Source organism: Pan troglodytes, chromosome 9, assembly GCF_028858775.2.
Source record: "Pan troglodytes isolate AG18354 chromosome 9, NHGRI_mPanTro3-v2.0_pri, whole genome shotgun sequence".
Taxonomy (NCBI): domain Eukaryota; kingdom Metazoa; phylum Chordata; class Mammalia; order Primates; family Hominidae; genus Pan; species Pan troglodytes.
In genome coordinates this window covers 26367527-26439615 of record NC_072407.2, presented here as the reverse complement: position 1 = coordinate 26439615, position 72089 = coordinate 26367527, and the positions used below count along the sequence as shown (strand labels likewise).

The following is a 72089-nucleotide window of genomic DNA, read 5'->3' as shown; positions in this document are numbered from 1 at the left end:
AGTGAGCCCTCTATCCAATGACGTAGTTTCTTATGCCAGAAACTTGGAAATAATCTTCAAATAAAATTTAGCAGTTTTACTGACATATCATTGACATATAAAAATCATATATGTTTCAGGTGTACAACTTGATATTTTGATGTAGCATATATATTGTAAAACTATGTTGCAGCTAGTGAACTTATGTGTCACCTCTACATAATTACTCTGCGTGTGTGTGTGTGTGTGTGGTGAAATTTAAGATCTATTCTCTTAGCATATTTCAAGCATAACATAGAGTATTTTTAACTATCTTCCCTATGTTGTACATTAGATCTCTAAAACATGTTCATTTTGCATAATTGAAACTTCTAACACTCAACTCTAACATCACAAATTCCTGTCAATTCTTCAATAAAAATATATCCAATTTTAATAAAGTTTATTTATAAATATTTTTTATGATGAGTGCTTCTTGCATCCTGTTTAAGGTGTATTTGCTTCATTCTTTTTTCTCTGGAAACTTTATTGTTTAAACGTTGACATTTTCTATTAGGATACCAACTTGCTGTATTTTGCTTATTGAAATGACAATTTTTTCTACACTTAATTGAAAGTGGAAAATTTGTAATAAACCAGATGACTGTAAATATACATGTATGTGACCAGGCAATCTGCTCTGGATTGACCAATTTGTCTATTTTTTTGTCATACTGCATTGTCTTAATTGCTGTAGCTTTATAATGAAATCTTGGTATCTGTTTGTATAAGTTCTTAGCTTTGTTCTCAGTGTGTCTGAGATATTCTAAATCCTTTGCATTTCTTTTTTTTTTTTTCTTTTTTTGAGATGGAGTCTCGCTCTGTCGCCCAGGCTGGAGTGCAGTGGCACGATCTCGGCTCACTGCAAGCTCTGCCTCCTGCGTTCACGCCATTCTCCTGCCTCAGCCTCCCCAGCTGCTGGGACTACAGGCACACACCGCTACGCCCGCCTAACTTTTGTATTTTTAGTAGAGACGGGGTTTCACTGTGTTAGCCAGGATGGTCTCGATCTCCTGACCTTGTGATTCGCCCACCTCGGCCTCCCAAAGTGCTGGGATTACAGGTGTGAGCCACCGCGCCCAGCCTGCATTTCTAAATAGAACAGCTTGTCAATTTCCATGAAAATATTAAATAGTAACTTGGATTATATAAAATCTATACATATGTTTGAGGAGAATTGACAAAGAATATCAAGTCTTCCAATACATGAGTAGAGAATAAACTTTCATTTCTTTAGGTCTTTCTTAGTTTATCAAAAGACAAATTTAAGGATTTAAATTAAAGCCATAATGGGGAAAAGATTTTTAATACTTATACCTGACAAAGGATTGTATCCATAATAGGTAGATAACTCCTCAAATCAATAAAATCAATTTAAGTGGGCAAAAAGATTCAAAGCTAATACAATGAATAAATCTGGCATATTGATACCAGATTATGCTGAATAATGATATATTATGCAGCACTGCAAAAGGATGAACTACTGGTACAAGAAAAAATGTGGATGACTCTCACATACATAACAGTGAGAATTAAGCTATATACAAGAGAAAATAGGCTGTATGAATTCATTTATATGAAGCTCAAAGACACAAAAAACTAATATATGGCAACAGCTATCAAATAGTCATTAGCTTGTGGGATTACTGAATGGTAGGGAGCAGGAAGATGTGTCCTGTAGTGCAGAAAATGTTCTATGTCTCTATTTGGCTTGTAGAAACATTGCTTAACTGTACTTTACATTTGGAAAATTATTGTGCTGTACACTTGTTTTGTTCTCTTTTCAAAATGCTCATTAGATTTCATAAAATAACATATGTAGCATATATGTGTGTATGTATATACACACAGTATCCACTCTTTACCATCCGCAATGCCACTTTAATACCAAAAGTCTGCTATAATAATCCATTTCTTCCCTCCCCCATTCCAGTAGCCAAAGTAATCATTTTAAAGTGTAAATTGGTTACTTTACTATTTGCTTAAAGTCTCTCAATCGTTCCCATTGAACTTAAAATAAAATCCAACATTTTAACTTGGCCTACAAAGCTTCACCTACTTTGCCACCTGGCCCATGGTAGCTGTAAAAATTCCTTATAGGAAGGCCTTTGGTGTACGATTTGTGATCTGTTTTGATTTTCTTGTATAAAACTCGTGAAAAGTATAAGGTGTGGTAGATTGAATTATAAATTGTGATTCTTTACCCTTTGCTGTATCCATGCCCTTTGTCATGAGATTTTAGAGTTCCTTCCACAAAGGTATGAATGTCCCCTCCTTATCTTTGGCTTCAGGTATGTGAATCACTTTATCTGATGAGATATTAGCAGATGTGATGGGGTTCAGAACATGCATGATCAGTGGGGTTTCCCCTCTTGCACTTCTGCCATCACCATCAGCTTGTTAGTCCCAGAAGAAAGATCAGAGTTATCTGGAGCAGATCCTTAGCGTAAAGCACAGCTGCCTCAGTTCATTAATAGATTGTAAGCCAGAAATAAGTGCTTATTGTTGTATGCCACTAAGATTTTACAGATGTTTGTCAAGAAGAATTATTGTAGCATTGACATAAGAGCTGAACTTCACCCAAACTACTTTTATTGCAATTGTCCTTGCTTACCTAGTTATTCTCATTTCAGATCGGTCTTTCCTTGGATCTATGGCCTTCCTTTGGCTCATAAAATTTGCAAAGTTCTATTTAGCCCAAAGTCCTCCAAATATGCTATGCCTCTTTTTGAATTGTTTAAGGCCAAATATTGATAGAGCAATACAATTTAAATATTGTTAAATTTTTACAATATCTACTAAAAATAGAGATAAAGCATATGAAGAAACGTTCCTCGAAACAATAATTAATTATAAGAAAGGTGAGGAATAAAAGATACAATGTAAAAATAAATACTATGAAAGCATGAGTGGAAAACAAAAATGCAATAATAGTGTATCAAAAATACCAGGAATGAGAGTAAATTTGAATGAGTTATAATCTCCCAATCAAACTCAAAATCTCAAATCTTGTCCTTAAAAAAGTCAGGAATATATCCAGGAAAGGCAATAAAACAAAATAAGACGAAGTTTGGAAATAAAGAATGGAACAACGATACAAGTAAATGCTAACAAAGAGAAAATGGAACTGGCAATATTAATGTCTCAAAAATATAATCCAACAGGGAAAAATAGATTGAATAAACCAATTATTTTCTAAAGATACAAGTGAACAAGAAAATATTACTTCCTTGAATTGCATCATTGTTGTCTTCTGACCTTTGCCTTCCAGTTGGATTTGGCCAAAGGAAGATAGAGCAGTGGATAGAGAATAGCTGGGTAATAAGCAAGGTATTATACTCCTCAGTTTCCCTCTACAGGGTCATAATGGATTGCTGTTCCCTCTACAGAAGCCATAGGTGCAGTGAGGCCCTTTTTGCTGAGTCTTCTCCTATGTCTACAGCTACAACTACAGCTATCATCTCCAGTTCACTGAAGTGCTCCTTCACCTTGCTTCTTTGTGTCTAAGGGCGGTAATAACTCCCTGGATTTCTGTGGTTACTAACTCCGAAGTACTTCACTATCTCTTGGTGGTTTCGTTTAACCAAGCCCACACCTGGTAAACAGACCCAGTATCAAACTGTTTTCCTTTACTATGTTTGAGTGTGAGGTTTCCTGATGAGAACCTGGCTCTGTACACACACATATAAACGTGCATTTCAAATATATACACATATATTTGCTTAATATAAGCAAATGTTACTTTGACTTTCCACATTGTGTGAGATAAGCTTAAATTTATAAATTGGTTATTCAACTGTCTATAAATACTTTTTATTTTTAACAAAGTCAAATAGTAAACTAGTCCGTGGTTAGCCCTCACATCTTAAGAGATTAAACCCTAGAATACCAAGTGGACATCATTGTGTCAACCAGAAACATTCTCCTGAACATTAAAAATGCTCAGGTGCTTAAATACATATTTTATCTTACCATATCATCATGTGCAGAATATAATTCTGATTTATAGAATTTTTATTTTTTATTACTTCTTTTTCCATAAATTCAAAGAATAGATATATTGCTGAATTGTATTATCGCTGAGAAGGTCTGCATACCTAAAACCTAACGAATAACAGGAAGGAAATGACAAGAAAGTGAAGTAAATAGTTGTCACGTCCAGGTTCAGGTTTGACCCTCAGAAACGTTGTTATTTTGACAAGGTCTTCTCAGCTCAGACTTAACCCCTCCCCATCGCGTACCTAACGGGTTTTCTCTATTTTTTTATCAAAACCTGTCTTCAGGCATTTCATTTTCACTCAGATTTTATTAATTGATAAAGTTAGAAATTCCAACTTAATTTATTTCAATACTCTCCTCTAATGTTTTTGAATCCCTTTTTTTGCTGGCTCATCAAAGACTTTCAAAGCCAAAAATGTTGTCAATTATCACTGAATCTCCAAAACATAGTACTGTTTTACGCGAATAACCTTTATTTATTGAGTACCTACTAAATGACAGGCCCTGCCCTAAATTCTTTAAGCATGCTGTCACATTTAATCCTCACAATCTCTATGATGTAGGTACTCTTATTTAACATGAAAGATTGTACACTTAAGTTCTCGGTTGTCTTGTGGTCATTAGAAGGTGTACAATGCATGTTTGTTTAATACATAAATTGGAATATCAATTACCAGTTCATCCTAATGAGAATTCAGTGGACCTGTTTAGCTATAGAATACTCTGTGTTCCAATGGGCCTGGGTGCCTCTTTGTCATTCCGGTTGTCTTTGTAAAGAAGAGCCAAAACACCTTGTAAGCCAAAGAACAAACTGTGAAAGTTTTCTTGATCACAATTTTAGTGGCAATACAATTCACATCAAGTAGGTTTGAAAAATGGAAGTGGCTGAATTTTAAATTGTCTGTCTTAATCAAACCTTTCTTTTAGGTATACACTCTTCTCTTGTATTTAAAGAGCACATATTGCTGTGGTTCTTAAGCTTATCCAAAGGTCAGGCTAAGATAAATTATAAGTGGAAAAGGGGAGAAATTGCATGGGAGTGGAGTGAAGATTTGTAGCAGAAGGAAATAGCAGGCCCAGTAGGAAGATACTTGGATCAGTGGGGGACAGTCAAGGTTGATGAATATGAGGAAGAAAGTCAGTCTAATTCCAATAAATGCCCATATGTGTAGGAGTGAGAAAAGCAGATCCAAAGCCCAGTCCTACCAAAGAAGCCATGCTTAGAGTGAAGGAAAAGAACCTAAGAACAGTCTGGATCCTCCTCACAAGTCCTATCTCCCACACAGCTGACAAGGTCTTATCTGGAGGGAGTTGTATCTTTTCAGGGTGAGAGGGTTTGAATTAAGACCACTGAGGCTGGGAAGCTGCAGTCTTGGTGTCAGATTCTTTTCCTTATTTTACCTTTCTTGGCTATCTTTTCTTTTATTTATTTGTTTCTCGGAATCTCCTAGCTCAGAGATTTTGACCACAACACTGTCAGCTCCTGTACCTGCCTAAAACTCTGTTTGCTTAATGAGTAGCAGGACTAGAACTCATGAGAGTCAATGTAGTTCAGTTGATCCTCTTTATCAATGTACAGCAAAAACCTGAAGATTTCTTTCACTCACTCAGGAGTTTAAATTATTAATGCACCCTGTGAACCTTTTTCTTTTTAACAAAGAGGGTAATTTTAACACAATTATATACAATAAACTACTAGTAATAAACAGTGCAGATTGAATTTCAATTTTTCTTTCTTCACCAATACTGTTAATTCTGGGCCTATCTAATTCTTTCCAATTTTTCCTCTGTTCTAACTGACCAGGATTCTTCTCTGTATGTTGTGAAATGCTAGTTAACACCCAATACTCACTCTTTCTTTCTTTTTTTAAACAAGAGAACTTTCATACTATTTATGGTCACTAGGTAAAGATTATTCAGCCTCCCTTGAAGATATGTACAGTTTGTTTAAGTTTGGGCCAATGCAATCTGAGCAGAGCAATGTGTTTAATTTCTAGATTATGCCTCTTCTCATAGACTGGAATATGGAAGTGGAGGAGAGCCATCTGCAAACATGCAGATAAGGCAACACGCTCAAGATGGGAGAGCAACCAAATGAGCAAGCTTCTGTCTTCAGTACTGTCAAATAATTCTACCAGCCTTGGACTCCCTTCTAGGAGATGAATAAGGCAAACTTTGATCCTGTTTAAGTCAAGCAAGCCAATATGTTTGGAGGCCTTATTCTTATAACAAGCAAGCCTGCATCCTAAGTACTGTATTGTATTCTTGTCCACACCATTTTTTCACTGGACTGATCACTCCACGTGCCAGGGTTCTTTACTACTAATCAGGTTCTTGATTTGAAAGTGCCCAAGGTTTGTGTTTTAGAGTTGCCGTTAACCATATTTAAACAAGATTTTCTTCATTCCAATGCACCTACTGAAATCTCTTTTATATGTTGGGAGTAATCTTTCTTTGTTGTTCTAGATCTACCGGGAGAGTAGCTTGCAGATATAAAAGTTCCCTGAATGTTCAAATGGAGATTCTTTAGGAAGTATTTTTCTGTGCAATCTCTTTAAAACTTAATCACTCAGCTTATGCTCTGTGCTCCAGATCACACTCCAAAAATCAAACCAATACGGAACATAACATTCAAACATCTCTCAACACCATTCCCATTTAGCTTTTCTTAAAATTTTGTTTGCAGCATATAATGTTTATTTTACTTTTAAAAATTGCTTTAAATCCCAGACAAAATCATTTTAAATTGCAAGTAAGCCCAGCACCTGGAGTTAACAATTCTTACTGTTTTTATTTGTTTTCTTCTTTTATTTTTTAAAATAAATGTTATAATACATACTTTTCACATTTAAAAAATGACTCAACTCTATATTATGTAAAATAGTACAGGAATGCCAAATGCTATAACAAACAACTCCACCTACAGTGCTTAACATAACTAAGATGTATTTTTCACTGAAACCATAGTTGAGAATAGTTTAATAGGTATATTTTTTGCACTCAGTCATTCAGAGACCCTGGAACCTTCCACCTAGTGGCTATGCCATCTTCTGGTGCTTCAAAGCCATATACTGGATTCTCTGGATCTGGCTAACAGGTAAGACAAGGTTTAGTATGGAGGCATGAAGGATCTCATGGGAGGTTTCAGAAGTCATCCTTGAAAATGATACCTATGACCTCTGCTTTCACACTATTGACCAACATTCAGTCATATGAGAACACCTAAATGCAAGAGGCTGGGAAGTGCAATTTAGCTGTGCACTCAAGAGGTTGAAATGTGACAGTTTTGGTGAGTATTTTATCTCTACATGTTCTCATGTCAATACATATCTTTGAAAATGTAATTATATAGATGATTTTTTGCCTACTATAATATTCATATCCCTGGCTCTGATTCCTGACTGTATACCCCAGTATCCATTTCTGTTTCTAGATGGATCTCATTAAATTTCCATTTGTTTTTCTACCCATTTCTTGTTTCTGTTCTCTCTTGTTGCTTTAGCATCTCACCATAATCTTAGTGAGGAGTTTTTCACTCTAAACCTCAGTCTTAAAAAACCTAATTACTTCCCAAAATTTGATATGTATGTGGAATAATAGGTGGCAAAATGGACATTTGGAAACTGCCAATCATTCACTTTTACTTGTCTGTTAATAGCTCCCAGTTTTGGAGAGGGAGGGGAATTTATCTCCTCCACTGCTCTCAGATCATGAACTTCAATTGGAACTGACTCCACCCTTAATTCCAGGGATAGGAATCAAACCCATGTCCAATTGATTAAAATATCAAATTTCCTTTCCAAAGTTGTTATTTCAAGGAAAGTAGAGTCTCCTTGAGAGTGGCTAAACCTTAGAAGAAAGCAAAGTCGATACATACCTAATTTCCACATTTGAGAGATTAGATAAATATTTTCCTCAAATCTGTACACAAATTGATTCTTTTTTTCAGTTTTATATGAACTATTACATTCTAATTCGTGTTAGACTTCTTTCTCTTTCACCAAATAGTTCTAACTAATCATAAGCCTGAAAACCTGGGGAGTGATTCAGGTTTTTCAGTTCATTGAAATGTCACTCCAGGAGGAAAAAAAAAGTGATATCCAGGAAGCAACAGAACATATTTAAAATAAGAAAAAGATTCTTAATGAATAAATCAGTAAAGTAGAAAAGTACAGCAAAAGAGGAATAAAATAATGATCAGAGTATCAAAATAAGTCCAATGTAGAAAAGACAAAGTTCGAAAGCTGGTTCAGTAATTAATTCCAGGAATATTGAGTGTCATGGTGTAATGGTATCCTTTTTCACATTGCTAGGAAAGCTTCACCAATAAAAACAGGAGCATATCCTAAAGTTTCAAGTTAACATAGCCCATTTTTGACAGGATTAAATTTCATATCTCAAGTTACCAAAAAAAAAAAAAAAGTTTAACAGAGTGTTTTAGCTCAACCTGAGTAGAGAGTGGGTGTAGACTTGGCAAAAATGTCAGCTAACAAATACCCAGGGAAAAGGCAGTGATTCTCCAGAGAAAGATTTGGAAAAGCAAAATGGATTCTCCATTGCTATAATCTCAGAGCTTAGATGCATTTCTGTATCATGGGCCTGAGCACATATTTCTGGATGAATACGTGGTAGCTTACATCTAAAATCTGACCAGTACTACCTCTTAGAGCATTTAAATCTTAATGGCACTGTTAAAATCTTGAGAAATTATTATGACAATTAATGGCTTCTTGGACTTTTGGCTAAGATCAAGTGAGAAATTATTATGACAATTAAATATACCTTTGTGGCAGATCATTCTTGTTTCTTGGAAAATCACACAAATCAGGCATTTACTTGTACAACTGTTTTATGGAGATGACTATTAGAAATTGAAGTGTCTCAGAAGTTGCAGAATTCAGGTGCTAAACTGCTTGATGTGCTAGTCTGAGTGTTTGTTGATGTTGGGCAGAGTTGCATATCTGCACACTGTGTTACCTTCAGAGAAGGTCTAATTTCCAAGTATGGATTTAGAGTGATATGCATTCCAAATACCTAGTATCTTGTAAAATTATATGTGCTTCCTTTGAACTACTTTGCCACAGGAGAAATGCCATTTATCAATGTCATCAACAGTATCTATGTTGTAAAATTCGAGCACTAATTTCTTTCTTCCTTTAAATTAATCTCAGCAGCATTTGACACTGGTCACCCTTTTCTTCCTGAGATACTCTTTTCTTCTAAATTTTGCATCCATGGGAGGGCCCTGGATTGCAAGTTACTGAACTCTAGAAAATCTGGCTTAAAAAATAAAGGGGTTTTATCAGGTCATTGACAAAATACAAATATGAAAAGATCAGGAGTAAAATGGGATGCCTTCAAATAGAGTTTGGTCTGGCCTCTAGCTCCATTTATATACAGTCCTTTGAGTTCTGCCCTTCCTCCAAGAGTCAATTTCATCCATGAGTGTGTTCTTTATAATTTCAAGACAGCTTACAGCCAAATCTAGGGCAAATTGCTTTCTCACCTACACCTGGAAGAAAAGATAGCTTTTCTTTATTTGTGGAAAAATAAAACCCTGAGTTTTATATTTATTAAAACAGCCTGGAATAGAATTGTATAGTCAAGATAATGACATGCATTATTTGGATTAAGCCAGTACTACCAAAACTAACTCCTGAGTCAAGGGGGATAATATTATCCTGACAGATTTGCACTAATTGTGACCTTTTTTGGACATAGGATAGGATCAATCCCATCTAAATTCCACAGCTACCACACCAGGAAGAAGGAATGAATTAGAAGACAGTTAGTGAAATAGAAGGTCTATTTCAACTTTGATGAAACCACGCATCTCTCTCTTAGTGCTCATGACTGGCTCTCCTCCATTGAAGCTGTACATACTGGATGTTTCAGAGCTTGATCCTGGTCCCTCTTCTCTTCTCTATACTTTTTCTCTTGGCTGGTATCACCTTTTTGATGACTTTAGATATTATCAATTGGTAAGACTCTCAAATTTATGACTGTAGCCCTGACCTCACTCTTGAGCGTTAAACTTATTTGTCCAACTTTTTACATAACAACTATACTAGAATTCTAATAAGCATCTCAAATGTAGCATGTCCAAAAGGTATTCATTTCCCCGCATTGTTTTCTCTTTCCCTTGTTTATTAACCCAAGTTAGCCAACAACACTGTCAACTAACAAATGCCAAAAATTCTGAAGATTATCCCTGATTTATTTTTCCCCTTACCTCAGAATTCAATTCATCAGGAAATCCTGTCTGCTTTTTGTTCAAAACATTTTGCAACTGTGATAGGTTCTTATCTTTTCTATGGTTACTTTCCTAGTCCAGTCTCTATTGTCTGTCAACTGAACACTGCAGTAACCCAGCTGGTCTCCTGTCTCTATTCTTACCTCCCCTGAGAGCATACCTTCAACAATCACTCACAGGAATCCCCATCTTGGGCTCTGCTTCTCAGAAACTCTACTCAAGATTCCTCCTGTGTTAGTCGGGGTTCTCTAGAGAGATAGAAGTAATAGGATATATGTATATACGAAGGGGAGCTCATTAGACGTATTGACTCACATGGTCACAAAGTGAAGTCCCACCATAGGCTGTTTGCAAGCTGAGGAGCACGGAAGCCAGTCTGAATCCCAAAAACTCAAAAGTAAGAAAGCCGACAGTGCCGCCTTCAGTCTATTGCTGAAGGCCTGACAGCCTCTGGCAAATCACTGGTGTAAGTCCAGGAATCCAAAAGCTGAAGAACTTGGAGTCTGACATTTGAGAGTAGGAAGCATCCAGCACAGGAGGAAGATGAAGACTGTAAGACAGCAAGTCTGCTCCTTCCAGATTCTTCGGCCTGCTTTTTCTAGCCATGCTGGCAGCTGAGGGGATGGTGCCTAACCAGGTTAAGGGTGGGTATACCTCTCCCAGCCCACTGACTCAAATGTTTATCTCCTTTGGCAACACCCTCAGAGACATACCCGGGAACAATATTTTTCATCCTTCAATCCAGTCAAGTTGACATTCAATATTAACCATCCAGCCAGGCACAGTGGCTCACGCCTGTAATCCCAGCACTTTGGGAGACTGAGGAAGGTGGATCACCTGAGGTTGGGAGTTCGAGACCAGACTGACCAACATGGAGAAATCCTGTCTCTACTAAAAATACAAAATTAGCCAGGCATGGTGGCACATGCCTGTAATCCCAGCTACTTGGGAAGCTGAGTCAGGAGAATCAGTTGAACCTGGAAGGCGGAGGTTGGGGTGAGCCCAGATCATGTCGTTGCACTCCAATCTGGGCAACAAGAGCGAAACTCCATCTCAAAATAAAAAAAAATAAAAAAAAATATATATGTATATGTACATATATGTGTATATATACACATATATACGTATATATGTGTATATATACACATATATACGTATATATGTGTATATATACACATATATATATGTGTATATATACACATATATACGTATATATGTGTATATATACACATATATACGTATATATGTGTATATATGTGTATATATACGTATATATGTGTATATATGTGTATATATACACATATATGTATATATATATGTGTATATATACACATATATATGTATGTATATATGTGTATATATACACATATATGTATATATGTGTATATATACACATATATACGTATATATGTGTATATATACATATATATGTATATGTGTATATACACATATATACGTATATATGTGTATATACACATATATATGTATATATACACACATATATACACATATATACATATATATGTATATATGTGTATATATACATATATATGTATATATGTGTATATATACATATATATGTATATATGTGTATATATGTGTGTATATATACATATATATGTGTATATATGTATATATACATATATATGTATATATGTGTATATATGTGTGTATATATACATATATATGTATATATACGTATATACATATATATGTATATATGTATATATACATATATATGTATATATATATATACATATATATGTGTATATATACATATATATGTATATATATGTGTATATATACATATATGTATATATGTGTGTATATATACATATATGTATATATGTGTTGTGTATATATACATATATGTGTATATATGTGTATATATACATATATGTGTATATATGTGTATATATACATATATGTGTATATATATACATATATATGTATATTAACCAGCCACCTCCTTAGAGAGGCTTTCTTGACAACCCAATCTAACCTCAACCCACCACTATCCTCTCTATTTCATTATCCTCTTTTATTTTTGCCCAAATATATACAATTTTGGGACTTTTTCTTATTGATTTACTTTTAAAAATCTGCCTCCCAGACATGTAATAAACTTTGCATGTCTTGACATACATACATATGTGACATACATACATATGTCATGACGTACATACATATGTTTGGAACAGTGCCTGTTTATGCGTGGTCACACAGTCAATGTCTATTGAATGGAAGAAATGCAGGCTTTAAATACAGATGAAGAGGGAAAGGCTTTCTCTCCCTGGACTTCAATCCCTTGATCCTGGTCTCTGAGGTAGGTAGATGTTTTTAATATAGCTGCAGGTAAAGAAGAAAAAGGTGATCTCTACCTCAGGGACATAGACCAAGAAGAAGGCCTGACATTAGCCCTGAGCCTTGCCAGGAAATCAGCCTGGAGTATTCTGTAAGAGATGCCTGAGGAAGGCCCAAATCATGCACCAGCCCAGAGATTTCTGAGTCCAAATCTGAGGGCCAAATTGGCCTGGAGGCATTTAAATAAATGCCAACATTGTGAACCCGGGAAGCGGAGCTTGCAGTGAGCCAAGATCACACCACTACACTCCAGCCTGGGCGACAGAACAAGACTCTGTTTTTAAAAAAAAGAAAAAAAAAAGCCAACATTTAAATAAATGTGAAATGTCATACAAACATCTAGATTTTTAGCCTCTCTTGAAAATAAGTGCTATCATTCCCACATGGCCGCAATCTGCTGGGACTAAGGTGTTGCTACCCCTGTTCTGCCGGGTATGTTTTCAATGTTACCATATCCCCACTAGCCATTCTTCTTTTATTGCATAATATATGTGGTCTCTATATGCCTTCGAGTTTGTAATCCTCACAGTGACAGTTAAAAATCACTGTATTTAGAACTTTTTCTACAATCCCATATTCTTTTGGGGAATAACCTATGTTTAAAGCTTAAACTGTACTGTGAATAACTAAAGGGAAAATTTCACTGGTAAACAGGAGATTATAGAAGAACCCCATAACTTGGTGTAAGGTGTACCCTGCACAAAGGGACTAGGAGAAGAGATCTGCTGAGAGTGTAAATTCAGCCGGAATTCCACATGCCAAGCAATGTACCCAAGCATGAGACAGCCTCAGCCGGAAGAAGGGGTGTCCTTTTCAAAAATCATCTGCCTCTTTGTAATTCATTGGCCAATCGTGGGTCCTATGTAGCGGGTAAGGGCCAATGACCCCTTAGGACAGCATGAGAGTAGCAAAAACAGTCCTTGCTGAAACTCTTAGTAGTTGTACAAAAAGTGGCCTGTGGCTGGGGATCAGTTCTCAAGCACTTAATGCAGCAAAGGCCCAGGTAGTGGCTCAGATAGACATGAGAGCCCATGGGAAGCTCCCCAAAAGGAAAACTGGACATTGAGACAGGAGTAGACTTCAGGTTTAACTGTTAAGTAACCACATTAGAACCTAGAAGCAGAATGACTCACGGGGATTCTGGTTTTGCTTTTCAGGCAACTTTTCAGTCTCATATATTCTGCAGATCTCACATTGAGATATACACAGTTGGTGGTTCTCAAATAAATACATTACCCCAAGTAATAGCTCTGCCTTCTGCATGACTGATGTTGCTGTTACACTGAATAGTTTCCCTGAATTTTCTGAGTGAAGTTAAATGTAGACTATGATACAAACTGCCAAGTGGAAGAAATCGGACTCTTGAGTCATTTGAGATGCTAGTCACACAGCCGAGTACACTTGTTTTATGCCCTTGTCTCCAGTGCTCATTTTATTTATTGCCCTTTGACATAGGACTTCTGCCATCTGATCCTTAGGGAACCGACAACGTGTCTTGTCAGACAGACTTCTTGTCAGAAGAGTGGCAGTGTAGCGTCAATATGATGTCTTCCTCACCATCAAGAATTCATGTTCGCTTTTCCATTGCTGACTAGCATTTCACATTCTGCATTTCAGATGGTATTATGGTAAAATCAGATGTTCACATTCCTGCACATCTTGGAGACAATGCTAGAAAATCAATGCCTATACTAAGCCAAGTATAACAGTATTGGTCAAGAATCTTATTACCCATAGTAGAGGAGAGAGAAATGGAGAGATTATAAAGAGTAGCTGTTTGTGGTCACTAATTGAACAAGATCTTAAAAACTAAGACCGTGATAGATTCTCCTAAGAACAGGAGGAGGCTGCTATGCATTGAATTATGTCCCTAAAACCTCACATACTGAAGTCCTTACTCCTACTGCCTCAGAATCTTACCTTATCTGGTAATAGGGTCACTGCAGATGTAATTAGTTAAGATGTGGTCATACTAAAGTACAGTAGTAACTAATTCAATATGATTGGTATCTTTATAAAAAGAAGTGCATGTGAAGAGACAGACATACACACAGGCAGAACACCATGTCAAGATTAGAGTTATGCTGCCATAAGCCAAGGGACTAACAGAAGCTAGGAGAGAAGCCTGGAGCAGATCCTTCCATAGCACCTTCAGCAGGAGCACAATCCTGTTGGCATCTTGATTCCAGACTTCTGGCTTCCAAAGCTTTAAGACAGTAAATTTCTGTTGTTGTAGGACATTTACTCTGTGATATTTTGTTAAGACATCCCTATGAAACTAATATAGAGGTGTTGTGAGTTTGCAGATTTTGGATTGGACACTACTCTCTTTTGTGCAATTGTGTATTAGTTAGATAGGAGTTACAGTTTTGGGAACCATGGGAAAATATAAGAGACCTAAGAGATGGTTCTTACCTTCAGTGAGTTTGCTGGGGAGCAAAATAATAAGGCAATAATAAATAATATATAATAAATAAAATATTAATAATAAAATAATAATAACTTGCTGTCAGTGAACAGAAAAAAGCATGATAAACAAGCCCTCTAGACCCATTCCCTTCCTTCTTAGTGCTACCTTTCTCACCACCCTACACAGGGTTTCCATGCAGTCATGTGACTGCTCCTGCCCTCCACAAAGGGTGTTCCTAGGACACCCTTTTTCTAAGTAGGTTCCTAAGACCTATTTTTTCTGGAAAGCAGCTCTTTCCAATTACCACTGCTCCTGGGATTCATTTCACTTGGCTCTATCCCAAGAATGAGTACTGTGTTGTATCTGAATTAGCACTAGTCTTGTGTTCTAGTCCGAAATTGGACAAATCATAGAAAATCCCTGAATCTTGATTATTTTTCATTTGGAAAAGGGGGAATAATGACTCTTCTCCATTATATGTCAAATCATTGGAACAAGGATCAAATAAAGGAAAATGTTTGAAGGTATTCTGAAAATCTGCCATATATGATAAAATATTCATAGTTTCAATTAGCTTAATATGTTTACATGCAATTAAATATTTATCTCTTACTAGAAGTCTCTGGGAGACCTACCACCTTCAACCAGATGGAAGAATTTGAAAATTTTGCATTTGTTTGGTACCTTAAAAAGATTTACAAAGCTTGAAAATCAAATAATCTTATTTAATTTTTACCACAATTCAGTGAGTTATGCATTGTTATGCCTGTTTTGCAGATGAATGTACTGGATCTTGGAGATATTAGGTAGTTTGTTCATACATGACTAGAGGTTGTGATGTGAAGTCAAGTCCAATGCTTCTCATATTGCATTTGTAACCCCTAGCGAGAGGGTAGTTTGTATTACCCCAGCCTTTCTATGGTTTTTACAATAAATCCTTAATAAAGGCAAAAGTAATGTTCATTAATACAGATGAAGAATGAGATTTTGACTTTGAAAGCCTTCCAATGACACATCAAGTTTTCATACATGTTTTTAGGCACATTATGAAGAACTATGCTGTCAGAAGAAAAGAAAGAAAGAAAATCTTTTTAAAGGCAGAAAAAATGATGGGGATATGGTCAGAAGCTTAAGTTAAATCTACCGTTACCGTTAAGATGAGTCTATTGTTCCCAGGATTGAGAGCACTGATTTGATTGTTTGTTTGTTTTGTTTTGTTTATTTTTTGTTTTTGGAAAGAGACTAAACTGGAGATATCTCTAGCATAAATATGTCTCTAGGTATGAGACAGAAAACAAAAATAATATTGATACACTTTCTCTTCTCCTTGTGTATAATCTTAATGTTTGAGACTGGATTTCAGAAAAGAAGAAAGAGAAAGAGAGAAGTGTTCTCATAATAAATATTGTGTATGGTTCTTTTTGTCCAGAGTTATGGAAGTCAGGGACAAGTGGATCACTGTGCCTTTGAATCATTATGCAAGATGCAGAAAGCATGAATTATGTCTTTGTCAGTCTATTTTGAATATCTACACTCTGCTCTAGAGTTTGAGTTGTAAGTGGGTGGATAAGGAAGGAATAAATATGTCAAGTTTTGGCTTGACATCTGGAAACACGCCACCGTTCCCAGGATATACCATCTTCCCCCTCCATGTCTTCCTTGGCACTGTAATACAGAAGCCACCTTCAGTCTCTCTCCACTTTCATGTAATGTTCTAGACATATCTGATCATCTTAATCCCCACCTAAAATCCCTTCAATTATAAGATAAAATTTGAACAATTTAGTCTGGCATCTAAAGCATTGCACAACCAGCTTAATAGTCCTATCCAGCCTTGTTTCTGCTCCTAAACATACTTGATCTTCCAATCACACTATCTTTTCACTTATCTCCAAACAAGTATTGTTGACACGCCTCCACAATTTGTTAATGATGTAGTCTCTACCTCTATGCCTTTCCTCCACCTATAAAATGGACAAACACCTATTTCACTTTCAAACTCCAGTTCAATGTCTTCTCTTTTTCCCTTTTCAGACCTTTCTTCTTTCAGAAAGGTTAATTTAATGAGGAGGATAATATCATTGTCCCTATCTCTATAATTTGCTGGCCAAATCAAATATAACCACATTTTCTTTAATCCATAAAATTTTTATTGAGCTCCTAATCTATGTTATGCCCTGTATGCAGCATTTAGAACAAAAGATCTGCCATATGAGTTTTACGTGTTAGTAGGAGAAATACTTTAAATTCCTAAAAAAAAACAAATACCTCATTGCAAATTATGATAAATACTGTGTTAAAATGCTCTGAAAACTGTAAAGTGGTATAATCATGTAAGAAATTATTTACCTGTTGATATGTGGAATTTGCTGCCCAATTAGGATATGTATAAAAAAGTCTCTTACATTTGTGTGGATGACATTCTCTTCCTACCTCTGTTTACATTCTTCTCCACTAAACCATGAGCTTTTCAAGAGCAAAAACCATGTTTCATTCATTTTTGTATCCCCATAGTGCAGTAACAGGCCAGCACATAGCTCAATAGATGTTGAATGAAGTAATGAATAGGCAGAGTGTAGCTCTTAAAATAATGTTTTAGTATTGTACGTTTAAGTTCAGTTGTTTAGCATTTCTGTCTATTAAATAAATGCCACTTGCTCTATATGCATACTCACTATCATCTGGGTAGTGCTAACACTAAAATACCGAATACATATCTAACTCTTTTCACCTTAGGGTGTTTTTCACATGCCATTTCTTGTTTCTGAAACTTTCTACCTGTCATGCTATGCCAGGCTAACTCATATTTACCTCTGAGGTCCCATGGTATATGTCACATCCATGAGCAAATTTTCCCCAGCTTATAGACTGGGTCACGTGCCCTGCTTAACCTTCTTAAAACACCTAACTTCTCTTTTATAGCATCTACCAGAATTATAATAGATTTTTCTGGTTATTTCTTTATTATCTGTAACTCACACTGCATTGAGAGTTCTGAGGAGGCAGGGTCCACTTAGTCTTTTCCCTCCACAATATTCCTGGTACCTGTCACATAATACATTCTCAACAAATATTTGTTGTTTGGCAAATTAATGGACTTACTGAATAAAACAGTGGTTTTCAGTTATGACAGAAACACTGTTGTGAATCCCACAATGTAGGTTTGAGTTACCTTCTGTCACTAACTAGCTGGGTGATATGAACAGTCACTTCACCTTTCTGACTTCAGCCTTTCCATTTATAAAGTAGGTCGGGTGCAGTGGCTCACACCTGTAATCCCAGCACTTTGGGAGGCCAAGGTGGGCAGATCATGAGGTCAGGAGTTTGAGACCAGCCTGGCCAACATGGTGAAACCCCAGTCTCCACTAAAAATACAAAATTTACCTGGGCGTGATGGCACACGCCAGTAGTCCCAGCTACTCGGGAGGCTGAGGCGGGAGAATCACTTGAATCAGGGAGGCGGAGGTTGCAGTGTGCCAAGACCACGCCATTGCACTCCAGCCTGGGTGACTCCATTTCAAAAAGAAAAAAAGGTAAAGAATTTTCATATTATTTTCATTCTTTCCAGCATGCTAGTGTACTATAATATATTCCATTAAACTAGTAAAAGTTGAGTGTAACCAGTTATTAGAACTCAGACTCATGCTTTTTTTATACAAGTATTCCAACTCACAGGAAAAGATTTAGGTAGTAAAGAGTTTACTGAAATTCTAAAATTCAAAATTCTGTAAAAATATACAAGATATTCCTAGACAAGTCAGGGAGTAGGGAGTATCATACAAAGAAGCCTATCAGGTTGAAAGAAGCCCCTCTCTCCCATAATGTCTATCCTATTAGTTATCAAAATGAGTGGCTAATAAAGTCAGTAGAAATATAGGCAGAAAGTAAACATGTAGTCTCATATTTGATTGAATTCTGAGAACAATTTACTATATTTCTTCAAGTTGACCTGAGGAACTCAGTAATTTGTCAGAGAGATTAAAGCCAGAAAATTTTGGAACTGAGATTTTATGAACCATTGAAGCAGACCAATTCCTTATTTTCCAGATGGGGCAGCTGAGGCTCAGAGATCTGGTATGACATGCCTTGTATTTACCAAAGGGAAGTGGCAGGTTCAGGGCTCAAACCCAAGCAGTTCTGTTTCTTCTGCTATCCCCATTGCAACTGAAATTGAGACAATTAATGTGCCTTTAGCCTAATGGTGACATACTAATTTCCACCTTCCATTTATGGAGACAGACAGCCCGCCCCGACAATGCACCCCTTTTTAAAAATCCTCAAGAAGCAGTCCAATAGACTCCGATGAGATCTGTGGGAAAGATGGCTTTTATCTCTGACATTTATTCTTATGCACACTTTTGTTGGCTTTGTGCAAAAGAACTTCATTTGGATTCATAAACCTGTTCAAAAATGTGTATAACTCCTTTTTTTACCTTTTTTAATAAAATGAAAACATTCTGCCAATGCTTTAAAATTTATGGCTCCAGAAAACTGTCAAATGTTCTTGAAGATCATGGCAATGTCTTAATTGGCAGCACAGAGATTAAAAATAAAAGACTGGAGAGCAATAAGACTATATCTGGTTTGCTGGGTTTTGTATTTTGAAACACAGAAAAGTAGCATAAAATATAATAAAAATAGATATGTGGATTCCCAGAATAAAGAAATATTGATATTTTATTCTTTGCTTCAGATATTCTTTCAAATTGAAAAAAGGCCAAATTTGAACTTTCTTTCATGCTTTCTGGCTTCAGCAAAAAAAAAAAAAAAAAAAAAAAAAAAAAAATCAAGTGTTGTGGTTTATAGTGCCTATTGTTCTGTATTTGTTTCATGTCATATAAAATTTATAAAATATAAATAGAAAAGTAATTTAGGTAACCAATCTGAGTTACTTAGTAGTGTTAAAAATAAAAATACCTCAAGAGAGTTTCCAAAATGGTCCATTGTGATGGATCTGACATTGTAATCATACTTGAAGAGTTCATACCTTATATTTACTTAGCATCATAAGGAAAGGGTGCAGAGAAATGACATTTGTTAAACACTTACATGTTTACATACATTAAGCATTTATTACACTGTTAACACACAGGGTGCTGTGTTAAGCATGTCATACTATTTGATTTAGTCAAAAACTAACCACTAATTGGGTATTAAAGTACCATATTATGGATGAAAAAGCAAGGCTCGGATAAATTAAGGAACTTCTTTTTTTTTGAGACGGAGTCTCACTCTGTCGCCGAGGCTGGAGTGCAGTGGCGCTATCTCGGCTCACTGCAAGCTCTGCCTCCCGGGTTCACCCCATTCTCCTGCCTCAGCCTCCCGAGTAGCTGGGACTACAGGCGCCCGTCACCGCGCCCGGCTAACGGGGTTTCACCGTGTTAGCCAGGATGGTCTCGATCTCCTGACCTCGTGATCCACCCGCCTCAGCCTCCCAAAGTGCAGAGATTACAGGCGTGAGCCACCGCGCCCGGCCAAATTAAGGAACTTCTAAAAGTCACACAACTAATCAGATACAATGGACTGTAGTGATAAAGAGTTTAGGATACGAAGCCAGATGGCTTGCGTTCACATTCAAACTTTACATTTTAGCTCTGTGACCTTGGACAAGTCTCTGTGCCTGAGTTCCTTTATTTATAAAATGAAGTTTACAATAGTACCTACCGCAAAGGGTTTTTGTAAAGATTAAGCAAGTATATATATATATATATATATATATATATATATATATATATATATATATGTTTTTGTGTATATATATATATGTTTTTGTATATATATATGTTTTTGTATATATATACAAAGAAAGCAAGTATATGTATATATACACACACACACATATACACACACATATATACATATACATATGTGTGTGTGTATATGTGTGTGTGTGTAACTGAGAACCGTGGCTAGCATTTCAAAAGCCCTATAAAATTATTTCTATTATTATTATAATCATTCTTGAATACCTCATTCACATGGTCTTTTTAAAATTAAATCAAAGGTAAATACCACCTAAACAAGGAAACAGTAAAAGACAGAAACCAAATGTAAATGAGGAGGGAAGATAACAAATAACAACCGAGTCAAAAAGTGTATCTTGGAGCTCCCTAGAAGAAACAAAGAAGGAAACATGACCAGCTTCATGTCTTTCATGTCTAATTGTTGACAGCACACGAGTGCAACACAAAAAGCATTCCTCAAACTATTAGAAAGGCAAGGATCTTTATCTAATGCACATTGGGCAAAGTGACAAAACACGTCCTCAAATGTAGTTTAACAAGACTGAAGAGATTTCTTCATTTTGCTTGCTCTTGGTGAAAGCTAAGGGTTTCTTTCAATCAATGATGCTGAATATGGGCAGGGGTCAGGATTAAACATCCAGATAATGCAATTTTTAGATGCCTGGCTGCATTTAGGGAAAACCTTGGCGAAGCTTGAACACTTTAAGGGACTGAACAGTGTTAGACAAACCTTTACAAATAAGGTGTTTTTGACAGTAGCTGAATGAAAATTCAGGTCTGAGTTCTTGAATGAAGATAGAAAGAAAAAAAATTAAAGTCCCTGCTAATTATATCACTACCAAAAGAATTAAATCCTAGTAGTCTCTATTTGTGGTTAAAACTGAGAGTAGATGAAGGAAGAAATGGAAAGGGAAAATTTACAGCTCATGAGAAGCCCAGAAAAGGAACACAACAAAAAGAAATTTGAAGAACTAGAAAACACACTTAAAAGTTTAGACCATCTCTTCTTCTACAGAGATTCAGGTATTGGAGACACTAGATGCTGATATCTCCCATGACCTAGACTTCCTGCAGCATGAGGCTTTCTGAGGCTGAGAGAAGCTTTCTTACCTGAAACTATGATCAATCAATCAATCAATTTGATATGGGGAGCAACTTGAAGGCAATTCATCTTCAGGAGTATGGAAGTTTAAGAAAATTCCTTTTTCAGAGTTGTTACTTAGGGCCCTGTGTCCAGAAGCTTCTCTCAGTCACATTTGTGTGGTCTTGCTGGGCAACTAGGGGCCACGTAAATAAATGCCTCAGAGACTGGGTCATCTTCTCACCCGTGAATCCTCAGTGCCTCACATAGCATGAGTGATTAAAAAACATTTATTGAGTTGAACAAATCAATTAGTAAGTGAACCCCAGAAAATACAATTTGCCAGTAGTATTTCCTGTAGATAAATACAGAAATAATAAACCACTGATGTTAACTTGATTATCCATCATGGTTATAGAGGTTGAAGATGTGTATATGTCACTTTGCATTTCCCAAAAGGGTCCATACATTATAAAGGTAAAAGGGTGCAAAGATGATAACACAAAGATATTCATAACACCACTGATTATAGCAGCCAATATTGGAAATAACTAAAATGTTCATAAATAAGGTATGGGATAGATAGATGAAATATAGTTCTTATTAAATAATCGAATATTAGATTATAGAACTTTATTATTCAAATAAGAAAATGAACAGGCTCTACTGTTAAATGAACATTAGGTATCAATAGTAAATCAAGTATAATTTTGAACTTGCAAACTAAATAATACGTAATAGTATTTAATTAATAGAATGTAAGTTTTATGTGTGTTTTTCACAGAAGGGATTCTCGAAATGTTAACAGTGCTTATCCCTGGGTAGAATAATTATTGATTACTTTATTTTCATTGATTTTAATGCTGTCCTACACCTAATGAAGCTCCCCTACTCTCCAAATACTACATTTATAATCAGAAAAGTAATAAAATGACTTAAAAGTAAAAAGAAAATGCTCTTTTGCTGTGGCCAGATAGTCGATATTCTAGTTCTATCTTTGCTGGGGAATCTTTAGGAAGTTTACTACACTCTTTTAGACCTGCCTTCCTTACCTGGAAAATAGAAATACCAATAATGATACTTGGCCTTTTAATTTTAAAAGGCAGATTGAAGACAAAATGTGGCAATTCATAGGAAAGCATTTTGCAAACTGCAAAAAAAAGACACATATGATAATGGGAGGAAATTGAGAAAAAAAGGCAGAGGAAGAGGAGAAGGGGACAATGAATTTTTAGGGTTGAGAGATGAGAAAATGAATGTGGCTGGTGGTAATATTTGGAGACATCATTAGAACAATTTTTTTTTAGAGATGGGTGTCATTCTGTTGCCCAGGCTGGAGTGCAGTGACCATTCACAGACACAAACATAGTGTGTTACAGCCTGCACTTCCTGGGCTCCAGTGATCTTTCTATCTCAGCCTCAGGAGTAGCTGGGACTACAGGCATACTCCATCTCTCCCAGGTAAGAACAATTTTCTTATGAGAAATGTAAACTTTTTGTTATGGAATTGGAGAAATTATATAGTGTTAAATTCAAGTCATTTTTATTCCTATTACCAAGTTCTGCAGAGAATGGCCTGTGAGCCTCCTTAAGAACTAGGCTGGGTCTCTGGCCATCGTTTCTTTATGCAGAAGATTGGAAGATGTGAGTGGTGGACATGGGAGTAGTGGTAGAAGCAATAAATGGTCATTTAATTAATTCAAATGGAAACCTTCTTTAAAGAGAAAATAAAAATAAATGCACAGCTAATCATCAAAATTTCTTTCCAATTCCATAACAATCTCTGTGTCCCTTGATCAAGTCTGTTCCTTTTATTGGCCTTCAGTGTTCTCATTCATTCAACAACAGATATCAACTAAATCATCTCCTAAATCCTCTGGGCAGTAAAGTTCTATGAGTCTTATATTTTATAGATTCTATACATAGATTCTATACATATTTACCCCTATTGTCTTTTACATATCTATAAGATAGGGAATCTGAGCTAAATTATTTCCATTCCAGTGACAAAGACATTCTTTTGGCTGCCTTGATAAAGCCTGCTTACTGCTAATTGGTTTGGCTGAAACATTATAATATAATGTCATTATACCATTTTAGCTTGATAAAGCTATCCAAACCTTCTGAATTTCTGTTTCTTCATTTACAAGCTGGGAATAAAAAAGAGCACCTACTTTGGATGGCCACTGTGTAGTTACATGAGATCCTATATCAAAAAATGACTAGGACAGTTACCTAGCACAGGGTATGTGTGCAATTAAAATTAGGTGGTAATATTGATGTGACCTGTTTTTAGTTTTTTCCTAAATTCTTCTTTAAACTTAGCAGCAGTTGTGAGAAAACTCATTGAAATCTGGAGTTTGACTCAGAGACCTTTTTATTGATTTAAAATTCTATGGAACCACATTCCACACAATCTAAAGAATGCCGTGTTCTTTCATTAGATCCCCAATGGCTCAAAAGGTTGTTGTTGTTCTTGAAGCCTAGATTTGGCTTCATTGGGGTCTCCACCAGCTAAATTCACATTAAAACTAAATACTAAATAAATCCAAATTAATGTATGATTAATGCACTGCTTTTTTAAAAAGGATAAATAGAGCATTTTATTAACACTTTTTTGCTGCAACAAAATGACAGTCCACATATTTTCATTCAACACAACAAAAGCTGTGATCACATTACATCACTTTGAGGCACAAAGCAAAGGGTATTTTTTTTTTCTTAAGGTAAAGAACGATTTGCATTTTTTTAAACGAACTTTATGTTTTATATTTGCAGTAGCAGGGCCTCCAGTCACTAGCACAGTACATTGAACAGATCAAATATCCAGAATAGACAAAATACACCAATAATATTTTGAGTTGAATTGGGAAATGTATTATCATAATTTTAGGACACTATAAAGGGGTCTGATGTTAGCTTTTTTAAAAGAAAAATAAAATCATTCCAACCACCCAAACAGCTACTACAAGCAAAATGAAGGTAATATACAGACAGGAAATTTTATGCATTGCACTTATTGCTTGGTACACAAATGTTGCAATTCTTGTTGAGTTATATTAAGAAATGACAAGCAAAATGCCTCTTCCCCACCTAAAATTCTATGACTCTATGAAAGTAGAAATTGCAATTCCCTAACCCAACATTAGGTGTATGCTATTTTTGGTTTCGTGTGAAGATTGTTTATTATGTTTCTGTGTATGGACATGTATAAGATATACAGATATATATAGAGAGAGACCATTTTAATATAATGTATTGTCCTATATATTTAAGACAAATATTTCTTAATAGGACTTTAAATAATAAAATTACCTACTTACAATATCTCTATGAAGTTAATCTTTTCATATTATATATAGCTCTGTGGCACAAGTTTCATATAGTATTTAATTATGAAGGAAGAAGGATATCTAAACCATTTTCTATTTCTTTGTTCTTAATATTGCATTTTAAGGGCTATATCTCCATAATAAATTTCTTATTAGATTCTTTGTGGTGTATATATCTCTTTTTTTTTCTAATGCAAGTTACAACCAGTACAAAGTTGTAATAAAAAATACATTGAAGTTTATTTCTTTTTATATTTTTTGCAAAAAAGTTATGTGATATGCTACATGAAAAGTTTGATTTTATTGAAATGTGACCTGTTTCATACTGTTAGGTAGATGGATGGAAGAACATGAAGCATACCCCTCAACTTACATGTTCTCTTTCACAGAAATAAGTGTTTGTGCCCAAGCATTTCATAGAAAACACTGCAAGATATTCCTTTTGAGGACTAACAAAATATCTCACATTATGCAATTCTAATAGTTATTCAGTACAACTTTGTAGCTGATAGTTCACAATGTATTTCTTTAATTGAGAGATACCCCAACTCCATGATTTTCACTTAATAAATGTCGCCTCTACTTGACGCAGCCAACTTCTGTGTGCTATCTTGCAATACAGTGTAACAAATATAGAAGTGCGTTTTGCATGATCAAGTAGCTTTGGCTTCTTAACTTTTGTAGGATGAGATGTTGTGCTTTAGTAAATAGTGATGAGTTTTAGCTCATATGAATCCAATGTGTAACTGCTTGTTTCTACGATTTTGACCAGTCAACCTTTAAGTCACAAATGCAAGAATGGATGACTTGAATGGAAATGATGGAACTTCACAATTTTACAGATTGCACTTGATGGTAACCTCATGGGTTTGTTTTGTTTTCATTTTTACAGCAAGACTTGCCTGGTTGATATGCTTGCAAGTTTACATCATGTGTTTTTAAAATTTTTGTGCAATCACAATGAATTTAATCACAAACACTAAAAATAAATCCAGTAATTAGTTTTGTTATGAATAATCAACTCGGTCCTTATAGCTATGTGAGTCTTGTACTTCTCCTTGTACAAATTCCTCTTTCTTTTCCCAACCACTAGGCCAACCTCCATTGGCCTGTGTTGTGGCACCATAAGACTTGGTGGTACCATAATTTATATAATTTTGAGTAATGTCCCCTGTTTCTTCATCGAGTTCATCTTCATGAATAAATCCACATTTTTCTTCACTTGTTTCCTCCGGGTCTGCCCAGGGTTGTTTCTCTCCTGAGGCAAATATTGCATAAAATATAACTCCACCATAGTGGACTAGGGCAGCGATCAGGAAGACATACTGCCACTCTTCACGTGACTGCAGTGACAAAAAGCAGCACTGTGAGAACTGACTCCCCATGATTTAAACGCCTAACATCTTCTCTGAATGCACCACCACTGAGTTTTCATAAAACACTATATTTGGGAAAAATCCATGTCCTGATTATGTAAAGCAAACACTCTATATAACACTTCTGTAATACTATTACTTTTATTATTTAATGTTTTAAATCTAAAAGTTTAGAAATAAAATTCCAAATATATCTATGGCCTGCTGATTTTTAAAATATTCATAATCTCTTTTCTTTTCCATTGATTTACTTATCTTTTTATTCCATTTCCTTTGTTTCTTTACTTGTAGTAAACCAGAATTTTAAAGCTCTGCATACACATATAAGTACAAATAGCTGATGATAATATTTTTCCTTGGACAACTGCAGAGGAGTCTGAATTGAGGTTTACAAACAAAGCTCAGAAGACATCTGCTTGAGTATTTTAATAAGCTAGAGACAAAAGGGGTTTTTATCACATCAGGGGTATTAGAATTATTAAAAAGGGTTGAGAAACATATTGCTTATTGGTTAGGGAAATGGACTTTCTTGGAATTCTTAAAAAGATACTGTATTCTGAGCCTCATTTATATTTCCCACTCAGAGATGTGGTGACTGGACAAGAAAGAAAATGCTAAGGATAATATTTTAACTATTTTCCAAAAAGATTATCATTTTGAGAAACTGTCTTCTATGACTAAACATCTGTTTTGACCATCTTACCTTATTCTTTGTCATTGCACCAACAATGATAGGACAAACCATTCCTGACAATGTGCCAACACCATTCGAAATGCCCATTAAGATACTGGCATATCTTGGAGCGATATCCAAGTGGTTAACATTGAAACCTGAAATACACACATAAGTTTTGACTCAGGGCATCCTAAACGTCTTAGAAGTAAATACCTATAGAACCACACATCACAACTCCTTAAAATATACTGGGTACAGAACACGTGCTTAATTACTTTGTGATAATTTCTCTCTGGGATATAATGAGAATAGAATGAGGTATGAATTCTTATCTAATACTTAATATGTGATGTTCACTCCACAGAGAAGAGGTAATGTTTTCTTAACAACAACAACAAAAGGCAGTCCAGGAGGAAATTGAGTATTAACAAATCTAAATGTTTTCTCAATATTTTATTTTTTTCATTTTCTAGTGGAAATATTTGACTATTATTCAACATATAAAAGATATATATGAAGATATCTATAAAAAGATATATGTATGTGTCTTCTATCAGCAGTCAAAATCAGAATGTCCCAAGTACAAAGAAAAAAAATTATATCTTACCAGATATAGCAAATCCACTGAATCCCACTGCAAGTACCAAGAATGAGATTGCTACCCCTCTAGTATGAGAATAGCCAACAACCAGGAGCAGTGTGGCTTCCATGCCAAAACCTTCAGAAGCAAACACATAGAAATTCTTCAGAAATTTTTGAAATTTTACCAATGAGCCAAAACTGCTAAAAATGTTCCAACTTATTGACCTAGAAATTCCACTTCAGAGAGTCTATCTTCAAAACTAATAATAATAATAATAATAATAATAATAATTTATCCTAGAGATTCATGAAGCTTTCCTTGTGTTTAATAAAAACATCCAGGCCAGATGCGGTGGCTCATGCCTGTAATCCCAGAACTTTGAGAGGCCGAGGTGGGCGGATCACCCTAGGTCAGGAGTTCGAGGCCAGTCTGACCAACATGGAGAAACCCAGTCTCTACTAAAAATACAAAATTAGCTGGGCGTGGTGGCACATGCCTGTAAACCCAGCTACTTGGGAGGCTGAGTCAAGAGAATCGCTTGAACCCGGGAGGCGGGGGTTGTGGTGAGCCGAGATCATGCCATCGCACTCCTGCCTGGGCAACAAGAGCAAAACTCCATCTCAAAAACACAAAAACAAACAAAGAAAAACATCCAAAACAACCTAAAGTTTCAATGATTGGAAGAGGTGAGTTAGTTACAATAAATACAAATGGCATTATTATTTATTTATTTATTTTTATTTTTATTTTTTGAGACGGAGTTTCACTCTTTTCACCCAGGCTGGAGTGCAATGGTGTGATCTCGGCTCACTGCAACCTCTGCCTCCAAGGTTCAAGCAATTCTCCTGCCTCAGCCTCCCAAGCAGCTGGACTTACAGCCACTCACCACCATGCCCAGCTAATTTTTTGTGTTTTTAGTCGAGATGGGGTTTCACTATATTGGCCAGGCTGGTCTTGAACTCCTGACCTCATGATCCACCCACCTTGGCCTCCCAAAGTGCTGGAATTACAGGCATGAGCCACCGTGCCTGGCCACAAATGGCATTATTAAGCAGTTACTTAAAACTAGGAGTTATGAAAAATTTGATGTAATATGAGGAAGTTATTTTAAGTGAATAATGAAGGCACAAATGTAACTGCATCTAAGTAATTTGATATGTGTAGAAAAAGTTATTCTCTCATGTAGGTTAAACTGATTGAACTAAAAACATGTCCTTAGTGCCACTTATGTACTTACCACCACAATTCATGATCTTTCTCACTGTCGTAGTTGAAAGAATCTGCTTGCTTCTTAGAAAATCTGCAATTTGTCCCCCAATAGGCACAATAATTGTCATTACTAAGTGTGGCACAGCAGATAGCATACCAACCTGATGAAAAACAAGAAGGGAGAGAAATAGACATAACCATAAATAATATGGGCAATTTAATGGCCTTTGTTTCTGAATCTGTCATCACATCTTTATGGACAAAGGAAGGAAAAATACTCTTTCCAAATGATCACTTACTCATTCCTAGAAAAAGTAATGCCTTCCACAGAATAAATTAGAAAAGCTAAATTTACTTGGATTCCTTTAGAAGGTAATTTTTTTTTTTGCCACGTAATGCATCAGTAAATTTTGAGTATGAATCAACTCTTCTGATATTGTTAAATGTGTTTGCACAAATACATCCTTAGTGAAAGAGAGGAAAAGTGGTGAGAGAGAGAGAGAGGAAAAATACATTTGTCACATCCTGAAGAAGCTGTATTTTAAATTCATGTTTAATTCATATGGGAAAAATGCATATTTGCACTTTAAATATATATATCATGAGTTTTATAGCACAGACATAATTTCTATAGAGTAAGATCCCAGGTAATGCAGATAATTTCTTCAATTTTAAGTATTTTCTGTGTCAAATATCAATACTTGATCACATTTTTGTATGGTGGCATATAGTTTCTGAATTAATTTCATGCTAAATAGCCCAATTTAAAACTTTACGCACCAAGATCAGTTAAACACATATTTTTACCATTACTTACACACAAAGCACTGTGTTCTAAGCATTATGGGGACAGTAAGTATACATAAAATGCATTTGAATTATGTATTACCACATACGTGGACTTAATAAACTTTGAATGTAAACACATAAGGAAGTTTTTTTACCAAGTATACTTTGAAGAACAATTGTTGGCAGATGGCATTCATAATTTGTGTTTAAGTATGTCTTTCCAATTAGATTATCGAAGGTTTGAGACAAAGATTCCAATTTATTTTACACTGGTGTATAGTAAGGTATCACAATCATGGATTTGAGTTGTAATAATTAATTGAGACAGTAAATGATTCCACAGTAGGTTAACTGTTCAGGCTATATAATGATCTCTTCCATCCCAGATGGATGATTTTAATAGTGTTCTTATTAAATAAAAAAAATTTAGAGTCAGAAGACTTAAGTGATTGTGAGAGCCAAGTTTTGAATCAGTTCTACGTGAGTCGAAAGACTGGGCCTTTATTCTTAGCACCACTGCCATGAGAAGGAAAAAATCAAATAAAATCAGACAATATATATTAATGTGCTGAGTCTAGTACAAAACTTGGTATGTAGCAGGGGCTCAACAGGTACCTAAATAAAGATGTCAGGTAAACTGACATTAGAAAAAAAAAATCATTATCACTTTTGAGACTAGCATCCTGAGAAAAGTACAGGGCTTTTTATTCTTAATATGGAGTAAATATACTTCAAGCAGTCAATGTGTAGAAAGAAACCTTTGAATAACAACAAAAACATTCTGAAAGACACTATGTTAGGATTTGTATAGAATTACATGGCATATTTTTGGCATTTATAAAGGCAGGCTAAAAGTTTGGGAGTAACCACATTGCCTAAGTCCACACAAACGTCTTGCATTTTGACCCAGTATTTAATACATCTGAAAAGTTTTTTAATTGAAAATCCTCTGTTATTTACTATCTATTTGAACAATCATTTTGACTACTTTGGATAAGAAAGGAACAAAGCTATGGTTATTTTTTCACACTTTCAGCAAAGGGTGTGCAAAGCACTATGGAAAATGCAAGGTGCTAACAATCTACCGGGTTAATGAGACAAGTTTTAGACTATTTTAGCATACTGATTTAACATTTAAGGGTATTGACTCTCCTATTTTCTTAAACAATATGTGGATATACTCTGTATTTGACCTCAAAAGAGCCAAAGAGGTTTCAAAAGTTTTTGAGCTATTCAGTGGTCTTCTTGGCTTTTGGGGACTTATCATGAGTAATCACTTGACACATCATCAAAATGATCAAAACCTTCCTAAAGATCATTCATGTCAATTACATACAAGTTTGCTTATTATTTTAAGGTTTTGCAAGGCTGGGATAAATGTTTTTGAGCTTATAATTGATCTATTCTTCATAGAAACTCCAGGTAATTAGATTTTTGCCTCATCCTTCTTTTAGATTTTCTGGGTCATAGTCTAGATCGTATGTCTTCCTATCTGATCCATGTCTTGTTCAGAAATAGCAGCAAAGCACAACCAGCCAACACTGTTCTTCTCCTCCCCTAAATAGGAAGCTCAAAAGGAATGGATGTCTATTCTCATTTGGCTTGCCCTTATAATCTGACCTTTCAAATTGCTGGTTAATCCTAGCACTGACCTGCTGATATGCCATTTTCAAGGGCCTGAATATGTTACATATAAGCATAGGCTGATATAATATATTAAATTATATATATATATGTGTATGTGTATATATATATATATATATATACTTGTTTTAAAAAATGAAAAAAGTATTTACCTGATATATATTGTATTAGCCTATGCCAATATATAATGATATATATATGTATATCTCAGTTAACTAATACAATTAACATATAGTTAACTGATATAAAATCTATGTTACAATTTTATTTATATATACGGTGCTGTCTGAACTAAGTCAGTATACTTAGAACGAAGGTTAAGCCACTGCACTCATATTTTTTTCTGTAGGATACCCAATTTAACTAAAGTTGCAGAGAATGACCCTCCATGTAAATATTTTACTTACTTCACCTAAATTTGGCTGCACTTCTTAAATAATATCATTATCATTTAATGGTATTAAGTTAATACCATTATTTAGAGATAAGAAAATTGAAGCTGATAATTATTCAAAACGCTGCCCAAGATTATATACCAATACTTTGTTGTAGAACTTAGATTTGAAGCCATGTCAGTCTAGACCCAAAGCAAATTCCCTATGTTCTCCATCATCTCCTATACAATTTTTTCAGCTAAGTCAGAATTTTTTAAACTAATTAGTATCTGAAGACCAATCTGTGTGTGTGAATTTATCCACAATTTTATTTAAAAATATAACTAATGAATGAAATAAATCAACCCATCTGCTGGTTGATTTATAATTACTTTTTGCAAAATACCATTGCTTTTACTCAAGCATTCTCAATTAATTGGAGCTACAGGACCAAAATGACCACACAGTTTCATTAACATCAGTTGGCTTCCTCACTCTCCCCCCGAGAACTGGCTTTATTAATAGCCTGTCAGTATCATATTTGTCCTAGATTATGAAAATGGACTCACACCTCCAGCAGCCTTTGTTGAGAAGTATAACACCTCTCAGAGTTCCCAAAGGCTACCCTGGAATGTTTGATCAGCTCTAGAGAGAAGAGCTCTGTCTAAAGCAGCCATTCTTCTCAGGGATGGAGGAAACAGTTTCCTTAGAAACAGGAATTACAAAAGAGCTCTTAGAATAGCTACTCCTAAACTGAGGTTTTCTTCAGTCCCAGGTCTCAGATAGTCTTTCAAGTAGAGATAGAATATGAATAGCGAGCCCAGCTGGACTTATGTAATGACATGAAGAGAGATAACAAGACCATTGCCAGCACAGACAATGTATTCAGGACTTAGCAAAGGGCTTGGCACAGAGATGGCATTGAGCAGATACTCACTAAATACTTGAATGGATATATGATTTACCTGAATTTGAATGGCATAGTAAAGATAATTAAACAGAAATCAAAGAATCTGTCTAAACTTGATTTTGTCATGCATTACTAGCGTGGCTTTAAGCAATTTAAATGCTTTCTCTAGTTTCTGTTTCCCCATCATTTCAATAGAAATGACGATTGTTGTTCAACAGGTCAAACAACAAAGGTTGTTCATGAATATGAGAGTAGTTTCTAAATTTCGAGTTCCTATATAAATATAGAGTAGTATTTTTGTGTTCATTTTATCCTCATAGAAAATCTCAAAATGATTATATTCCCATAGCTCTGAACAAATGTCTGTGGAAGTTAGCATGCTGTATTCTAATTGGTAACTTACTTTCACATTTACACCACCAAGCTGTGAGCATTTTGAGGACAGAAACCATGTTTTTATTTCTGCATCTCACATAAAGTTCTGCACATTGTGTTCAACAAATACTTGTTAAAATAATAGATTGGATGGACAAAATATAAGAGTGTTTTCAGATTTTCTTTTTACAATCCTCATATCTTGTAGCTGGACAAGAGTTCTAAGAGCATTGAAGAATAATTAGATTGGAAATTTGTAAGTAGAATTCTATTTGAATGGAATGCTTTTTTTGTTTGTTACATTGTCTGTGAGCTGAGACTTAAAGGGAGTTATGTTTATTTACAGGGAAAAGATTACACCGCTGCTCGCTCCAACTGGGCTCTAAGTTCCATGAAGGCAGAAACTAGGTTTGTTTTGCCTGTATTCTCAGTACCAGAGAGCAATTCTAGCAGACAACAGAATACAGTAGACAATGAAACATTTTACTTTGCTTCTATTTCCTAGCAGTTATTTGTTTAATGAATAAATGAATAATCTCTGAAAATTAGAAGATAAAAATTTTTGCAAATGAATTTAGTATTCACTTAAATACACAGGTAATCCACAATTTATATAAGAATACATTTTACATACCTTGCTAATTTCAAATCCAAAGACTTCCTCAAAATATGCTGGCTGACTAATAAGCAATAAATAAAAAGTCCAGCTTCTGCAGAAGTTTGCAACAATTATTGCATAGACTGGCATGGATGTAAAAAACTTCCTCCATGGAGTCTTGAATTTCTGAAATTCCAAAAAGAGAGACATTATGACCATTTTAAATATTTTCAAACTTAAGTGGGAATAATAGGTGCTTTGCATTTTCAGGATGTATATGACAGGTCATAAGTAGGAAGTAGGAAGATGTAGTGAAGCATTAATTATAACCACCCAGTTAACCTTAGCTACGTAAATAATCATTGGAAGAGAAAAAAAATAAGATCTCAATCACTGCAACTTATTAGATTGTTCCAGCTTTAGGAATATGCAGGATTACATAATTATAGAAAATTGATTCCAAAAGCATAGGTCCTAGTTTCTTAAGGTTTTTTTTCCATTTGTTTTATTTTTTTAATGGTGATAGACCATATCTCAGCAAAAACTCACTGCCACATCAGTGAGCTTGTGATATCCAAAACATTTCATTTAAAACGTTGAAAATCCAATGTATTCATGAAAAGAAAGATACAAAAACTTAAGAGTACGGTATTCTAGATCCTACCTGAAGTCAATTATTCTACTACCAATCAATCTAAGTCAATTATTCTACTATCAATCAATCATAAATTATCTTGATAGCTAGTAGCTATAACTATAAATTCTGTGACACTGGAGTTCAAGGTTCTATAAAACTCAGAACAGCTGGGTGAAAGCATTTGTCTACCCCCAGCGTACCTTCGGCACATAATTAGTTACTTAAAATATTCAAAGCATTCAACATTAACAACCTAAATATGATCAGCTTTGCATATGACCCCTTTAAAAAATTAAACCTAATTGTACTTAAAGTTTCAGTGTATGCCAAAATGTAAGCAAGTACATATTCTCCCCCAAGACTAATATTTTTAGCCATTAAAATATCTCTCATATTCCCTAATTATTTCTCAATTACTTTATTCTGAACACCAAAATACTGTTTGGTGAGGAAACAGTAGCCTAAAATAACTTTGTTAAAAGCTAACTTGGGATCCTTGACCTAACTAAATTACTGAAAGAGGAAGCAAACACCTTTCACGTGGATTTAACAATTATTCCTGAATGGAAAACCTCCTAATTTCTAGTATTGGTTGTGACTGTAATTAAGCCCTTTAAAGATCACTTTAAGTGCAACACAGTAGGAAGTTATGATGTGGTGATCATAAATATATGCAAGACAAAAAAGAAACAAACAAAAACAAAAATCTGTCCTAATACTATGTAATGAATTCTGTGGCTTTGGATAAAAAATTTTAGTGGCAGTGTCATAAATGGGTTCCAAAAGTACAGTTTTTAAAAAGAAATCAATATGTTCTGGGAAAATAATTCCAGATGAGTACACTTATTTCAAAGATAATAAAAATGTCAGAAGACAGAAATGTCTGCATTATAGTATTATGTTAGCATAAGAAATGACTCCAGAATACTATTAAAAGTAAAAGAACTTTTCCCTGTTGGGCAAAGATCCTTTCATTCATACCAGGATCATCTTTCCTAAGAACTTTATTCTTTACATGGTAAAGCACTTCATCAAAAGCAATAGAAAAATATCTCACCTTATACCTTAAAAAATTGTTGGCGGATTAAAGGGAAGATTATGGTATTCTGATAATGTTCTATTTATTGAACTCCCTGTTTATGTTTAGTTTATAAAAATTAAGCAAGCTGATTGTTTACTATTAGTGTTTTTTTCTGTACATATGCTATATTTAAATATATTTTTAAAGAAAAACAGATTTAAAAGACTTTGCAATAAGTTGCAATGTGTGATTCTTGATCAAATTCAGATTCAAAATAAATAGCTAGAAATAAATTTGAATATAGGTTAGATGTTAGAATATAGATGGTATTAGAAATTTGAATATGATGTAGGAGTTGAATGATGATACAGAATTGTTTTTAATTATGTTAAGTGTGATAGTAGTACTGAGATAGTGAGGGAGAATATCATTTTTCTAGATATACATATGAAGTATTTATGGATAAAGTATTTTGATGTTTTATTTACTTTGAAATAGTTCATCAAAACAAAAGTGAAATAAATATGACAAGACGATAATTGTTACACCTATGTGATGAGTATATGATATTCCTGTCAGTACTCTTTCTCCTTTGCTGTATATTAAATTCACTCACAATAAAAAAAGTTCAAATTAACTAAAATGCAAGTTCTATTCCCACATAATCTCATTTTAAAATTTACTTTGAAGCTACAGGAACATATGAAACATCAGTAAGAAGTAAAATATTGTCTTTAGAAAAGCAGTGAGGTATAGGAAGTGGGGAGCTGAAGATTATGCTGTTTTTTCATTCTCCTGCTGTTCTTTCTGGGGTCATTTGTAGGAATTAGTTTTTACTTAGGCAGAATTTCTGATTATTTAAAAAATTTATTTCTAATCTAGACATATGACCTCTCAAGAACTGGCAAATAAAAGAACATAATGAATTAATAGGATATAGGCTGATCACATTAATTTGGGGCTAGAAATCGAGGCTAAACTCAGAACTTCTGCTCAAAATAACTGCAGCTAGTGGGCACCAGTGCATACTACCAATCTTCCACCCACTCCCATATCACCTCTTGCTTCTGAGTAGCCACCATAAGAAATTATTAGTCTATTTATAGAAGGAAACACAAAGAGGAAAGTTCTAATGCCAAGCTAACTCATGGAACAACTACACAGTAAAGATGTGTTTAAACCATTGAAGTTTAACTTCTGAATTATATATGATATGGGATTTTTCTTATTCATTAAGGGCCAATTTGGCTCAACAATAATGGGTGATAGACTTTTTTTTTTTAACCTATGATGAGATGTCAAAGACAGGCATTCTCTAACAAATGAAGTAGAGAATCTGAGCTAGAATCAAACACACCTAGACTAGGGAGCAGGAGGTGTTTGTTTTAAAAGAACAAATGCATAATATGTAAGGGGCATTGATTCTTCAACTAGTGTATGACACCTTTCAGCTCTTAGCATAAGGAAACTATCATTGATCAGATCGCCTAATGCCTCAATATGTCTAAATACACTAATTTTACTAAACAGTGTTTTCCTTTTTTTTTTTTTTTCGAGACGGAGTCTTGTTTGTCGCCCAGGCTGGAGTGCAGTGGAGTGATTTCAGCTCACTGCAACCTCCACCTCCCTGGTTCAAGCAATTCCTCTGTCTTAGCCTTCCGAGTGGCTGGGATTACAGGCTCACGCCACCAGGCCCCAGTAATATTTTTGTATTTTTAGTAGAGACGGGGTTTCCCATGTTGGCCAGACTGGTCTCAAACTCCTGACCTCAGGCAATCCACCCGCCTCGGCCTCCCAAAGTGCTGGGATTACAGGCGTGAGCCACCATGCCCAGCCACGGCGCCCAGCCACCTTTTTAAAATATAACATCAGGTGGTTTTGTATTAATTACTATGTACAATGTATCAGTGTTACGTGGAATAAAACATTTGCATTATTGAAATAGAACTATGTTTTCTCTCTTTTTTAGGTAAATCAGAAGAAATCAAATCATCAGAAAAAAGGGCTTCACAACATTGTCTTTATAATGCTTGATATTCATAGTAATAATCCTGAAAGATAATGATATTTTATCAATAAAATAATTAAATTATGTTATAATTCTTTTATATCAGCTGTCTATTATTGGCATTCTAATGCTTCAGTATCTCCTAAACTACATATGACATAAATACACATGTATTAAACTTACATTTAGAATATAGTAGTCCTCCCTTAACCGCGGTTTCACTTTCTGAGGTTTCAGTTACTAGTTGTACAGTACAATAAGATATTTTACGGGGGGGGGGGGGCACATTCACTTAAGTTTCCTTACAGTATATTGTTATAATTCTATTTTAGCATTAGTCACTGTGGTCAATCACTTACTATACCCAATTTATACATTAAATTTTATCATAGGTATGTATGTATAGGAAAAACATTATATGTAGGGTTCGGTACTAGTCACAGTTTTAAGCAACCTGGGGGGTCTTGGAATAGATCTGTTCAGGATGCGAGGGGACTACTGTATTCAACAAACCAAAAATTGCCTTTTTCATGGCTGATTTGGATTTTTTTAATGTAAAATGAACAACTATTTATTGTATTTGTTTAAATATAGACCATATTGAACTGTTTAAAAATATTGTTTAGGTTTGCAGTCATAGTTATCACCCAGTGTACATTTTTAAATGCTTAAGAAAGGATAAAGGAAAAAAATAAATGACAGATGGAGGAAATAGCTATTATTCCTAAGTCAGAGAATATGGATGGACCAAAATAAAAGAAGTTATGATTGATACCAAATTAGTTTTGCTGAGGAAGAACTTGTAAGATAGTTTGGTTGGTCAATGGGGGCGAGATGGGAATAAGATAGGAATATACACCATAATAAATTTCTTACTTCCATTGCACCTAAAAGATTTGCACTCTCTCCAATGCTTTCTTCTATGTACCTACGTTCTTCATCTGTAATAGTAGGATGCTTTGCAGGACTTTCATAAGACACCAAAAGCCAAAACATGTACCAGACCATTCCAAAGCTTCCTGCAAGCAACAGTTCAGAAGGAGAAAGTCACTTCCATTTAACAGTGATGTGCTGGAATAAAACTGCAATCATCTCAAGACAAACATATTCTATTAGAAAGAAGAATTCAAGCTTATGTTTCTCCAACTGACGTTAGCCATCTTTTCTTCTCTTTTGCCATTAAGCTTCAAACTTCTTAAAGGCCAGTCCTGTGGTTTTATCTCCTTGTCTCTGTGAAATAGCACTGATATACAATAAGCCATAAATAATTATTAGAATGGTGTAGTTTGGAAGGTATTCATTCATCCGACAATACTTAGCAGTTAGCATTCTAGGCACTCTGGTTAAGTGAGAGAAATATAATGAAGAAAACAAAATTCCTGTCCTCAAAGAATTATTCTGGGGGCGAATTCTTTTCTTTATTGCCTGCCTAGAATATATAAAAGTGGTTGCATTTCCAGAGAAAAGAATTGCTCTTTTCCCTCTCCTGTTAGCACTTCCAGATCTGGCAAACAGACAATTAAATAAAACCTAGAATATTTTAGCATGAGTGGCTACATTACATAAAAAGTGGGCCTCTGTACTTCATGTGGTAACAACACTTTACGTGACTGTATACCATATTATTTTCAGCACATAGCATTGCCTATTGATCCTTCTTTGGGCAGACAAAAGTTATAAATTCCAAGGCCCTAAACTGTAAATCCTTTTTCATCCTCTTCTTTATTTAATACTCTTACCATTAAAACATGTCCTTTTTGTGCGATATAAATCTGTAAGCATTAATAATAGCAAGAATCTCAAGTGATTTATTCTAATTTCCCAGCAGTTGGCCATTTCATTTTTCCCTCACAGTGTTCTGTTTGTCCCTTGGGTAACAATCTAAATGCTCCTGATCCCTGCAACACTTTTTCTATTCAATCTCCAAGAAGGGTTTCCTAACACCATACATAGCTTCTGATGAGCTGTGTTCCTTTTAACTACTGAACATTGCAGTAAACATGATTTAGGTTCAGATAGTGCTTAAAAATTCAGAATAATATAGTGTTTACAGAATATAACTCCCAGATTCAAATCCTGACTGTGTCATTCATTCGCTATATGATCCAATCAGTAACTGAATCTCTCTAAATCTCCACTATAAAATGAGATAATAATTCATTTTTATGGGAATATAGAAAAGTTAAAGGAGGTAATATATAAATCAACAAGTAGAGTGGATGGCACAAAATAAGCTTTCAAAAAATGAGAGATATTGTAATTTTATAATAATTATCATTACCACTAACAGAATTCACCTAAAGTGCCAGATATGCTGCTAATTACTTTATATGTATTATCTTTTTTAACTTACGCCACTATACTGATCTTATCTCTTTAATCTTTAAAATGCAAAAACTGAATGTGTGACTCCAGACCAAATTATTGTTACATACAGCAAGTAAGAAAGTACTATGATATGGTATTTTCAGATTATCTGTTTACTTTTTGTATCATTCAATGATAAATATCAAATGAGATATAACTTGAAATAATGATATTGGTTGTTTATGAGTGCCTTGTTTAAATTTGTATTCTTACTTTAAGGTCACATATCTTCAATTAAGTAATGGACAAAGACACAAAACATAGTATTTAATTGGATAGCCATACCAACTTGTACAATACATCCTATAAAACAAGTGCTTTTAAACTTTGTTGAATTATGCACTCCTTTGAAAATGTAATGAAGAGTATAAATTAAAATCTGATTTTTAAAAAATCTCCCTAAGAAAAAAAAATGTTCACGAATACCTATATGACTTGCAATTTAGGGCATTCATGGATCCAAAAACCCATCCATGGCTTTTGAACCACAAAAAGAGTCCCTATGATAAGTGACATTTAATAACCTTCTACAAGCATAATAATTTGTTCTGATGAGAACATTTCAAAATGGGAATGAATTAGGGCAAATTTAGAAGCAGCCAGATACTGTTCTACCACATGACTTCATTAATATTTCAGATTCTCATGGCAATGTCCAAAGATGATATTAATCAGTGACAATATCAGTTGGGATCCAGCTTTCCTTTATTTTTCCTTTCCTCATCATTAAAAAGTGCCTCTTAGACAGAAAGACTGTAGGGATATTTTGAAATAGTTACAAAGTGAATATCAAGAGTGTTTTAGACTTAGGATTACATATTTTATTTCAATGTGAAGGCTTAATTGCCTTTAATTCTGGAGGACTGAGATATGCTGCTACAGCAGCTAACTGCTGATATTTCATTAAGGAATTGAACAGTCACTTTAGCACCACCACCCCCTTTCAGCTTTCCATCCCTATTCAATCTTGAAGAGGCAGAATTAGGAAAATGACCAAAAGGCAATAGCAAAGGGAGGTGACTGCTGCCTAACTCTTTTCTCTTCATCAGCTTTTAATCAAGAGCTAATTTAATATTTTTTCATAATGAAGGACATAGATTTACTAAATGACAAAGTTCCTGTCAGCAATGTGGTTGCTTTTTAAAACAAGAAATAGCAATCTAAGAAAAATAACAGAGATGAAATATTTTCCTAATCCTCTCAGAATACAATGGAAGGATTCTTAAGAGAAGAAAATAAGTAAGTAAACATATAAATGTATTTAGTGATTGATCTCATTGTCTGCAACCATTTTCTTTTAGCCTATGCACATTTCCTTTAACTCTATTGCATAGAAATATAACATACCGTAGACATAAAACACTGAAGACCAGCCAGTGTACTGCACAAGAATGCCAGCTAAAGGCATTGCAATCACAGCACCGGCATAGGAACCTAAAGTGTAAGGAAGAATGGGAGATAGGTGAGTGAAATCAGTAGGAATTATTGATATCATCTCACATTCCTTTGTTGATTCACACAGACGCTGGAACACTCAGGTACATGGGCCTCACACCCATGCACATACCCTCCATCACCAAACACATATATGTCTACATACGTACACAGGAACACGGGATTACACAAGTGGATAACACCTACCTCCTACCCAAGACACAACAGAGATTTAAAAATAATAATGGAGACATGCTGACTGGCATGCTGATTGGCATGTGTCCTGCATGTCTGTGTGCTGTACTTGGGACAGAGTATGGCAATACTAACCAGACACCTAAAATCTATTCTTGCCACCTCAAGCATGTATCTCCTTGTAGCAAATTCGTGCAGTTTCAGGTTTGTGTAGCTTTTACTGACTTCATTTTAATTTTTTTTCTCTGCCAGCGGTCTCTTTGTTAGTATCCATGATTGAAGGCATATTGCTTCGGTTCTCAAAGCATGGCCAGAAGGTGTCATCAAGGTAAGTTATCACGTTTTTTCCCTATGGCAAATTTGTTTTCTTTGCTGTCCCATAAAATAGTTTAAAACATACTGACAATTCTCATGATAATAGGTAGCATTCATTAGCTTTTCTAGTGAATATCACCTAATTTATATCTCTTTGAATTTTACATAGTGGGTTATTAAAGGCAATTGTAAAAAAAAAAAAAAAAAAGGTCTTAGACATCTAGACAGAAATGGCAATATTTATGCCCTGTGATTTAGACCCAAATGCATGTAAATTCAAATGCTACAGGCAATAATACTGTTAACCTTATGGCTTAAGTATACAGCAAAATCACAGCAGCCTTAATTTCCTATTACTAGCATTATTTACAGCAGTTCTAATATCTGATTTGGAAAGGGAATTGCTCTCTTGCCTTACTGCTCTGGTAGAAAGAGTAAAACGTGCATTCTGAAGGCACAAAATGACCTTAAATTAAACTGATTGTCTTAAAATGTTTTAAAAGTTAGCAACGAACAAAAGTAGCTTCAGATTAGCAGAAAGAGCTCTACACTTCAAAAGCTGGGATTGAAGCTTTAATACATGTTCATTAATTCTATTTCCCAAAATAGTAGTAAGGTCAGTTTTGATCCCAAAAATAAAAGTTCCAATGAATGGGAAATTATAGCAACAGTGCTTAGGAGAATACTTAAAGATCACATTAATTTAATTAATTTAAATTATAATAGTTATTTTCTATAGGCATTTTATTCACTATAATTCAAACATATAGCTGTATTAAATATAAATTCTGAGAAACTGTTAGATATTAACCCCAGGCAGAGTTCAAAGTAAATTTAATATTTATTTGTAAAAATAAATACATAGTCTAATTATGTTTTTATCTCTGTAAATGTGTTTAAAATTTGTATTTTTATATCTTTGTGTCTAGGTATAATAAAAATACTGAGGTTCTCAAAAAAATGGACTGCAGTATAAGAGTATTATAAAAACCACCCATGAATATATTTGAAATCCTAGATGAAATGGATCAATTCCTAGAAAAATACAAACACAAGAATAAATAGAAGATTTAAGCAAAACAATAAAACTAAAGAAATGGAAATGGTGGTCAAAAACCTTACCACTCACAGATGTTCATACAAAACCCAGATGGTTTTACAGGTGAGTTTACCAAATTTTCAATTCTTATTCAAGTTGTTCCTAAACTTTTAGCCACCATAGCTGCATCTGCACACAGTACTCACCACAAAAGGAGGTGGTTGCCAGTCTACTCCTCTCTAGAGGTGGGGCCCATTTGCTCCATATCCCATGACATGCTGGGTAGGTCACACCCTGTGATGGGGGAAGATACTCATCACTGTCACCATTTAGGATCAAGAGTCTTTTTAGTATCCTGTACAAATCCTCCCTGCCCTTCAGACTTCCTTCCACCTCAATTTTCTTTTTTTCTGATTAAGGTAAAAGAAAAGACTGTATATTAATCAATTTATCTGCAATTCTGAACAGTTTGAAAAAATTTGCGAGATCATTTTGTAGGGCATTAAATTCAGTAAATTCCAAATATAAATATCTATACAGAGAAAAGTGAAGTTTAGATCCTTGGAGCTCACACTTCCTGAAAGCAGTGTCTAAAATTTAAGACCTTTAAAATTATTAGTCTTTTTCTATTATTTTGAACCTATCTTTTTTTTGGGGGGGGAAGGAGAGCGGGTTTTTTGGTTTCGTTTTTTATTATTATTATTTTTTTAAGTTCTGGGGTACATGTGCAGGATATGCAGGTTTGTCACATAGGTAAATGTGTGCCATGGTGGTTTACTGGACCTATCAACCCATCACCTACGTATTAAGCCCAGCATTCATTAGCTCTTTTCCCTAATGCTCTCCCTACACTGCCCTTCCCCAATAGGCTGCAGTGTGTGTCGTTCCCCTCCCTGTGTCCATGTGTTCTCATTGTTCAGCTCCCATTTATAAATGACAACATGCAGTGTTTGGTTTTCTGTTCCTACATTACTTTGTTGAGGATAATGGCTTCCATCTCCATCTGTGTCTCTGTAAATGACATGATCTCATTCCTTTTTATGACTGCATAGTATGAGAAAGGGTTTTTTTTTTTTTTAGTGCCTTAATATTTTACATTATTTATCTATTTCCATTATACTCCATGGAAAGAGAAGGGGAAATTGGTAAGCCGAACTCGAGTTTTTAAGTGGAATTATTTCAAAGTCTGCAGGCTGATGGAGCAAGAGTTGATCATTAGAATTGGATGCCTCAAAAATGCATTCGATGAACTATTTCAGTGAAAACTCATATCGTGATTCAAGGCCATCAGGAACTTACTTAGTATAAAACTCCCAAGATATTAATTCATGGTTACCACCAGCAAAGGACAAACTCTAAAATTCTTGTCATGACACATTAACAAAAGTCCCTGTTTTTTTAAAGTCAAATAGGCATTAAAATATTTCTTTAATCCCACTCAATTCTAGAGAGAAGGAGATAAGCAGTGACATTCATAGTTTCATATCATTTATGGACAAAATATCTGACTGTCTAACATTTCCAGTGTTTCATTTTTTATTTTAACTCTATTTAGATGCAACCTAATACAATATATTTATTTACAGATAAAGACAAAGATAAACTGGTGGTTCTCAACCAAATGCCAATCTTAAAAAGGCTTCACCCTGAAGTTACATACCTCAACAAGTCCCTGCAGTATTCTGACAAAGATGACACATCCATAATGCACTCTGGCTGCTGATGGAATTAGCATATTTAGGGTAGAGGTAAGAAGTATGGCAGCTCCGAAAACCCTGAAATAGAAGAGATGAGAACACTGTTTAAATGATTCAGCATCTTATATATACATATCTAAATTTCTCGGGAGAAGTTAAACATTTAAAGTAATAAAAAAATTGCCAATAATTTTAAGGTAGATTGTTTTTTCTAATATATGTTCTGCACTTGACAGGCTAGCCATTGTAAATATATACATGGGCCATCTAGAAATTCTATATTTGATGCATCAAAAAATAAAAGGAGTCAATACATTTGGTTATACTAGTATTTTCTTTATAGACTTAATTACAAATTGTAAATATTTAATAAATCAATATATGTTTTGGACTCTATTTCATTCTACAATGTAAACTGCTTAAGGGTAAGAGCTTGTTTTTCACATCCATTGTATCCTTGACACTTAGCACAGTGCCTGACACACAGTTGGTAATAACTGAAGAGTTACTGGAAATAATGAATGCATAAATAAAGTTATTAGTCACATTATGCAACTACTTGTAGCTTTCCTAGAAGCTGCACATACATAGAAATTTTATAAATGAACTCGTATTTTAAATGAACCAAGAAGTCTCTTGATTAAATCCCTTAGCACATGTTCTCGAAATAATGCAAATAATTAGTATATCTCTCTCAGGTTTCTCATTTTTTTCTTCTGTTTGAGACACATCTCGAGCAGCCTACATACAACCATTCAAGAAAAAAATGCTAGAAACGTAATGCTAAAGCTTTTATCCATCTACAAGTAAAAATTCCATTCCTTCGTTAAAAAAAGAAAAAAAAAATCTTGTGGTCGGGTGCAGTGGCTCACGCCTGTAAACCCCAGCAATTCTTCGGGAGGCAGAGGCGAGCGGATCACAAGGTCAGGATCTCAAGACCAGTCTGGCCAACATAGTGAAACCCCATCTCTACTACACAAAATACAAATAATTAGCTGGTTGTGGTGGTGTGCGCCTGTAATCCCAGCTACTCAGGAGGCTGAGGCAGGAGAATTGCGTGAACCCGGGAGGCAGAGGTTGCAGTGAGCCAAGATCGCACCATTGCATCCTGGCGGGCAACAGTGTGAGATTCTGTCTCAAAAAACAAACAAACAAACAAACACTTCTATAATGTTTATACCAAGTAAGAAAAGTATTCCTTTAGCTCGGTTACTTTATAACTATTCCCTTGCAAAGATGTTTTGGGACGTGCTAACTCCAATGAGCTAATCTATATATTTTAGGCAAATTTTATCAAGTCAAACATGAGCCTTAAATTCAGTCAATGTTGGTTGCCTCATAGAAGCTCTAATCTTTCTTGTGGGCACTTTTAAATGTTACTGTTAAAGACCTGGATTTCTGAAAAGGACCCTCTATGATTATTATTAATCTGCTAGAGAAAGGTGAGAAATGACATCCCAAACGGCAGTGAATTAAAACTTTTTCTATTGATTATATACTGGTCAAATAATTTTGTGTAAAAATATATGTAGCCTGTATCCACCTTCCCTTAGTGGCTTCTCTCCACTGAGATAAATGATCACTCATGAAGTGAATATTCTGCTCCATTCTTCCTCTGTGCTGTTTGCCCAAAATAGATGTCCTTTTGTTTTAAGCCAAAGATAATTTTGCATGCTAAGGTTTGAGGAAAAACTTTTATCCAGGTTTAGCTAATATGTGTGTCTTATTTTATTATAATTGTTTTAGAGGTACGATGCATAAATTTTATTTTCTGTGAATGTAACATTCTATCATCACTGTCTCTCCCTTTTTGAAGGGTTTGTAAATACGATTGTCTCGTGATAAGCTGGTGAGAGATGAATATTACCCATTCTTTAGCTTAGTTTCTTAACCTCTTCATGATTGAAATTTGGGCGTAGATAACCGTTTGTTGTGGAATGCTGTCCTGTGTACTGTATGACAATTAGCACCATCTCTGGCATTTATTCACTAGATGCCAGTAGCACACACCCCTCCTCTAAGTTATGGCAACCAAAAATGTCTTCAGTAATTGTCAAATGTTCCCTGCGAGAAAAATTGCCCCCTTAGTAAAGCTGAATCAAGTATGAAGTATTTGTTGAATGTACACTATAGTCAGAGCTAAATTTAATGAGTGCTTATTCGACTTGCTAGATACCATATTAACGCTTCACATGCCATAAACGCCACAAGCACCTAACAACCCAGCGACGTGGGTATTATTCATTATACCATATATCCATTAAAACATATACCAATGTTATAGATGGAGAAACTAAACCTAAGATAAGTAAAATCACTAGTTCAGGTGGTTAACTAGTTTTAAGTAGAGGAAACCTGTTTCAGATATAGTTCTGCTTTATTTAAAACCCAATGAGTTTTGCCACTAGGATTTATACCTGATTATGCATATACTAGGTAGTTAGTAATATACTTCAGCATTCAAACTGTAAATTTAAATGATAATCTTCACAAAGCCACTTGATATCACACTATTATTTCTGAAATAAAATGCCAAAAGATTACTTTTAATGTTTACTTTTCATTCTTACTCTGAATAATGTTTCTAATTATACAATATCATGGCATAATTGAAGTGGTTTTAATTTTAAGTTCCTTAATTTCTACATGGTCTTACTCTGTCACCCAGGCTGGAGTGCCGTGGCACTATCTTTGCTCACTGTAACTTCTGCCTCCTGGGTTCAAGCAATTCCTATGCCTCAGCCTCCTGAGTAGCTTGGAGTACAGGCCCACGCCAACATGCCTGGCTAATTTTTTGTATTTTTAGTATACACTGGGTTTTGCCAGGTTGACAAGGCTGGTCTTGAACTCCTGACCTCAAGTGATCCACCCTCTTCAGCTTTCAAAAGTGCTGAGATTAGAGGTGTGAGCCACCATGCCTGGTCTCTTAATTTCTTTATCTATCCTTTTTTTCATTATTAGTGGGCGCTTCATCTCAAAATCCATTGAATTCCCTGTAACTAGTTAAGAATCCATCAAACTTTACAAATCTCATCTTCTTATTTAATTTTATATAATTGTTATCCTAATTAATATCTAAGTAATTAAAATTCTGATTATCAAAATTCTTGCCCTAAATGGAAAGCCTTTACACCTTGTCTTGCCACACAGCCAAAATTGAAGCAGCCTCCCCATTCAATATTCATTCATGCATTTACACTTCAAACATCTGTGAGACTATATTCACAGGAGAGTATTGTGTGGAAGAGAAGGTAAGAGTTATAGGTCATTTACTGTAATTTCTCCATTTGTATTGACTCATTTAATTCTCACAACAACTCTCTGAGTTGTTACACTTTCCTCTCATTTTATAAATAAGGCAATTGAAACAAAGTGTGGCCAAGAAAAAAAGCAAGTAGTAAAGCTCAGATTTAAATCCGGGGCTCTCTGACATGAAAATCTGTGCTCTTTCATTCACATGATGTCAGCAGGCACTTAGAAAAAGAAGAGGATGGACCTCAGTGTAGTAGGAGAGGGAGAGACCAGTAGTCCAGAGACAATGTGTGCCAAAGGCCACAACAGAAGTACAGATAGAAAACAACAGAGGAAAACATTCATCTCAGCTGAGTTGACCAAGTCACAAACCTTTGGTAGGGAAACTTTCAAAGATTAATATAAAAAAGAAGAAAGACTTTACAAAAACAAGGAATGGCTCAGCAAAGCTTCACAAATGGAAGAGGTTACCTTCTGTACCAGAAACTAAGGAAGTATTGAAAATGGCTGAACATAGTGGCTCAGGTTCTTAGGAGAAGGAAGAACATCTAGAGTGGGATGCTGGATGAGGAGGCTTTGAGGAAGTGTTAGATAGTCCAAGAAGGTGAAGGGTGAAATCCATCAGTCTGTGACATCTTGGAGATTATTGAGTTTGGGGTGACTTCAGAGGGTGACAATTATACCCCTAAAGTGAGGTAAGTGTGAAGCTTAGTGGGATTGAGGAGAGAGGGGTCTAAAAGCCAGGAAGCAGGAGGTGGTTAACAACCACCTAAGTTCAGCCAGGATGATGGCTTGCAGAGGAGCAAGGGGTCAAAGTCACTAATGGTAGAAGAGAGTGGGGGGAAAGGCTGATATAATGCTACAGTAATTTTTGTAGGACCCCAGCTTTGTCACTTAATAATTATGTAACTAGTACGTTGTTTAACTTCCCTAAACTTCTGCTTCCTTGTCTTTAAAAACGACATCACTAGGTAATGGTTCAGAGCATGGATTCTTGAGCCAGACTGCCTGGGTTCACAGTTCATTTGACACTTATTACTGAGTGACCTTGAGCACCTTATGTAACTTTCTGTTCCTCATTTCTCATCTAAACAATGGGAATATTGACAGAACCTATGAGTTATTTGAAGTAAAACAACCAGAAGAATGGCTGGCACACTCTAAGCATTTAAAGAATGTTGGAACTTGCATGATAATAATACTAATGTGTTGTATCTCTTAGGATTACTGTTAGGCTAAATAGAATTGCGTACCTAAAGGACTTAGTCTGATGCTTGACATATGACAATAAATTCATAACTATGAGCCAGTCAGGTAGAGACAGTAATTGTCAATTGTTATTGAATTGTTAGTGTGGATATCACTTCTAGGTTCTCATTTTTACTGAACAACAATATTAGAAAGCTCTTACTGCCATCTTTACTTCACAGACGGTGTAACCATGTCCGAATGAGTAAAAATAACTTGCCAACATCATATAGATAGTAAGTAGAGAACTATGGTTTACATTACTTATCTGTTGTAGATCCTGGATATCTAACCACTAAGATCTACTTACTGTAATAGCAGCAGAATGAGTACTGGTATTAACAATGCCAACAGCAATATATAAAATAACATAAACTTTGAAAGATGAAAATTTTATTGAAAGATGGATGGCAGTAACAGTGGGAAGTGGAAGCAGAATTCTACCCCATCTCTCCTATGTTTTGAAGTAAGTAGTTAAATGGAGAGGCTCATTCATGAAAGTTTTGTATTTTCTTAAACAAAGTATAAGTTTCAAAAAGAAATGAAAGAAGTAGTGGAACTGAATATGAAAAAGAATTTTAAGAGTATAAAATTGCCGGGCGCAGTGGCTCACGCCTGTAATCCCAGCATTTTTGGGGGCCGAGGTGGGTGGATCGCCTGAAGTCAGGAGTTCAAGACCAGCCCGACCAACATGGTGAAATCCCATCTGTACTAAAAACACAAAAATTAGCTGCGTGTGGCGGTGGGCACCTGTAATCTCAGCTACTCAGGAGGCTGAGGCAGGAGAATCACTTGAACCCGGGAGGCAGAGGTTGTGGTGAGCTGAGATCATGCCACTGCACTCCAGCCTGGGCAACAAGAGCAAAACTCTGTCTCAAAAAAAAAGAAGTAAAAAAATATAAATTGTTTAGCACAGTAGTTTCTAGACTTTCACATGCATGATACAAACCTAGGCCTTGTTAAAATACAGATTGCTAGGTGTTAGAGTTTCTGAGTCAGTAGATGTGTTTGGGGCCTGAGAATTTGCATTTCTAACCAGTTCCCAGGTTATTCTAGTATTTCTTGTCCTGCTTTGGGAATCATTGGTTTAGCAGTACCATGCCAGATATTCCCTCAGCACATCACAAAAGGGGCAGATATGAGGTGAAGACCCAGACCTAGAAAAAACAAAGCTAGACAAAGTTGGACGTAGTGGAAACAAAGGGCTTACATTTTGTTATAGAGGGTAGAGGCAAGGGTAGAATAGAAACATTGCTAAAATGGAAGATGTCCTTTAAAAAACACAAATGGATATTAGATTGTTAGATCAAAAGTGAAAATGAAGTTCTCTGTTCTGCTTTTGACCATTCTTATTGACCAAATTGACTGAGCAGCTGCCATATTTTTCTTGGGGACATTTAAATAGCATGATACAGTATTAGTTAAAAAGATGAGTTTCTTTTTTTATTACACTGTGAAAATCCAAATTCCAACTCCAATTTCTTGCTAAGTAAGACTTTGAGAAAGTTGTCATTACTTAAATTCTTTTAGCCTCATTTCTCAGTCTGTTTCTTGTAGACATATAAATAGTATGATATAGTATTAGTTAAGAATGAGAGGTTTTTTCTGTTTTGTTTTGTTTTGTTTTGGTTACACTGTGAAAATCCAAATTAAAATTCCAATTTCTTGCTAAGTATGACTTTGGGCAAGTTGTCATAACTTAAATTCTCTTAGCCTCATTTCTTGTGTATAATGGAAATGTTTCCATACTTCAAAAAAGTATCAAGAAGATTAAATAAATCAATTATGAAAGGGGACACTGTATGGTCCATAATAAATGGCTTGTCAAGGTTAGCCATTATTATACAGAAATTTCCTAATCTTTAATAGACTTTTCAAAGAATGATTATTTCGCATCTTTTTCTCCAGAATGATTTTGCACTCATTAAATAGTGTTAATTCTGTGCCCGTGAACACATGGTTGTTCCATATCAGGCTGAAATTCTAGCAGCTTTCATTAAGTGCAGAAGACATGTAATGGGAATTTTATCTCCCATTCTGAATTCATACAGAATTGATTGAAATGCATCAGCCTCTTAGTCTGTGCCTCAGTAGTCCATCTAAAGTATCTCATGGGAAATGACCAGAAAAGAAAATTCACAGTCTTTTTTAAATCAATAACTGTCTCAGTGTCCTTCCACTTTATCCTTCAATACTCACCCATGCCCCCACCCTCAAAAACACACCTCTTTTTCAACTAGTCTCCTCTCTCAGATATTGCTAAACTACTGTAGATCACCTTTGTAAGACTTAACTCATGAAGTTGTACGTTCCCCAAGCCCTCCCATTATTTTTTCTCTTGGAGAATTGGGTCCAGTTCTCCACTTCTTTAAATTCCATGGTGCTAGCACAATGCTTTTCATATGGCATATTCTCAGGAATGAGCATCCAATTCTTTTTGTGCAAAGACTCTCAACTGAGGGTAATTATAACTTCCTCTTTTGAGGTATATGTAGGTGATAACAGATCTTTCTTCTATGAATATTTATTTCAAGCAGTTGATCATTTATTTCTTCTCTAGCTTTTAATAGGGACAGACTGCTGTTCTGGGCATCCTATCAATTCTAGGAAGCTGAGTTATTTTCATAGAATAACTGTAGGTTGACAGCTATGGGCTATAATTTAGAGTACTCCTGTAGATAAATCCTCACTTGAGATAGTTGCTGAGTTCAAGTACATGACCCAGTGTGGCCTCATTCTTGCATCTTGCAAAGAACACTGGAATCCCCTGAAACTAGCAGCCATCACATTGCCTGTTACTGCCTGTTCATCACTAGATCCTCATCAGCCTCTGAAACCACTGTCTCTGAAGCTCTGCTTTCAAAATTAAATTAGGAAATAATGCTTCAGAGGCGATAAGGTGTCCTCTTAAAGAACCTCACCATTCATTAATACTTAATATAGTTATATATATTATATTATGCTTGTTTCATCATTTTTGTTTGGTCTGATGCTAGAAGACGGAAGCATTAAATATATTTTCTGTATATTAGCAGACAGAAGGAAATAGAGTATATAACAAGAAACATTTAATGTTCATGTGAGTTTTATTATCCCTAGGATTACTCTTAACTTTGACACTTATAATTGGGTTTCACAGCTCTACTGCCCTGAAAATGATGTTCATCATTAAAACGTTTTAAAGTTATTCTCTGATCAAAAGACTTGTCTAGCAATGAAAAACACCCAAGTAAATCAATTCTCAAAATTGTTCCACAGGCTAGTTCTTTCCTATTTACCTAGCCCAGCACTGAATAATATAGTGATTTTTTAAGAAGCTGTAAAATACAATGTTTTTAAAGAAAACACACAGTAAAAATATTTAATAAGAGAAATGTGTTTAGTGAGGAATGATATAATTTGAAATCAGACATCCTGGGGTCTATAACCCAGCTCTGCCTCATACCATCTAGTGTATCTGGGAAAACGATTCTGTATTCAGTTTTCTCATGAGTAAAAGAAGTATCAGTATGCCTGCCTTCATGGTCATAAACGCAGAAGTAATAGGCACTGGGGACTCCAAAAGAGAAGAGTGTGAGAGTGCTTGGGGTGGTGGTGAGGATGGAAAAATTATCTCTTAGGCATAATTATCTATTTAGGTGATGGGTACCCTAGAAGCCTAAACCTCACTATTACACAATCTATCCACATGACAAGCCTGTACATGTATCCCTTGAATCTAAAATAATAATAAAAGAAAGAAGCCTGCCTTATAGAGTCATGTGCGGGATAAAGATAATGTACATTACAAGTTTTGTGATATATATACTTATTATTTGATTCAATTCTAATTTCACCTGCCTCCCGAAATGTAAAACAAAGGCAATTATGAAGATGATTTTATAATATAATTTATATATTCTCTTTCCACTCTAGAAAAAGCATTTTCTAGAAATAAATACATTTTGTAAAATTAAATATTTATTTTTTGATTTTTTAAATTGTAAAAGTAAGTTTTATATAATATCAGGCAGTATATTTTTATCATTATATATGAAAACAAACTATCAATGAAATACTCTAGCAAATTACACGATTTTTAACAGTAAACTCAGTAAAACATGGCTTTCTCAGAAGAAATAAAGAAGTCACACATATATATAGCTGAAATTGAAGTTCTAAATAGTAAGATGAATCTCAAGCAGTCTGGTATTTCATTTCACTTAAGATCTTTCTCCTTATAATTGGCACCTAAGGTGTTAGATTTAAAACCCAATTATAGTGTGAATATAAGTCAGAGATAGGCCATCAGTAATTGGGCTGGGGAAAAAAAGGAAAGAAATGTGCAAACTAATGTGTAAAATAACAATTTTATTATTTCTTAAGAAAAGACATAGAAACTGATGGGTGTTCTTAATTTTTCAAAGAACAGTATTACAGTCTCTGTGAAATAAAATAAGGGCCACTTGCTTATTAAAGATGTTTTCAAAATAATAAACCATTTGAAAACCACTTAAAATTGTTGGGTTTTTTTTTGTGATTTCCTCTGCAGCAAATAACATTCTCAAATAAATTTGCTGATTATTATCAGGTTAAAGCCTGATTTCTGTTTTTCTTCTACTTGTCACACACACATACACTTTCCCTTCTTTTACAGTATGAAATAATCATGTGTCATTATTTATGCACATTGATGTTCTTAAATGGCAGGAAGCTCTATACCACTATAGAGATTGCCAAAATCAAGAGGTATAATAGTAATCATGACACAGAAATGTTTGGAAAGGCAAATGCAGCTGCTGAAAACCTGTATCACAAACTGCCTGATGATTAGCATTCAATATGGCCCATAATGAGTTCGCTTTGAAATTCCTAGTCATATTTTCTATGACCCACAGCCACAAACACCCTCGAGTATCAAGCCCACCCCAAAATGATTTGCCCAGAAAAGGTGAAAGGAGCACTGGTGACTTGTCACTTCTACAGATGATGTTCATTTTCCCTAAATCAATCAATCCACTTCCATTTGGGCAGTGGATTGTCACTTAACAGGAGACTAGTGTTCCTCACCTCAGGTGTGGAACTAATTCTTTCCTGGAGGGTCTGCAGTAGACTGACTCAGGCTGTTTAATCTATTTAATCTAATCAAATCAGGGCTTGGATGCCTCCCTTTGTCACATCTGATGCCCCCACTCCCATATTAAACAGGGAATACACAGGCATGAGCCAACCCTCTGAGTCCCTTGATACATCATTAAGTTGTAAAAATGACTTCATCACTCACGACAGAGAGATGAGACAGTCCCAGTGGTAGCATATGGCAGTAGGAGCATCACTCTACCAGCTGCCCACATGACTCTCTCCTTCCTCAAATCATGTCTCTCCCCTCCAGAAGCTGCCTCTGCACTGCAGTAGCAGAATGCTGCAGCAGCGGGAAAAGCCAGAGCTAGTAAGGGGTAAGGGATTGGAGAATAAAAAGAGAGCTAGAGAAACTCATATCAGCAAAGTACATGTAAGCCCTTGGAGACCCCTCCCTCCTCAATCCATCTATTCATCTTATGGTAAAGGGTATTTTCTTTTGTCAGAAAAATGCAGGCTTCTCCTGACTTACCCCAGATACCTAACCTATGGGGCCCACAATAGGAAGGCAGCTAGATGTTTGATTGGCAGCTAGATGCACGAGATAGAAAAAGTCACCTCTGGCCTTAAAAGACTGGGTGCTTATAAAGCATTTCCACTGGAACAGGATGGTGGTCCCTTTCAGCAGGATTTATGTTCATAGTCTAAATTATTTTCTCACACATAAGGAATTCACAAATATTTCTCACTGGAAGGATTGAGGAACTCCTTCTTGCAATGGAGGTTGCAATGGATAGGTAAGTAGAGAGGAAAAAATATTACATAGATAGACAGACCAATAGCGTGTGTGTGTGTGTGCATGTGTGTGTTTGTGTGTGCGTGTGTGTTTGATGATGGTGCTTAGGAATTCATTTCCAATGCTTATTCCAACAAATAAATAAAAGCACATCTTTACTGTTGCATCTCTCTGAAGAAAAAAGACAGAACAGCACCAGTAAAATTGCTCCTTTCTTGGCTCAACACATGAAGATATTATGTTTAAAATGTCTTCTTCTCCTTTTGAAAATTATTCTAACAAGAGATGTTTCATAATTATACCAGCCAGAATATTTACCTAAAGTATATTAAAATTTATTTTTATAAATACAAATGTACACTAGTAAATTTTAAAGCCATGCTTTTGGGTTTGCTCACTTTTAAGTATAAATTACTTTCTATTTTATACAGCATGTAAATTGAGTTGCATCAGTCAAAACCCCAAGGATAAATCCCTTCATTTCTGCAGACAAAAGTCTAATCTACACCCAGTCATGTTCAAATCTCTGCAATTTTAGTTCTAAGAGCCCAAACTGACAAAGTGTCTGCGTGGCAGAAAAAGTTATAAATACCATGTTCTCTGTTATAGAATATCAGATTCTTCATCTTATTCATTATCAAGTGTGGAGTTTGCCTTTTGCGGAGAAAAGGGCAGAATCAGCTATGTTGTCACCAAATAGCTTGGGAGCCAGTACACACACACACAAAAAAAAATCAGTATGATTCTCCTGCCAAAATAAAATCTAAGGATCCCTTGGGCCCGCTAAAGGCTTCTCTCGCTAATTCATGAAATTCTTCCCTGGATTTGGGGCATGATAGATTGTAATCACTCATTCAGAGAGCAGATGGCTCAGCCTACTGCTGAAAGCAAACTTTGCAATGAAGCATATAGTATCAGAGAGACATGTTAAATTTCATTGTAAAGGTACCTTGCGGTCATGTATCATCAGACACGTGAGTTCTAATCACAATCCCTTTGTGACCTCAGATAAATCACTACTCCCTCAATTCTCTGTTTCATTTCCTGCTCTGTAAAATGAGGGGGTTGGATTAGGTGAGCTCTGTCCAGCAATAATGTGGGTTCTTCCTGTTGTGGGGTTCACTATATGCTACAACCAAGTGTGATCCTAAGTGTCCTATTCAAATAAAGAAGTATTTTTTCTTTAGAAAAAGTCAAGTTAGAAATTCAAGAAATACTTGAAAACACAAAAATAAAGGATTACGGTAGGGGAAAATAAACTATAACTGAATAGAGAAGTCTAACCTCAAGCTAAAATGGATTTCTCTAAGTGAATTTATGCTTGGCTAGAATTCAAAGATTGGATGTACTGAATCATTAGCACTCTATACACTTGGCTAAAAATATTTTTAAAACAGCTCTTTAAAGGCCTTCAAATAAAATTTACGGAATTTTTAGTGAACAATAATTTCAATTTGAATAACGTACATGGGAAAATAATTTTAAAGGTAGAAATATGACTCATGAAAAAAGGCATTTTTTATCACACTAGAAATAAACGATTTGCATTATTAATGCTTCAGGTAAATTCATACAAAAATAAGCTGAATAGTCACAGAGGTTTTATTCCTTCCTTTTTTTCCCCGAAAGTTAAGATTTCATTAATACTAAATAATAACAGCAAGCAATTACCTAGTTCCAGGCACTTCAGAAAACTTTACATATATTTAGCTGTTACGACCCACATGAGGTAGGTACTTTGATTAGCCCTCCTTTACAGAAATACAAACTAAGGTGTAAAGGTGATAAATCACATTTTATATCATTCAGTTACTAAGTAACACATTCAAGAGCCTGAACCTACAGTTTGGCTTTAGAGCCTAAATCTTACTGCTTTTTTTTTAATCCCCAAACACCTTGTTCTGATATTTATTTTATTTATTTAACGAGTATTTATCATGAGTCAGGTACTCTCTGAGATACTAGTAATATAGCAATGAAAAAAACAACAACATGGGCAAAACTACCATTAGACAAACAGATAAATAAGTAAAATATTGATATGACAGGTGGTGATAAGTGCCATGTAAAAAAATAAAGCAGCGTTGAGAAATCAAGAGGACAGGAGCAGGGTATTAAAAATATTAAATAGAGTTTAAATAATATCACCACCTAAATAAAGGCAAAACAGTTTTGTGATACAGTGCTATACATTAAACATATAATGTTCATCAAACTCCCTTTGCTGTATCTGACCTTCTATGGTTATGCCTTTTGCAAAAAAAAGTATATTTATATATTTTATATATTTATATATTTCATATATTATATATATATATGCTATTTATGCCATTAAACACGTGTCCGGGTTCTTCACAGCAATTTAAATGCAGGGTAAAACCAGTGCTTAGGAATTTCATATTTGTAAATATCTGGATTACTATAAGCCGATGTCCTGTATTATTTAAAGACAAAAATAATTTGCCCCCCACATTTTTTTATTACCATATTAATATGTTCTCATCTTAAAACATTAAAGATTTTGTAAGGAATTTTCCTTTGACCCCCTACCCTAAGGCCTTTCCTGGAGGTGACTAAATTCTCCAGCCCATAATGTGCAATAGCTCTTTAAGGGAAGACAAAGGAAAAAGTGATGCAAGAGCCATCCTTCCTCTGAGACTGGGTTTACTCCCCTCCTGACTCTTCCAACTCCTCCTCTCAATGATCAGGAAAGTAAATATACTTAGAATCTGAGTAGTATAAGAACCAGGAGTCTGCATTGTGACCAAGAGTGGGGCTGTCTTTGCTTAATCAATAAACTGAAGAAGCCAAATAATTGCTCTTTGTTTTTCATTGAGAAATTTGCCAAGAGATGTAGCCAGGAGCCCTTCTCTCTTGAGTGGCTGTCTCCACACACCTCAGTTTATCTTCCTCAGTTCCACCACAACAGTGGTGGCAAAACTTTCCAAAGTGAGACTCTTTTACACCTAGAGGGAAAGGAATCTGTCCCCAATATCACATGCAAAGGAAATCTCATTCTACTCTTAAGTGATCAATATAGAGAAGCTTATTTGAATGGGTACATGATGCTCATAAGTGGAAGATTGGCTTTGCTGTTTTGTCTTTACTGTTTTTGAAAAAGAGATCATAATAGGAAATATACGTCTTTCAAACAACTTGTAAAAATCTCTGATTTTGTGTTTATTAAAAGTCTTCTAAGGTAAAATTCTATGTAGCATTTGTAGTACTAGTTGGACATTCACCATGTTAATAATAGGGGTATCAGGATGATTAAATTTTTATCATTTTTATAATTTTTTTCTTACTAATGTGCAATATTGTTATAATCTGAAAAGAAAATGTTATACATGTTTAAAAACCATTTTCACACAAGGCTTCAACTGCATTTTGCAATGTCTTTAATTTTTGCCTAATATCAAAATGAAGCAAAATGTCAGAATCTTCAGGCAAGATAAGGTAGTTGATCTCTATAGTTTTCTATAGGTTCATGATATTTTACAATACATTTTTAATTTAATTTTCTCAGTATCATAGAACATAACATATCATATATGAAAATATTAAGGCCTCTTCCTTGAATACCCATTTAAAGGTAAGATTAATTTGGATCCAAATAGGAATTCCAGAAATTAAAATTTTTTTCTATAAAAAAATTAGCTGGGGGTGGTGGTTCACGCCTGTAGTCCCACTACTCGGGAGGCTGAGGCAGGAGAATCACTTGAACCCAGGAGGTGGAGGCTGCAGTGAGCCCAGTTCGTGCCACTGCACTTCAGCCTGGTGACGGAGTGAGAATACATCTCAAAAAAAAAAAAAAAAAAAATCTTTTGAGTAAAATCTACCAGATAAATTAGAACCTGAGTCAGCATCACTCTTTTCATTGCTAAACATGACACAGATAGTAATGAGTTTGCTTTTTTTTTTTTATTTAAATAATCGGAAAAACCCGTTTACTGACTTCCTAGTGTTACAAAGAGGAAAAGCTGGAGCATCCCTGGTGTTTTTTCCCGGCAGGAAAATGTTAGCATTTTAATATTTGACAAGGTGAATATTTTGACTCTGAAAAAAACCCTTAAAGTCACCACCATTATATTTTCATTTGACATCATATTGAGATCTTGTATCATTTTTGTTTTTTGGTGAATTGTTGGATTTTTTTTTTCTCCTGCAGTGAAAACATTCCATGCATGTATGTTTAGGGTATCTTTCTGAAAACTTTGTTTTAATTTAGGAAATACTTTTTAGGGAAAAAAATGAGTGAAGACTATATATATTGGGGATCTAAAAACCAAAAATGTAACATGCTCATAATCAATAATATTTGACAAAATGTCTTTAATTTTTGCCTAATATCAATGTTTTGTTTGATTTATCCCATCCATAAAAAGGGGTTCTCTACATAGTTAATGAGTTTCATCAAGTGTCCATCAGCAGATGAATGGATAAATAAAATGTGGTACATATACACAATAAATTGATTTTTTTAAAGGGACTGTTTGTCTACTACTTGCTCTTAGTGTCAGCCATCCGTATTTCAAGTAAAGACGATACTCGAAAGGCATTATTCCTAATGTATGGCACCCTCCTCTTGACATTTTAAAGCACTGCCCCAAAACCCTCACTCTAGGGATCCTTAAGCGTAAAATAAATTTCCAAGAATTCCTCCCCAGGCCCTGAGGACTCTGAGAAGCCTTGGGCAGAAATGACACCGCTAGTGAAAGGGATAGTAATTGACAAAAGCTGCAGTATGGGGCCTGAGAGATGAGGTGTGCCCAGGTTACAAAGGGCCAGGTTGCACATGACCACTATTAGGGAGGTGCCAACTTCTAGTCCTCTTCCTTTAAAATGTGAGTTTTGGGTGTAGGAAGAGGAATGAAGTTTTAGGTACAGTAAAGACTGGAAGTCTTTATTTGCGGTATCTAAGCAGAAAGACCAGAAAGAGCTGGTGCATGTGTTCTGTGTGGGTTCAACAATTCAGACGTGAAGAGCATTTAGTTTTGCTTATCAATGTACACACAGTGAAGCAAAGGAAGCTGCCCCTCACCTTCTGGTGGCCAAGCGTGCCCCTCGACACCCCCACCCCATCGGTCCTTAGGTCTTATGCTTTAGGGGTGTCTCTGCAGGTGCCGTTGGTGGCGCTTCTGGGAACTGGCGCTAGGACCTTGGTTGTGGACACCGCAGCAAGGCAGGAGGCCCCTGAAAGCCGCTGAGGGCTCCCCCAACGCCCGCCCCTACGCAGCTCATTAACAGGTGAAATCGCATCGCTGGTGCCTGCCCCCCTAGAAACAAATACTTCATACCCAGAGCACCAACTGGGCGGGGGACGGGGCCAGGTCTTCGAGGCGCCTTGCCAGGAGGTCAGACCCTCGGGGAGCCTGGGCGCCTGCGGGGAGTGCAGGAGAGAGCGCAGCATCTGCCGTTCTCCACCCCTTTGTGCACTCAGGCGCATTGTCCCTGCTCTGCCTGCTCCCGGTCTGCCCTCAGCTCCTGTCAGGCCATACAGCACGTCGATTATTTCGCCAAAAGCAAGTTCAGCCACAGCAGAGGGAAGGAGGCCGCGTGCGCTGGTCCCAGAGAGCCTACATTCGTTTAGGCGACTAATTCAGGAAGGAGTCACCAGCAGCTCCAGCCCTGAGAGGGTGTGTCAAGGGACTAGAAGACTTCGCCCGGGAGTCCTCAAACCCCTCTGGGCTGTTGTCTCTGCTCCAGCTTCTGCTGCCCCTTCGGAGGAAACAAACACCACGCCCCGAGCCCCAGTCCCGCCTGGTGCATTACCTGTTGGCTGCCAGCCGAGACGCGATGTAGCCTCCCGGAATCTGAGTGATGATGTAGCCCCAAAAGAAGGAACCGTGGATCATCCCCACGGTTTCCGGGTCCCAGTTGAATTTGGCTTTCTATGGAGGGGTAGGAAAAAAGTGTGAAGGGAAAGAGTAGAGTCAGTGCCAAAGGCTCACTTTCAGTGGTTCACAAGCCAAAAAGCCCCCAAGGCTTGGGCGCTTCATGCATTCTGGGGATAAGAGTGGCTTCATTTTCGTTTCCTAACAAAATTGCCTCTTGCAACGAAAAAACCTTGCTCATTAACAAAATGTCTTGTGATTAATAGTGAGGCCAGGCGCACTGGCTTTGCTCCCCGACTACTGTCAGGCAGATCGAATCATCTGAATGAAGGAGGAATCTAGAGGGACCCCGTCTTGGAAATTCGAACTCCCCATGAAGAGATTTGTTAGCCAGATGTGGAGACGCCTGGCAGGGGTCCACTTAACGAATCCGGCCAATGCAGACACAGTAGTGTAGTGACTTCCAACCCTGGAGACTTAAATAGGGAAATTCTGAGGAAGGAAGGTGGGTAGCGAAGGGTGAAAGGTGCAGGGCTCTTAGTGGCTAAGAGAAAGGGTATCCCCACAAATGGGGACGGATATGGGCCTGAAGAGTTTGGAGCAGTCGGTGAATTGGGAGGAGTAAAAGGAGAGGGAGTCATTGCTCAGGGGTTTTAATAAATACGGGGCAGGGGTATTTCTGAAGGGAGGTCTAATTCCGCCCTGAGTAGCCTGGGTGACTCCCCGAGGGGAACCTCAAGGTAAACTGGGGCTCAATATTTACATCCGAAAGGTGGGAGCGCGCTTTTCCCCCTGAGAACTGGGGACCCTTTTTCCCCTTTAAATAATATTTTGACACCCAGAGGATTTTGCAAGGTCTCCCGGATTCCAAGAGTCTTCCCCAGTTTCTCCACTCAACTCCTGCTTAGTCTGGTTTACGGCACTGGGGTTTCTAAGAAGGAAGTCTGGACCCAGGGGTTCTGTGACCTTGACGTGACCCTCCCCTCTCTGGGCGCGACTCCCTGCTACCCTGGGACCCTCTTACGTTGTGGCTCCTCCTGGGGGAGGTAAACCTTCCGAAAGACCACTCAGCTGAACCTGCTGATATGAACACAGCTGATTTTGTTTTCCAGTTTGTGTCATTGTGAATATTAAGAATGTTTTGGCGGGGACTGAATGAAGTCCTGGGAAAACTATAATTAATATGCTACACTATTCATCCAAGTAAAACAAACACACTTCTATTTAGACTTAGTGGACATTGCTAGTCACCAACGTCTTGTATTAAGTCACAGTTCACAAAACCTGGTGAGCTAGACCCTCTTTTCCACTTTGCAGATGAGGAAGGGAAGGCCCAGACAGCAGAGCGAAAAGGGAACTGATAACACTACTGGGGTCCATTCTAGAACGGCAGAGCCAGACAGGAGCTTAGGGAGCACCCAAACCTTCCTCTCAGTGGGAGGGGGGGAACGGGGCTCAAACAGGAGATGTGGTTTTGCGAGGCCGCATGGCCGAAGGGCAGGAGCCAGGGCGGCCAGACTTTGCCCACCTCCTTGATGACCTTGCCCCCGCGGTGGATGGTGCTGTTGTTGACCATGTCCACAATGGCCACGCCCAGGTTGCAGCGGATACCGAAGGAGATGCAGAAGCCCAGGCCACTCATGATGGCGATAATGTAGCGGCGGGGCAGGCCGAAGCACGTGCAGTCGCACAGCGGCGCCTTCCTCTCGGGCACCTCTAGGGGCTTCCCATCCTCCGTCAGCTCGATTGTCTCCCCGGTGTCTTGCTTCTTCTCCAGCACCCTGCGCGGCAGAGCAGGGGCGAGTCAAGGACTTGGCGGCTTAGGTACCCCCGATGCTGACCCATTTCCATTTTTCAGGACCCGTCGGGGTTGGGAGGAGGGCCGTCGACCTCCCCCCACCCTCGGGGATTAGGGTGGTGGGGTGACACCAAGCTGCAAGACCTCCCAGGCTCTCTCACATTCTGCAGGTGCCCTTGGCCGCGGCGGCGGCGTCTCTTCAACTTTAACACCTTTAGGCCTAAGGTAGCGAGTCCCCATCTCGGGATCCACCCCTGGGCGCTCTGATTCAGATACACAGGCCGCTTGGGCCTAACTTTCTTGCAGGACCTGCAGGGTCTGCATTTTGTGAGGGCAGGGGTTACCAGCGCCTCTTCTGCACCTGAGTAGGCGCCTCCCACTCCTACACGCGCCCAGCAGGGCTTTACCCTGACTACCGCGGTGTCCTCCTGCAACACAGCACCAGAGAGCTGCTCCGCTGCAGGCGGGCCCAACGAGAGAGCCTTTTCCACCCGCGCTGCCTTTTCCGTTTCTAGCAAGTTGAAGCTTTCCAGGTTGACGATGCTGGTATTCCGCCCCCCAATCCACTCCCTGAGCTGAGCCTGGAGCACCCCCTGGACTAAGGCCTCTCTAGGCTAGTGCCTGTGCGTGAGGAGAAGGCCTGAGAGCTCTCGCCGAGAGTGTCGTGCACTCTCCTTCCCCTTCATCCCGCCCCAGGGCTCTAGTTCAATGCTTACTCCCCTGTTACACTTCTTACTATTTTTTTTTTTTTCCTTATTACTCGAGTTGGAGACAAAGGGCTCCACAGCATATGGCCGACACCTAAGCTTCCTACTGCCAGAACATGAATAATTAATTATTCACAATCTTGCGTCATTACTATCTCTCTTACAAACACCGAAAAATGTCAAGGGTCCATTTCCCAAGACGCAAAATGCGACTCCCAGATATACAAAGGCTCCCCAAATCAACTTTTGTAAGATATTCCACATCAAAGGGGAAGATCTCACTTAAATATTTGTTTTTGCATAGTGTTTCATAAGATTTCAACCATCAATTCATTTTTGTCTTTGGTCCTTGGGAGAAGGGACAAATGAAAAGGGGAACGCAGAGAAAAGGAATGGTTTTACTAAAAGGTGGTAGTGTTCTAGTCTACAACATATTCATGAAATTTCTATTAACAACAAACAAACAAAAGGAATGTATAAGGTAACATCTCTGTACGTAGCCCCTTGCGATTGATACTTTCGATATTTAAACAAAGAGCCTTTCCGTTTACAATTTGCAGATATTTTTTCCAATCTACCATGTAATTGCTTTTCACCTGTGCTGTTTTAAGTGCTATGTGCACACCCAATTGTTTTCACACACACGGGTAAAGCAAGTGAAATTTTTAAACTAATTTCAAATATGCATAGCTTGGAATACTGCTGTCAAGAAGTTTGAGGCCACCCGAAGAAAAATGTCAGGCTTCCGAATTCTATAAAGTAGCACCTGGAGAATAAGTCATAAAGGTATTTGTGGCTAGGTTAATGTTTATTCTTAAAGTCCGATCATAATGTTAGAAAACATTGTAATTTATTTTTACTGGGAGAAAAAAATTCAGCCAATGCGATTTTTTTTTTCATTTCCTGCATTTGCTTCTTGTGCTCAAATATACGAAGTTGAACTCTGCACCGGATGGCAGTTGTACTGGGAAAGAACATCCCTTTCCATGGTAGCTGTGGGACTGCAGGGCCCTTGCGGTATCTACTGCCGCATAGGTGCATAATCGTGCCTACATGAAGCCCGCCAAACCTGAAGAGATTTGGAAAATCTGGGAGTGGTTTGATCATTTTCTTTACATTTCTCATGCATTTACAGAGACTTCAATTTCCCAAATATTAAAATTAGTGCTCCTTTGTAATTCTTTTTCCTTTTATGTCTGCCCTGTCGTCTTGATTTTGCTCTAATTATTAAGAAAAGCTGTATCCATATAACATACTTGAAATGATTTAAAGTTTTGCAAATTACAGCATAATTAGTATAGTGACTACAGGAGGATTAAATAATTAAATCATTTCTAGGACTTTCAAAGTAATGTTGCTTGTTATATTTATGGCTGTTCTTCCAGGCATTGACATTTCTTATGCAAGAAATAGACTCTAGGAGATGAAAATAATTAAAAATGCATATACATTGTTTCAGGCTCAGAGAAAGGAATTGCTTCAACTATCAATTATTGATATATTTTGATTCTTCATTCAATACAGAAGACATATTTCACTAGGGGATTCTCTACTGTGCTTTTGAAGCTGAGACCTCTCTCTCTCTTTCTCTCTCTCTCTAACATATATATATATATATATATATATATATATATAATCATATATATATAAACCATTACTCTTTGGAATTTCTTGGTTAATTTTTTTAGATGGTTGTGTTTTATATTCATTTGTCTGCATCAAAGGAATTTAATTCGGGGTATCTATAAGCACCAAAAGAAACGCTGTTTGAGCAGGGGCTGGCCATTTCTTAACTGTAAAGAAGATAAATCCTGTGTAGTAAAGGATAAAAACTCTGCAGGCACCAAAGCAAAAATCAAACACACACACACACACCAGACAGGTTCATTTAGTGCAACATTCCTGCATTAATAAGCAGGTTTCCAGAGCACCCCCGCTCCAAGCAATGGGCAACAAAAAGACTTTCCGATCATATTACAATCTTTCTGAGCCACCAGGGTTTACGGAAACGGCCCTGCAGATTTTTTCATGCTGAGCCCCAGGTAAGCAAGTGTTTGCTTTGTCTTACCTGTAGATCTGGCCGAGTGATTTTCCAGCAAAATTCTTTAGCCCCTCTTTTCCTGGGGCCAAAATCCTTTGTTTTACGGATTCCATTCTTGCAAAGACTGTTGTCAGTTCTTGCCAGATTTAAATAGTGATTGCTAGGAAAGGCGAGGATTGCGCATATTGTCTTAATCTCTTAAAGTAGTTGCGGGCTTTTCCTTCTCAGCAGAATGGTAGTGGCTTGCCTCCAGCAAGAGAGTGAGAGAAGGGAGGGAGAGTGAGAATGAGAATACAACAGAATAGCTGCATGCAACCCACGGGTTTCCTAATAGGAGAGTTGGTAGACACAATCAGAAAGTCTCATTGGAAGGGGAGGATCCGGTGGCAAAGAGCGCAAGCAGTGCCATGGTATTTGGGTAGATGCGGTTGAGTCCTTTTCCTGGAAGTCGGTCAGCTGAAAAACAATGTAAATTCCCGGTTTTGAAGACTTATTGCTCTCAAATCTGCTGGCTTTTAAACGGAGGGGCCGGAATATCACAGAAGCCTTGGGAACAGCAAAGTCAAAAGAATGGTACTTTTAAAAATGGTGTCTTTGCTGTAAGGAGCAGAGCATATTCAAAACTCATGGGAGCATCTCAGGTCTCAGGTGAGCAATGCTGCTATTAGTTTTCCCTCTCTGCCCATGATCTCCTCCCATCACGCCAGCGTAAGTCTGCTCTGCGGTAGAGTCAAATTAAGATGGAGAAGGCTTGCTGCTCTTTGAGGACGTGAGTAAATAAAAGATACACAGTTCTGATTTGGGCAGCCTCGGGGAAGATTTTTTTTTCAGCGGCTGACAGCGCCCGTCTGGGCGGGTCTCGGTACAGTGTTTCAGCACCACGGACAGAGTAAGTTTCAGGAATAGGGGACTCTCCTTTTGGCTAGCTAGGTTGCCAACTTTCTAGGGGAGCTGGGCGGATCGCCCTGACCAAGGACCATACTGGGGCTCTTCAGGAACGGATGCTATGGAAACCATTGGGAAGATGTCATCATCTCCAGAGTTTGCAGGGAGAATGGTGCATTTAGCTCTGCTAGGGAAGACAACTTTATTAAAAATTGACAAGTTACTTCTAGTTTGCTACGTTTTGTCCAGCACGCTGATGCCAGTATTGCAGGGAAGAAAGATTTCAACATATTTAACTTATGCTTGTGGTGTTCCAAGACACCTAGGCTCCCTTGAATATAAAATATGTGCACACAAAATACATAATTACATTGTTCATGTGTTTGTTTTAACTCCTGACAGGAAAAAGATGAAAGAAAGAAAGGGAGAGAATGAAGAATAGAGGAAAGGAGAGATAAAGAAAAAGAGGTGGGAGGTATGGAGAGAAGAAAAAAAAGAATAGCTATAAACTCAGTGAAGTTGATTAAATAAAATACAGTTAATTTAATATAAATTCCTTGGAATTTTAAGCATCTTTATTTAACTAATTTACAATACACTACTGAAATACCAATATACTGATGAAATATGTGGCTATACCTTGTGCTTGCCAACAAATTGTAATTGATAATTTAAAGATTTATTTTTAAAAAGATTTATTTTAATTTACATATATTCCATTCAAATCTTATTTTATTTTTCTTTGTATGTCCTTCTCCTAAAGCATAAATTTTGAAAGACATTCATGTAAGAGTTTTGGCTTTATATATACAGGTACAGCATCAATGAATTTATCTCATTAAGCAAGCAAGAAAACTGCTAGATTAATGTAAATTATTAATCTCTTTCACATGAATCACAAACTTCTTAAGTACAATTCAGGCCAATGCTTACAGAACAGACTGGCCTTGAACCACATTTTCAAGGTCAAAACCTTGGATGTCACATAAGCCAACAGAGGGAGTCAATTTTACTTAAGATCCTGAGACAAAATCTCAAAAATATGGATCTAAATTGAGAATCAAATAAGAATATTACCTGAATAGTTCAAATGATATAATGGCTATGTAGTCACTGAATGGATAGCTGGAAAAAAATGTCAAAGTAGCTAAAACCATCTGCCATTATTAAGTTTGATAGTTGTCAAATTATTTCCATTGTGAAATATAATAAAGAAAAGGATAATGAAGACATTTTTATCTTTTTTGATAAATTTGTGTTAAAATATATATCCTCAATAAAACAGTGAATTTAATTTTTCTCTAAAACCGTGGGATGCCTCAGAATACTATCTATTTCTCAAGATCAAGTATAAGGAGACAAAAAAAAAAAAACCCTCATTAAACTATTTCCTTGCAAAAAAAAAAAAAGAAAAGAAAAAGATTAAAAGATTCAAGCTATTCAGGACTTGACATATCTAGGTGTTTTCAAAATATCTGTATTTTTCAAATCTTTAATAACTAAGTTCATTAAATTATATTTATTTAGAGATATTAATGATTTTGGAATTCTGGGAAGTTATACAAAAAAATAGAATTTACAACAAATATTTGTGAAGCTGGGGTGATGATATGTAAATGATTTTCCTAAGCACTCCAGCTTAAGTTGCACCACAAATGACTAGAGATCTATCTAAACCATCAGTAAACATGATAGCTAAGTCTCCAATACACAAATATGAGGGGACACTAAGCAATATAAGTCCAACACAAAAGCATTGTTTTTAGAGTAAAACAGTTATATTCACCTTTATTGAAATGAATGTCATCCTCCTCTCTCTTCCACTCTTTTGATAATAGGGTGAGCAACTGAATCAGAATAACTGGTAATATTGATTTACTCATTCTAAAAATATTCATTGAGTGTCAAGAATAATACTAGATCTGGGAATTCTCCCTGAAATATCTCACAAGCTACATGGGAGATAGACACAAAAATACAATTTCAAATAATTATGGGTGAAATTACACAAGTTAAATAACCCAGCCCGGGAGTGAAAATGTCCAGAATATATTTCAAGAGACAATGTTTTCTTGTCTGTCTTAATAGTTAAAAGAAATGTAGTTCTATAAAGATGATGGCAGCCCAGTGGAGTTTGGCAGGGTGGAGTGGTGGTATTTGGATAGCACCCTAGCCAGAAGGGGTGTATTTAATGGTATTTTCATAAACAATGAAAAATGTTATGTGTGGAAAATTACAAGAAACGTTACTAGACCACCTGAGACTGAAGAATGTCATTTAGGCTGGCTTTAAACCCATAGCTGCTCCCAGTGTAAGAAACATATATTCAGACACCATTTGCTAACCCAACAGATTTTCTTCATGAGTGGACACAAATTGCAAACGCTGAACATGTACTTTTGCAGCCCTAAATTCATCAGATTTATCTTTATGCAAAGAAACACTAGTAGTTATATGTAAGACATTAATTTAAGCATATCAGAAAAGACTTCCTTTCTCTTGACACCCTCCTTTATCCCCAGTATCTACAAGCCCTAAATTGCATTATTAGACCACTTTTCTTCTAGGGGAAGAATTGTCCCTCTTGTCAAGAACTGTTAACAATAAAAGGAGAAGTTTTCACTGAATATAACTAATATAATGTGTGTGCAATATTACAATTTATGAGTAGCTTTTATTTACATGATAAACGTATTTATTCCTTATAATTATTCCTTAAACTAAAATAGTTGTATTCCCATGTTATTGAGGAGGAAAGTGAGATTTAGTAATTACCTGAAGTCATGTAACTGGTGATGAGAAAACAGCTCAGGTTAGAGGAGTTTCTCACAGTTTAAGGTCTTGTTAAAATACAGATTCTGATTCAATAGGTCTAGAGTGGTGCCCAAGATTCAACCACTGTAACACGTTTCTACAACTGCTTGCCTAAGGATCACATTTTGAACATCAACATCTCGGAGTACGAAATGTGAAATCAGTTTACCTGAGTTTGGGTCCTGGTTCCACTGATTATCATCTCTGCAATTTTGTATCAATCATCGAACACTAATAAGCCAGTTTTCTTACTGGCACACATGAAGGCTTGTATCGTGCGGTTTCTATTATCCTTTCTGCTTGTAAAATTTTATGCCTTTTCATGACTTTAGATGAAAAGTCTTTAGATGTAAAAATATGTAAAACTTCTTTTCTTTTGTTTCTCCCATCCTGTTTTTTTTATTATATTTGAGTTAAATGATTAATAGTAAACTGAAAAAATACTAATATGTAGAAATGTGCTTCTTTCTGAAAGTTCTTTTTACATATTTAAAGAGTTACCTTATTTGTTGTTTCACTATATGTATACACTGAGCTTTATAAGCAATTGTTTAAATAATTGTATTCATAGTATTTTTCAAGATGTACATAAGGTATTAGCCAACAGCAATGTAATAGGTTTCTATTTGTTTATATCCCTGTGGGAGGAAATACTTTTGAGTAATCATTTAAATGTCTTGCAAATGTTGCCCTCTGGTGGAAGGATATGTTAATATTTTAGAGACAATTGTAGTCCTTAATTATGCAATTACACCTATTGTTTTCTCTCTGTTTCTTCTTTCTTTCTTTCTTTCTTTCTCTCTTTCTTTCTCCTTTCTTCTTTTGGATATTTGTTAAATTAAATCTATATCTGAAACTATAAAGTCTTTTTTGTGGGCAACACATTTGCAGTTGTCTTAGTACTAAATGTATTTAGAAATAAGTTGATTGAGAATCCCCCAGTTAACCAAAAAACTAGTACTAAAGGAAACTTCACTGTATTAAGATTTAGTAATGGTATGGTTATCACATAGGTAAAAATGATATACAATAGAATAAATTGTGATAATTTTATAAATATTTTGAAATAGTAACATAAATTTGATGTTTCTCTCCCTATTACCAAAAATACAAACATATTTTAAAGGCATTATATTTAAGATCATTCAAAAACTATTTCTGGGGTATTTTTAAGGCAAATTGATTTTTAAGAAATACCTCTAGTACATACCTCAAGGTGGTGGTGTGCATCTGTAGTCCCAGTTACTGGGAAGGCAGAAGTGGAAGGATTGCTGGAACCCAGAAGTTTGAAGTGCATCTGGGAAATATACCCAGACCCCAACTCAAAAAGAGAAAAACAAACCTTAAGGTGACTGTTTCTGAGGTTATTTGAACGCAACAACTTCAGTTTATTATTTCAAAAAATATTCACTCGATAGGTATTTGTACCTACTGTTGGCTAGGCCCTTTTCTGGGATATAGTAAATAAATGGACTCAATACAGTTTTATAGCTTTTTATATTATATGTAGACAGTGGGCATTCCTAAAGACAAAACTGCTTTGAAAAGCTTTTTTACAGTATGGCTTTATTTGACTTTGAATTCCTAAGTAAATGTTCAGCCTAATAATTACACACTTCTTTCAGGTTGAAGCTATACAAATAAGCTCTAGAATTCATCTGTGACTTTTTTCTTACCAAGGGTTTTTAAGCAGACAATTTTTAGTTCAGCTTTATTTGATTTTACTTTGCAGTGTTAGCCTCAGAGACAATTTCTAAGAAATTATCATTATATAATTTCCTTAGAGCTGGAAATAGAAGAAATAATTCAGTTTGTCTTAAAAACGACAATCTGTGCACATAGCCCAATACTTTACACTGCTATATTTAGTGGCCTGGTATAAGACGTCTTTTGACTTCTCTGTGAACTGTCTGATTAAAAAACTGGAAGCAGGAAGTATTAAATAAGCCTATATTGTTACCTCAAACATATATTTTAATTACCAAAAACACATGTATGTAGTCATATATGCGGTGGTTCCTTTTTTGTGTGCATCTACTCTGTATTTATAATTTACCGTGAGAACAGTGTATACATCTTATTCTACCCTTTTATTTCTGCATTAATGGGAGAAAATAGCCTTAATTCACTACAGGCCATTGTGCCTTGGGAAAATTAAGATTTTAAAGTGAATGGAGAACAAATGCTGCTCCTCTAATGCCAGAAAAATATTTCTAACTATGAATTCCACACTATACACGTAGAGCAACATGATAAATTACAGAAAGACTTTGAAAGCATCAGTGTCTTCAACTCTAAAAAAATTTCTTAAAGTAAAAGTTTTAATTGTATACAGAAAGTTTGAGAAAAATCTAAGAATAGAAAAGAACTGCAAATCTGTAAAGAAAGTAAAATAAATATACACTTCAGTATGAAGGAGATCAAGGCAGAGACCACCAGGACGTACGGTGTTTTACAGATAAATAAATAAATTGAATGACATGACAAAACATACCTAATTGAAATGTCTATCTAGGTCCCATAGGGATCCTATTTTGCCTTTACCATCCTAGATTACTGATTCTCTTCCTTTGGCTGCCATACATTTTGTTGTCACAAATGGTGAAATACCATCTTCTTTGAAGGAAGGCTTCTAATATTATTGAAATTTCCCACTTGGCTATTAGCATCTTGGAAGTTTCTGTTTAATTTCACACTATTTTCTAAGTTACTTATGCTACTAGAGGCAGAGGGTGGGATGGTTTCTACTTCTATAATATTTAGCGTAAAATTTTCCAAAGCGAAAAATCTAAATACATAGTTTTGGAATAGAACAGAACGTAAAAGATCCAGAATATTTCATCGCTGTAAGCACAAGCTAATTATAATTTTGAAGAGGTAAAAAATATATACAATAGTAGTCACTATTAATATTTTCTAACTGCTGCCCGCTAGTGGTAAAAATGAAAAATATTTATTTGAGTTAAAAGGCAGACCTACAACATTGACTTAAATCATTTGAAAATCAGTGGGTAAACATGCTTCCCATGATATTAACATTGTATGTGGCCTTTTTTCCTAGTACAAAGAAGAAAGGGTTGCTGATAAATCACTGAAAAAGCGTGCCACCACTTATTCTTTTGTGCCTGCTTGTGGGCTTATAATAATGGTAAAGACACCATTATACTGTGGTGAGAAGCATACTGGGCAGATCTTATTGCATAGCATG

General features: G+C 36.1%; 1 protein-coding gene across 2 annotated transcripts; it reads right to left on the bottom strand.

Annotated features, from left to right (window-relative positions):
- Window positions 1–24442: 24442 nt before the first annotated feature.
- SLC17A6 (solute carrier family 17 member 6) lies at window positions 24443–66064 on the bottom strand. 2 transcript variants are annotated; one of them, XM_003312961.6, is made up of 12 exons: window positions 65210–66064; window positions 62165–62417; window positions 60575–60693; window positions 44412–44526; window positions 42958–43045; window positions 41116–41202; window positions 38278–38420; window positions 33772–33921; window positions 29074–29206; window positions 27861–27971; window positions 27281–27408; window positions 24443–26544 (listed from the first exon to the last, which is right to left on the bottom strand). In XM_003312961.6, exons 1-12 carry the CDS (start codon window positions 65293–65295, stop codon window positions 26209–26211), a joined length of 1749 nt encoding a protein of 582 aa, XP_003313009.1. In that variant the 5' UTR covers window positions 65296–66064; the 3' UTR covers window positions 24443–26208. The 2 variants fall into 2 exon arrangements, with proteins under 2 accessions (XP_003313009.1, XP_009458359.1); XM_009460084.5 differs by lacking the exon at window positions 41116–41202.
- Window positions 66065–72089: the final 6025 nt, after the last annotated feature.

What these genes read in the sequence shown, in the direction of transcription:
- SLC17A6 (XM_003312961.6), bottom strand. Translation starts at nt 65,295, where the DNA reads ATGGAATCCGTAAAACAAAGGATTTTGGCCCCAGGAAAAGAGGGGCTA. An exon ending in GGCAACCACCTCCTTTTGTG is followed by an intron (nt 41,203 to 42,957) that starts GTGAGTACTGTG and finishes CTTACACTTTAG; the next exon opens with GTTCCTATGCCGGTGCTGTG. An exon ending in TTCAGTGTTTTATGTCTACG is followed by an intron (nt 38,421 to 41,115) that starts GTATGTTATATT and finishes TGTTGCTTGCAG; the next exon opens with GAAGCTTTGGAATGGTCTGG.